This window comes from Mus caroli, unplaced genomic scaffold (genome assembly GCF_978045245.1).
Source record: "Mus caroli unplaced genomic scaffold, Mus_caroli_1 scaffold_7, whole genome shotgun sequence".
NCBI lineage: Eukaryota > Metazoa > Chordata > Mammalia > Rodentia > Muridae > Mus > Mus caroli.
Window position 1 is genome coordinate 61,924,026 of NW_028227262.1, and position 71,230 is coordinate 61,995,255.

General features: G+C 45.3%; 4 protein-coding genes across 4 annotated transcripts in view; 3 read left to right on the top strand and 1 right to left on the bottom strand.

The window, feature by feature from the left end:
• The first annotated feature begins 11,543 nt into the window (after window positions 1-11,543).
• Window positions 11,544-17,034, top strand: LOC110297062 (gastrokine-3). The gene is made up of 6 exons (XM_021165852.2): window positions 11,544-11,585; window positions 12,961-13,014; window positions 13,191-13,325; window positions 14,834-14,941; window positions 15,939-16,080; window positions 16,940-17,034. Exons 1-6 carry the CDS (start codon window positions 11,544-11,546, stop codon window positions 17,032-17,034), a joined length of 576 nt encoding a protein of 191 aa, XP_021021511.1.
• A 4,002-nt stretch (window positions 17,035-21,036) lies between these two features.
• Gkn2 (gastrokine 2) lies at window positions 21,037-26,958 on the bottom strand. The gene is made up of 6 exons (XM_021165787.2): window positions 26,947-26,958; window positions 24,959-25,012; window positions 24,410-24,547; window positions 22,832-22,942; window positions 22,019-22,175; window positions 21,037-21,119 (listed from the first exon to the last, which is right to left on the bottom strand). Exons 1-6 carry the CDS (start codon window positions 26,956-26,958, stop codon window positions 21,037-21,039), a joined length of 555 nt encoding a protein of 184 aa, XP_021021446.2.
• Window positions 26,959-50,432: 23,474 nt separating this feature from the next.
• On the top strand, window positions 50,433-55,132 carry Gkn1 (gastrokine 1). Its single transcript, XM_021165590.3, has 6 exons — window positions 50,433-50,495; window positions 52,109-52,159; window positions 52,250-52,390; window positions 53,170-53,280; window positions 54,190-54,331; window positions 55,035-55,132. The coding sequence occupies exons 1-6, from the start codon at window positions 50,433-50,435 to the stop codon at window positions 55,130-55,132; spliced, it is 606 nt and encodes a 201-aa protein (XP_021021249.3).
• A 9,295-nt stretch (window positions 55,133-64,427) lies between these two features.
• Window positions 64,428-71,230, top strand: part of Antxr1 (ANTXR cell adhesion molecule 1) — a 200,969-nt gene continuing 194,166 nt past the window's right edge. The window contains exon 1 of the mRNA XM_085840381.1: window positions 64,428-64,926. Coding sequence (XP_085696507.1) covers window positions 64,739-64,926 — 188 coding nt within the window. The 5' untranslated portion in view covers window positions 64,428-64,738. The remainder of the gene's footprint in view (window positions 64,927-71,230) is intronic.

Consider the following 71,230-nt stretch of genomic DNA (forward strand, 5'->3'; position numbering starts at 1 on the left):
CCTCGTGAACTCAAAGAAAGAGGAACAGCCCGTAGAGCTTTTCACAGAGTGCCTTCTGGGTCCCAATATTGCAGCTTGCTAATGGTGTTCTTGAACAAAGAATATCTTCTTGGGAGGGGAGCATAACTTTTAGACTTAGTTTCTTCCAGAAGGCTCACCTCCATTGGCCTTATCAGACAACACTGGGGCTTCTAATTCCTCTTCTTAAGGCTACAGGAAGTCAAAACACTAGGTGCTGAGAGGCATGCCCAAAGGTCTAATTTCCTCAGTGACTTTCTTTAACAGCCTTCCTGTGACTGGTGACAGAGAGGAAGTGGCAGCCCTGAGCTGCTGCAGACAGGAGAGCTGCCTGCAGATACTTGGAGCTTATTCTACTGCTTGTCTCTAGCGCATGCCTTTTGTCCCCCGGATCAACAGATGCTAATGTTCTGGTCCTTTGAGGCCCCTCAGAGGCTCCTTAAGAGTAACCCAGAAGGAACCAAGATAACTACTAAGGACATTTCCTTGATGTCTATCAACAACCCTCCTTACCTTTTGATGTCCCAGTTTCTGGAGTAGCCCAGTGACTTCATCTTGAAACACTGGAGGACGCAGTTTTTTTTTTTGCTCTCACCCCCACCCCTCCACACACACAATACAAATACTTGGTTAAAGGATGAATTGGGAGGGGAGCTGAGGCTCATGGTTAGCAGCAGAAGGCAGATGAGGATGACAGCCTGAGGAGGAAAGACATGGGTGTGAGGTGCACCCTAAAGGTCACCTGCCCAAGCATAGTGATCCCATGACCCGCGTCTCATGGGAAGTGGGGGTGAGAGCAGCTCCAGGAAGGGAACAGTAAGATTCCGAGAAATGATTTTCCTGTTTGCTTTGAATTTCCTATTCATTTTACTCCTTTCAGATGCTAAAGCTGACAGGGGCTCTGCACTGTCTCCAGATCATGAGAACCTTTCCTGGGTTCTCCTGTTCGTCTATAAAATGACGGAAAATCACCCGCTCTTTTATCCCAGGAGAGACCAATGCACAGTTGCAGGTACACCGGCCTCCACTCAAATACACCTAAGGAGCAGCTTGCTCCTGCGCCACCTGGTGGCTATGGGGAGAATGGCATACTACTGTTAAGAGGAAGCAGAACCAGGAAACATCAAATTCACAAGTAGAAAATGATCTGTTAATTCTCCCCCATGTTAATTAATAAATTAAATGTATTTTCAATCAAAGATCCTGGATCATGTGACCTAAAATTCATATGGGGATAGTGAGCAAGAAGAGATGAGACAAATTTGAAAATAGGAAAAACGGGGAGAAAAAAACCAGTATTTGGAAAACTATAGTTACAAAAATACTACTGTTATGAAAATAGAACAAATATTGAAATAACACAATGGAAACTGGGCAGTCAATGTGTATGTAGGAATCAAGCATGCAATGAAGGTAACATTTAAATAAGCTGGGAAATAATTATATTTATAAATAGTATTGAAATAAGGCTGTGCATTAAAACCTAAGCCACACACTTACAAAAGTAAATCCTAAATAAATTATATTTAAACTCTACAATATAGATATATAGAATTAAAGAAAAATATTTCATAAATAGAAAAGGCTTTTACAAGGCAGAAGCCATGGCTCAGTGGTTACGATTGCCTGTGGCTCTTGCAGAGGACCTGAGTTCAGTTCCCAGCATCCACAGTGGGCATCTCCCGACTGCCTGCAACCCAACTCCAGGACATCAGATGCTCTATTCTGTCCTCCACATGCACCTGCATACACGTGTGATGCACACATTCATGCGCACGTGCACACACACACAGATTGATGGAGAGACAGACACACACAGTGAAATAAAATAAACCTTTTTCTAAAAAAACTAAGAACGCATTTTCAACAAAAATTTTAGTAACCTTAAATAAGATCATTAATTACATCAAAATAGAAAACCTTCTGTGTAAATGATGAGCTAGGAACAGTGTGGGTAAAGGACACTGGCTTTCTGTGAATGAAGAGGGACATCCATCAACTGTCCTGGGTCTTTATGGAACAGAGACATAGAAGAACGAAACAGATCTCAAGAACACCAGCACACGCACACACCCACACCACACACACACACACACACACACACACACACACACACACACACATTCCCCGCGGCATCAGGAAAGGCCTGTGTGATGAAATAAATGTGATCCTGTTTACATGAGACACAGAAACACTTCAGACACATGGATGCCTGTGCCTATAAGTACATGTGTGTAAAACGTTCTGTTAGCCAACCATGGTGGTAGCCTCTCGAGAGCGGGTCATCACTGAGGTGCTAACGTACCCTGTGACTGATGCTTTAACAGGGAGCATTCTCTGTGCAATTAGGAATTTGCCTAGAGGCAAAAACAATTGCTGTCATAGATGGTATGTTTAAAAGAAAAAACATAATAGCTCTAATGTCACCTGTTCTTGCTAATATGACCCCACCCCCTCCTGTTAACTTTCAAATGCCAGAGCCAACCACCGAAACCAGCGTGATGGCGCCCAAGGCCAGCTTGTCACTGTGATCCCACATGGCTTCCTAGTCAATTCTTTTTTTTTTTTTTTTTTAGGTATTTTCCTCATTTACATTTCCAATGCTATCCCAAAAGTCCCGCATACCCTCTCCCCCACCGCCCCACCCACCCACTCCCACTTTTTGGCCCTGGCGTTCCCCTGTACTGGGGCATATAAAGTTTGCAAGTCCAATGGGCCTCTCTTTCCAGTGATGGCCGACTAGGCCATCTTTTGATACATATGCAGCTAAAGTCAAGAGCTCCAGGGTACTGGTTAGTTCATATTGTTGTTCCACCTATAGGGTTGCAGATCCCTTTAGCTCCTTGGGTATTTTCTCTAGCTCCTCCATTGGGAGCCCTGTGATCAATACTTAACCAATCCCACTCAGTTAGTACTGCAGAATCGCATTGTACACAGGGCTTGTCTGAGAGTTGCAAATTGCACATGGGAAGTCAAAAGGGAGGAAGGAGTGGTAAGATGGACAAGGGAAGGAAGAGAAAGGAGGAAAGGGGAGGGAGGAAGAGAAGAATGCTCTATAGAACATGTTTGATCTCAGTAGTAGTTTTGTTAAGACTGGGGAAACAAGGTATTGGGGAGTGCTGTCATTCCCCCACATAGTTTCAGTGCTCACCCCCAGTTACTTCTGGGCCTTCACATCTCTTGGAAGCTGATAAGAAGAGAATGAGAGTGAAGAAGGGGTAGAAGAGAGGAAGGAAGGAGAGAAGGAGATGAGAGAAGAAGAGAGGGGAGAGGAAGAGGGACAGAAGAGAGAGAAGATGGGGAGGGGACAGAAGAAGGGAAGCCACAGTGAGGAAGAAGAATATGACTCAAGACATGTGAAAACAGGGACTGGGAAATGGGGGAAACATGGAGATGGAGCCCATGAAGATCCCTAGGATTTGAACTCTAGAAACCAGCATTGGGGCGCAGATCTAACCTCATTGTTTTAGTACATAAACAGTATGATATCTTTAGCCAGTTAGAGTTTATGTACTCAAGGACAAATGGGGCACAACATGTGTTGTTTAACCGAATCTGACTCCTTTGCCAGGGAGTAGAAGGGCCGGTCCCCTGGGAGATTTCAGTGAAGGCAGGGGAAGCAGCCACGACCCTGGCCTCTGGTCCATAGTGTTGTCTCCGCACCCACTGGTGTATGGTAGACCAGGACTCTTCGAGGAGTCACAGAAGCCTTTGACACTTCAGTCTCTGTCCCGTTGGTTCCTCCACCAGGTTTATTTCCATATCCCCAGCCACCACGAGGACAGGGCACAGCCCCAAAGAAAGGAAGGGCGGGCTCCCCAGGGGCACGCGTCCTCCGGGTGGGACTCTGCCTCCTAATATTGCCAGGTGCTTCCATCAGCTGGAGAAGAAGCTCACAACTCTTAAACCTTTGGAGGGGAAATTTCCTATCAAAATCATAACAATAGCCAAAGAAGTAAAGCTGAAACAAAGATATGACCTTCTACCTTCTTTAAAAAAAAAAAGAATGAAAAATAAAAGGGCTTTTAGATATACCACGCTCGAGAGTGGAGATTAATACGTTAGAAACGGTACGTGGCACATGTGCTGCAATGTATCTGTTTTGACTCGGATCTGCTTCGGGAGGTTCTTCACAAGGACTGTGCCCCATAGCTGCTCTGTGTTTCACACAAAGATGCTGTGATGTCACACATAACGACACTGACAGAGTAAGTGCTGTGATGTTACACATAAGGACACTGACAGAGTAAGATGCGTGGGAAAGGAAGACAGTGTAAGAATAAGCACAGCATTGTGATGGCCTTAGCAACGACATCATCTTGTTTTAAATTACATATATCTTTCTTTATCTGTGTGTGCACGCATGCACATGTGTGCACGGATGCACAGGGCACTTGTGGAACATTAGAAGACAACCCATGGGAGTCACGGCAGTCAAGTCTCTCTCTCTCCACCATGTTGCTTCTGAGGACTGAACTCAGATCCACAGGCTTGTTAGCAGCCCTTCATCCCCTAAGCCATCTCTCCAGCCCCAAGCTTTTATCTTATGTGAGACAGGGTCTTTCCATGTAGCTCTAGTGGACCTGAAACTCAATATGTAGATCAGACTGGCCTTGAACTCAGAGTTTTTATTTTTAAAATAGAAAAAAAAATGCACTGATGATGCTTATGTGCCAGCTCTTCTCTGTCCTTGGGTCACAGGATTGTTTTGTTTTGTTTTTTGCTTGCTTGTTTGACTTTGCCTTAAACAGTCAGAGCTGTGAAATCCCACTGTATGATCAGGAACATTGATTTGTTGCTACTGTCCTGGTGTGAGAGGGCAGCAAGGTTGGGGAATAAAATGCTCAGAGCTCTCACGGTCCCTCCTGTGCCTACTGTGGGGAGGAGCCAGCTCTGGACTGTCCTGCATGATTCTAACGTTCCTCAGCAGCGGGGCCTGCCTGACAGTGGATCGGCCGGCCGCAGTTTAGTGCCAAGGGCCGTTATCTAGATAGAGGATTAACACCTCTATTGGTTGATGGAGAAAACAGCTCAGAAATCCCCTCTGGCAAGCTCTTGCTTTATCAAACCTCACTTCCATCTCCGCTGCTTTAACATGCAAAGCATTGCCCGTATCCACGGAACCCTTTAAATACATACAGCCTGTGTCTAGCTCCAAGACCAGGCAGCATTAACTCAACCTCCCTGCCTGTCCCAGCCTGGGATGCTCACAAAACCCAGACCCAGTCATCATATTCATGCCCTGAAGTCAGCGAGCTTCCCTTTCCACACTCTTCTCACTGTGGTAAACATTTCCAGAAGCAACCACAGCACAGTTCTTTGGGGCTCAAGGTTTGGGGTTCTTCGATCCATGGAGGCGCTTCCCTATGGTCTGGGCAGCACTGTGGCTCACGTGGCTCTGGATGGGGCTGTGGCAGTGGGAGCTCAAGGCTGCTTGCTCAGAACTCATCAGACCATGACACAGAAAAAGAGGAGCGCCAACTAAGGCTGTCCACCTTCTCCCTCCTACTCCCTCCTGGACCCCAGCTCACAGGCAGGATGACATCATCCGCATCCATCCTGGGCTTTCCCTCATTAGTTAATACTCGTTGGAAAAGCCCCCAGACACATCCAGAAGTGTGCTTTCACCAAAGTCTTGGGCATTCCTTACCGCAATGGAATTGACAATGGATATCGGTGATCAAACCACCTCCTCCCAATTGTCCTTACACGAGAGTCAGAAATGGTCTTGCATTCCCACCTCCATCCCTAACCCCACTCCCCCATACCCACATAACTCTACACCCCAGCTCTCTCCCTTTCATCATTGTCTACTACTCACACCCACAACTCAAGCCATTGCCTGGGTGAATGGAGGATAGTTCATCTGCTTGGAGATGGAAAAGCTGAGGGAGGCAGGTGTGTGTAGGTGTGTGTGTGTGTGTAACAGAAAGAAAGGGAGAAAGAGAAAAAGAGAGAAACCCATTTAAACACAATTATGCTTACACAATTGAATAACAAGTAGAAAGTTAGACACTCAAGCCTAGAGGTCAAGGAGGCTAGGCTGGGAGTAAGGTAGAGCCATCAGACCGGGAACTGTGTTGGAAGGCAGACGCTGGGTGGACTCTCTCAGTGGACGACACACAGATGAGTGGAGGAAAGACCAAGGCCTCGGGTCTGGACACCACTGCAACTCTGCACAGAGTTGGAAAAGAGAAAGAAACAATGAAAAGCCAGACAGCTGCAGTGTCCTGGAGGTCTTCTGGGGACACAGGGGCTCGGGGCATCAAGTGACTCTGGTTCCTCAGCTGAGAGCAGCCTGAGAGTCGATCACTGCACTTCCTGTTATGGGGGTTGTGCAACGTGTAGGATCCACAAAGGGCAACTTCACTGGAGTGTCCAGGGACGCACCTGACTGTGGCAGGCTCAAGGGAGAGAGGAGAAAGCAGAGTGCACCATGACCCTCAGGACTTCTGCAGCAGGAGAGAAAGAGGTGTGTGTGTGTGTGTGGTTGAGATAGGGATTTCTTTTTGTTTTATTTCTCTTGTGACTGTCATTTTTGTTTCTTGGAAAATAGGGAATGTAACAGTGTGTGGTTTTGCTCATAGAAACAGCCCAGTGATTACTCATTAAAAAGAAGCGAAAATAGATAGCACAATGGAGATGGGAGGAAATGGGAGAGGGTGGAGTCCAGACACTCAGAGGCTGGTGTGTGTAAACTGGAGGGAGGTTTGGAAGTTTTTATCAGATAGTTTCTACTAACATGTTGCCAAACATGCTGCAGATGCTCATGTGTGTTGTGTTAATGTGGCATGAGTTGAGCCAATCTGAAGAACAAGAAAAGCAAACCAACCAAACAAAAGCAGGACATGCAATTAAAAATTCAGGGCCAGCCACGTATACGTCCATCCTGAAAGGAGAGGGAACAAATTAAGGCCTGCTAGTAATTAATTAACAAGCTCGATCAAAGAATCAGTTATAATTCCCACCCTGCCTAGAAGGAATACACAGAACTGCTCGACACAGTCAGGCGTGGACCCTTTCTGCATATAAGGACTGTGCTGATGCCCATGAGGGAAGCCTGTCCCAAGCCCTCAAGTACTTTCTCATTCCCCAATCTCCTGCAGAACTGCTAATGACAGAATAGATTGCAAATTCCTGCCGAGTGAAACATCTCATTGCCTCAAGCTGGCAGAAAGCTTTCGGTGAATGGCTTCGCCTTATGTCCTGCATAGAACCCAGGGCCCACTCTAGAGAAGATGGACAAAGAACGGTTCTTCAACAGACAAGCAAATCCATGACTGTACACACCAGTGTATCAATGCTCACACAGAAAAAGTTCACACCCCAACAGACAATGTTTTAAATATATTCCTTCACTAATAAATGCAAATCAAAGATGCTACCTGGTCCTGGTCATGCGTATTAGAAAGGTCATACCCTAAACGTAACAAGTGTTGGTGAGGATATGGAGAAACTGAAGCCCTTATGTATTACTGATGGGAACATAACGGTGTTCAACAGCATGGAAACGGTTCGGTGGTGTCTCAGGCAGTTAAACATAAAAACCACTACATAGCCCAACAATTCCACTCCTAAGTACAAATCCATACTAGTTAAAAGCAAGTACCCTGACCAGAACAAGCCTGCACTTCATAACAGCACCACTCACAAAGGCAAAGGCAGAAGCAATCAAATACCCATTACCAGAGGAGTAACCTGTGATGTATACACACAGAGGAATATTAACTGCAGAATGAAACGAGGTACAGGTGGATGTTAGCATGGTTAAAGTGAAAACGCACTAAGTAGGAAAGACTCTAGACACAAAAGCAACAGACTGTAGGGTCCCAGTTATATGTGATGTCCAGAATAAGCCAAGCCCTTATAGATGGAAAACACGCTTGCAGTTACCAAAATCTTCTGAGCAGAGGGAGGGGGAGCAATTGCTTAATGGAAACGGTTTCTTTTTGAAGGCATGGAAGCAGGAATAGAAAACGAGCGGCACCTGCGTGAAGGTCAGACACCCAGTGCATTGCACTCTGTGAAAAGGAGCGGATTCAGACAGAACACAGGACACTGGCATGTTGGTGGCCTTGTTGGAGATTTACCTTCTGCTCAGAATGAGGAACTGGGGAGCAGTTCACAGCATGGGAAAGTCTACTGGTGCTGAGCACCTGGGCTGCAAAGGTGAGAAGATCACTGCAGAGGCCAACCCAGATGTCAGCATCCAGACTGCAGCTGGAGACCGTGAGTCACCGACGAAGGTACTTCTAGTTTGCAGTGTGCAGCGTGTGTATCCAGAAGATCAAAGTGTGCCAAACAAACACCAACAGGACCAGGCATCCGGCAAAGGAGTCTGGGTCCTGCCAAGGCTCCAGGATGCAAGATAAAGGGCAAACAGCATTGCTGATGCCTGGCTTTTCTGGCCTTCCCCTTCACCTCCTACCCACAAGTTTGTGGACAAAAATATTAATGATGTCTCTCAGATAACCTTAATTGAACTGTAGTTGGGGTTACAGAGAGGGCTGTAATATTCATATTTTAGTTGCCTTCCTTGTTCACATTGATTTCATTATTTGCCATCGACTTAAACAAATATTTGCTCCTTATTATTTACTGCTAAGAATTCCGGGAAACACAAACGTGGTACCTTAGGGTTTCTATTGCTGTGATAAAGCACTGTGACCAAAAGGAACTCGAGAAAGAAAGGGTCTCCGGGCCCTCCCCATCAATCTCTAATTAAGAAAATGCTCTAGTGGGTTTGCCTCCAGGCCAGTCTTACAGGACATTTTCTCAGTTGAGAGTCCCCTGCCCAGATAGCTCTAGGGTTTGCCACACCAAACAAAACAAAGCAAAGCAAAGCAAAGCAAAGCAAAGCAAAGCAAAGCAAAGCAAAGCAAAGCAAAACAAAACTAACCATGACATATGGATAATGCATCTTGCATAAAATCCACTTATTCAGCCATTTAGCATATGGATTCCCGAATATCTCCTCTGGTGCTGCAGTTTTACCAGAAAACACAACAAAATTTCTAATTTATGGACTTGGCAGTTGAGTGGCATAGGTGTCCAATTCAATGCCCTGGTCACACAACTATACAAACAAATGAAACCCAATGGAAACATGCATGCAAGGGTTACAGGCAGAGAGCTACGCTTACAAGGAAGATATTTGCCTGGGAGTGAGGCAAGCCTAGAGATTGGGGGTGGGGGCGTATAGTATTCAAACATAACTCAGAGAAGGCAGAAAAGGACGAAATTAGGGTGTCCAGTCATGAACGGGGGGCTAGTCAGCAAAGCCAGGGCTGCCCATGGGCAAGACAGAAGGCCAGATGTTCTCAGCGAATGTGATAGACTAGAAAGTGTCTGAAGTCAGGAGGTGAGGGGCAGCAGCAGCCAAGTCATACTGAGGACCAGAAGAGCTTGAGGCATGTTGAAAAATCATATGTAAACTCAAAAGGAGGTACTTTCTAAACGTTATCTCGGTGAACGTGTTGCTCAGTAAGAGGCCACAGTTGAACAGATATGGCCACTCCTCCTGACACATGGTTAGTGGCCTTTGCAAAACTGAATGTGGATAGATTATTTAGTCACCAGCTGAACCACCATTATTTAAAGTAGCAGTCCAATGCTCTTATTTTAACTCCAGTTGCCTGAGGTCTTTTATTGTTAAAAATATCATAGCTTCGTTTTATCAGTCAACAGAGACTCCAGCTAGTAGGGAGTGGAAACCCCAGACTGGTCTCACTGAACATCCGAGGAGAAAGTTGAATGACTGCTAGAGCCCTCTCATGATGGATACTGGTGAAGGGCGGGGGTTGCCGCCTCTGCATGGCTTTCTGATTCCCTGAGGCCATTTCTCTGCATCTCTTTACAGACTGGAGTCTCCTTCCTGTCTGGAGCCCTAGCTAGGTGTCCTCTCATAGATCTTTCCAGAATGGAAGCTCATTTGGGATCATCTGCTGGTTCTCCCTCTAGGACATAGCTGCCTGTAGTTTGGTTTCTCTGCTCCTTAGCATAAGAGGAGGGGTACCTAGCTGCCCATTGAATGGCTTCTGCTCCCCACTTGAAGAGTGACTCCAACGAAATTAGTTGTTCACACGGTAACCCTTAAACACAGAAGACCTTGGGTGGTGACATAGAATTAGAACCTTTGCCCTTTTTGATCTGCAGCTGGATATAAATTAACTCTAAAGGACATTGTGGTTGGAAGGAAATACATACAGCTTGATCCTTTGAAGTCCAGAAATTCGAACTCATATTTTAGCTGTGCAGTCATAGTACTGGCTAGTGCAGAGGTAGGAGTTGAATGTGATTGGCACCATTAATCTGTCTTCATTTGCAAAATGGTAACAGTGCAGTTCCTCCCAACCCACATCATTGGCACTACAAAGCTGAAATCATGACTGTGGTATTGACCTATAAGATCTATTTATAAGGCACATATAAACACATGTAGTTATATTTCCTTGTAATCTTCTGTAATCTGTTTTGCTGACACAGTGGTGGCTGAGTATGTGGGCCATGTGTTGTTATTTTATAAAGTATCAAGAACACGGCAGATGGGATTATGGTGTTATCTCAACCCTGAGTGACCTGGCAGTTTCCAAAGCCTAGCTATTTGCTGTTCCCATAGCCAAATTGCACTGAGCCCAGTCAGGACTGAGCTGCCTGCCTTCCTTCCTTGTTCTGGTCACGTTGATGCCCAGGGTCATCTCTGTAATCCTCCTCTTGAAAGAAATGTCTGACTCTAGGGAATTGAATTTCATCCAGACGTCTGGGGCACCACCAATCAGAGCTTGAAAAAACAACAGTGTGTGAAAGCACTTGAATTGGTGCTACTGTGTGAGGGTCAGAGTTCCTCATGTCTCAGTAGTTCTGCAGCAAGTCAAAGGTTTTGCTTTGGTTGGTTTGGTAGAAAAACTACCCTGAAATGAAGAGGCAAACCAGAAAATCCACATTAGCGGGACTAAGCGTCAGAGAGTTCACTGGGACCTGAGCTACGTCAGACAGAGAGGGCTTTGAAGAAATGAATAGAGATGAAGTTGGTGGAGGCAGAGGGTACAGAGCAAACTGTGTGATCTGTGTTTGGATGAGGAAGGGACAAGACTGCTAGCCAATCAATAATCTTGTAGATCAGTTTGTCTCTTGGGTTTTATGAGGTTTCTTCCACCCAGTCTCACTGTTAGGAAAAGAATACTTTTCAGAAATCAAGAAGTTCAAGTGTGATCCCCTTGATTTTGTATCAGCAGCTTATAACTCCTTACACAGTGGCTCTGAGGTCAGGAGACCTCAGAGACCACAAAGACCTATTCTTATCCAGTGTTTGCCTTGGAACCTGCCGAGCTATTGAGAGAAAGAAAAACACTCGGATCTAATAAAAGGAAATGATAACCGTAATTACATAACTAGCTTTCCCCCTAATGGTTTTTGGATCGTAGATAACCAGTCCCTGAGCCCCTTATCATAGTGAGACCTGAGAGTCTGAAGTCTATATAAACTGGACTTAGGAAATGAACGGATCATAGAAAATCGTATTATGCATGCCGTTGCATTCGCCGGAGAGAGACAACATGAGACGCCTTGTGAGTACATCTTTAACTTTGAATATGGAGCATATATATATATCCCAGTCAGACCAGCCAAGGAGGTCTGGATCCCCCCAGCCCCAGGAACTGTTCAAATCAACCCAGGCAGAATTTTCAAACTATGATTGGGTGTGCAATCTTCTGTTGGCACTTCTGTTTTGGAGAATCTGAAGGAAGGGTGTCCTCTAATGGAATCAATAACTAATTTCTTAAAAGTCAAGACTCTTGGGGGCCAGGTAGATACTCATATGCTGGAGTCTTGTCTGCAGTGGGTTTCCGTATTTACAAATTGCCAGTGGGGAATAGCTTAGACGCATGTGGGGCCAACTGGGATAGAGTGCTTTTTGTTCCTCTGGATTTTTTGAGACAAGGCCTCATTCTGTAGTCCAGGCTACCTTGACTCGCTGTGGCTTTTCTCAAACTTTCCAAATCCTCCATCTAAGTCTCCTGGGTGCTGGCATTCAAGGCAGGCACGACCACATCCAGCTTTCACTAAAGCAGCCTCACCCTCTGCAGCTCTGTGTCTATGGCAGGCCGCACTGCACTGTGGTGACGATAACATGGTAGAATAGCCGCTTCCTTTGACTTTCAAGGGTCCCATTTATTACTGAAGCCAGATGCTGACTTTTCATGGATGTTAAGAGAAGGGAGGACCCTGCCAGTCCCACTTGTCATGATGGGGGGTGCACTTGAGCTGGGCGAGCCTCAAGTACAAAGAAACTATGGCTAGCTTAACCCAGCACCCTATTCTTTTATTAATGTCTGCTGCAGAAAACTCCCTTGATGGGCAGAGCACACCACATAGAGGAACTGAACAACTCAAATGTTTTAAGGCCTAGGTACATTCTAACATAATTTCCCCCAAAATAGTATGCAAATAACAGTGAGTAGCTTTTTTCTTAGACAAGGTAAGAGAATTCAGAGGAAAGGAAGCCTGGAGGGTGTCAGTTTCCAGGGGGGATGGAGGGTGGGCAGAGGCGGAATAAGGCTGACTGTGAGATTTGGGTTTTGGATCAAGAGCTGGAGCAGAGGATGTGCCCAGCCTTGGAAGTAGAGAGGTAGCACAAAAAGGAAGAGTGGGAGGCCTGAGCTATAGTGGTCTAGGCTGATCCTACCCTGTCAGGTTGGCTAAATCTATCCCAGTGACTGACAGTAGAAGCCACATAGGAGTGTCCTTGAGTGACTGACAAAACCTTGCTTCCTGAGCAGCAGGCACACCCTGTGTGAGCACAGTAAGCCATAGTGTCCTGACACACCTGGGAACTCTGCAGGATGGAGGGAGGTGAAAGCTGTGGACCCCAGCAAGGCATCCCTGGAGTCTAAGCTCATCAGAGGCCAAGGACTAAGCACAGTGACCTTTGTTCCATTTCAGATTGCACCTTCCATTCTTGTGACCGTCTTTCTAGTTCCAGCTCTGTCGCTGACGGTGAGTATGGTGGAGAGGGTCCAGGCTACCTATGTCTTTTAGCAGAAACATTTCAAAGCTAATACCCAGGGGTAACATTCCTGTAGTTTCTCATGGATCCCCCTTAACCCTGCACAGGATGGGCAGATAGACACTTGGGGCCACTGACTTTACTCATTATTGATTGCTCCTTCTAGAACACTAGCGACAGTCATCCTCTGGATGGCTCTGTGGGGACCCAGACCATCCATGTCGATGCCCTCCGAGGTGTGGTCAGCATCCAAGACAACAACGTTCTGAGTGAATGGGATGGAGTCATGGACTACAAGAACGTAAGATGTGAAACGCACTTATTACAAGGACAAAAGAGCTCTTAGGTCTGGTCCAAATAGAAGCATCTCACTGCCGTCCTCTGGGACTGGGGTGTGCTATTGAAGTCGGTTTGTCTTGACTCCACACTTTAATGTTGACTTCTAAAGGAATGTGGCTATGAATCACCACCTCCTTCAGTAATGAGGCCCCTTAGGATGACACATAATCAGGAAGAGTCACACTGTGACTTAGCCGACCTCTTTAATAAAATCTTCTGTGACCGCAGAGAATATTGTTCTGCTTAGCGTGCCTCAGTTGCCAAATCTGCAAAACAACTCCAACAGCTGCCTCTCCTACCTAGTGGGACTTTAAAGGATGGCACGAAGTCAACACCCAGCCTCCCCACTCAGCCCTTTGCCACCCAGGTCCCCCTCACTCACCTCTGTCACATTCTCTCCAGCACACTGGAAAACTCAGAATAGACACAAGGTGTCCTCTCCACTCTCCCCGCGTCTGCTAGGTTATCTTTCTCTAATGCCTTCTCTCTCTTCACCTCCCTGACTCTCCCAAGGAGTTTCCCTGAATCCTCCCGGACTACAGATTACCTCTGATGGATGCTATGAGAAGCCAAGTAAAAAATTCCTCAGGGAAACATTCCACAGTAGGCCACTAGGTGGCGCAAGGAAGGCAGAATTACTGCTAGAGTCCAGGTTCTCAATTTTCCCCAATAGTGTGATGCTTTAATACGGTTCCTCATGTTGCAGTGACCCGCAACCGTAAAATTATTTCATTGTTACTTCATAACTGTAATTTTGATACTGTTATGAATTATAATGTGAACATCTGATATTCAGCTTCTGTGAAAAGGGTCGTTTGACCCCCCAAAGGGTCAGAGCCAGTGAGTTGAAAATGACTGATCTAGAGGCTGAGTTTCTTGCAGCTGTACCTGGGGCTCTGTCAGACCCGGCAGCAGCAAACTGCAGCTATGATCCAAGCCAGGGAAGAACAAATAACAGACCACAAGGAAGGGGTATGCAGGGCAGACCTAGCTCTAGAACCCAAGACTTGACCGAGGCCTCCCAACTGCCCTGGGTACTCAAGAGAGCCCTCTGCAGCTTACACAACATTCCCCCAGGCAGTGAGGACCTCAGTTCTCACTTCATCTCCATGACAACGCCACAGAAGAAAGGCTATTCCTCCTGCTTTATTGATAAAATAAACAAACAAACTGAGGCTCTCAAGAGCCTTAGAGTAGCAGAGCAGGCCCCTAAGATCATCCACATTGTTGTATCACCATCCTACCCTACCTGGGAGATAAAACCTTCACCAGGAGGAGCAGAGGAGACAGGAGCGGAAGGGCACAGTGCCACACAGCTCCTGATGCTGACCTGTGCTCTGGCATCCAGGGTGCAGCCCTTCTGAGATGTTCCGCATTTCGGTCAGACTAGCAGGGTATTGCACCCCTGAGGCGAGCAGGTGCATTAGTACTGAGACGATTGGTAACATGTTTCTGCTCTCCTGCTTTAAGGACCTCCTGGCAGCTAAGCTGTTTAGCAAGATGGCCTGTGTTCTGGCCAAGATGGACCCAGCAGCCTTCCCAAGTTTGGATGATATTACCCAGGCCCTGGGCAAACAGGTGAGTGAGTGTGTCCAGGTGTCTCTGACTGGTGTCTACTATGGGGCTTTCCAACGTAACAGCCACTCTCTCAGACATGATCAGGAGCTTCATCCATGTTTCTCCTTCTTGCCATGAAGTCACATCATGTTCAAAGGACTTTGGTGTTCCGTTCAAGGCTAAGCACAACTGAATCAGTCAATATCCTATGTAATGACCTCATTCCCAATGGCTTCAAGCTATGCTAGAGGACACAAGGGGCTGGATGCAAACACTGCAATGATTTCTCTCCTTCCTGCCTTTTCTGGCCTGACACACACACACACACACACACACACACACACACACACACACACACACCATTATTACCATTAAGCCCAAGATTGCTGAAGTTCTTGCCTACCCTCTTTAGTGAGATTGGGAACTGTTAAATAAGTTAAAGCCAGGAGGATATTCTCAGCAACTTGTGGGATCTATTCCAACTTTGCTTAAATGTCGACACATTTGGACAGCATTCAGAACTGGGGGTGGCGGTACTAACGCCAGGAAAAAAAGTGTGTTAAAGCAATGCTATTTTTTAAAGTTGTGGGTGGAGAAATGCTCAGAGGTTAAGAGCACTTGCTCCTCTCGCAGAGGGTCCCGGTTTGGTTTCCAGCCCCCACAAGGAGACTCTCACCAGTCTGTAACTTCAAACACTCCTACGCATAAAACTAAAATACACAAATCTTTAAAAGAGAAGTTCAAAGTGTCCTGATCATCTAAATTGACGAAGTATAAACGCAATAAATGTTTTAAACTAATCAGGGTTAATGAGAACGCACCCAAAGCTAATAGAAAAACGCCACTGGGTCCAGAATTTGCCAGAGCCTCGTTCGCCCTCCTGAGGCTCGATAAAACACTGCAGCTAGAGACACCGGAGAGCAAGTCTGGATTGGTACTGAGTCTCCCCACGAATCCTCACAGCTCCCCTGTGAACCCCTTCTTGGATATGCCGTATCTAAGACGCCCCCTCTTACAGGCTTCCGGTCACTACCTACCTACTCGAGGACTGACCTACACAGTTTTACCCAGCCGAATCAAAAACTTGGCCCAATACGGAGTGCCAATCAAAGACCTGTGCAGAGCGGTCCCCACCTACTTTGCTCGGCAGCAAAAAGAAGGTGTGTTCACTGCTAGAAACAGGAGGTGATGCATGAATCAAAAGAAAAGGGAGGAGTTTCAGGACCTATTGGCAAAATGCAATGACATCGCTCATTCCATCTTTTCTCCAGTGGAAGAAAAGACTCATGTTTGGGATGTAGGCTCATGGGGGGAGGGGGGGCGGGGGGGGAGAGTAGGGGAGCCGCTATAGACTGCTTTGGGATTTGATGGCTGATGGATACCCAGCCCTGACACGAGTTTAGCCACACCCACTGTAGGGGAAGGCCTTTGACTTTGGAGTCCTCGGTACTGCTCTTTTGGTACTACTCTTTCTTAAGGTGCCTGCAGCCCAACAATTGTAAATAGCAGCAGGTGGTTGGCGGTCCGCAGCAGGGGCTGCGGGGAGGAAATCAGCGACTGGAGGAGTTGTAATTGCTAGAGGCTAAAACTCCAAGATCTGCCTGTGAGTCCAGAAGCAGTCAGCAACGTAGTCGGTGCCCCCCCTCCTTTTTTTTTTTTTTTCCGAGACAGGGTTTCTCTGTATATATAGCTCAGGCTGTCCTGGAACTCACTTTGTAGACCAGGCTGTCCTGGAACTCAGAAATCCACCTGCCTCTGCCTCCCGAGTGCCTTGGTCGTAAACCCCCCAGCCAGAGTTCTTCAAAACACAAGGGTCCAGGAGAGAACCAGACCACACTGGGCTAAGGGGTTACAAAGCACAATAAAAGAACAGTAAAGGAGAAAGAGGTGACTACAGCAAGGGATGGTGAGAGGGGCTGGTGTGGGCCCCTGCTGACCTGAGGGTTCATCCAATGCTGGTGTCCCATGTACCTGTTGACTCTGACTTTGTCTCTAAAGTGTGGATCCTTCCTCTTGAAGGTACCGCCCTGACGATGGACCCAGACTCATGTTCTGAGCTCCAGCTTCTGCCCTTCATGGGACTGTCCATTTGTGGTGAGATCCCTGGGCTCTGAACCTCTACATCAGCCAGACTGGACAGGCCTCATCCAGCCTCTGCCTGTGAGAAGTGTCTCATTGCAGTCCTCTGTGCTCCACATGTTGGCTTCCCATGGAACCTTGTGATCTGGGGGGAATAGGTGCATTTCTTCTACCTTGTATGAATAAATAATAAAGTTCCAGTGTTACTGGTCCAGCAGATGGATCCCCTTACCCCATCCTCTGCATCATCCCTCAGCCTCTGCATCATCCTCTGCATCATCCCTCATCCTCTACATCATCCCTCAGCCTCTGCATCATCCCTCAGCCTCTGCATCATCCTCTGCATCATCCCTTATCCCCCTCATCATCCCTCATCCCATGCATCATCCCTCATCCTCTGCATCATCCCTCATCCTCTGGGGGTCTCCTTCATCCTCTGTAGTATCCCTCATCCCCTGCAGTCTCCCTCATTCTCTGTATCCTCCCTCATCTTCTGTGCATTGCTGGCCACGTGCTTCCCAGAACATCCTGCATCATGGAGTTGTTCCACCAGAACCTCTCATTTCTGAGTCTTTTAGGCTATCTCTTGAGAATTTTTTGGCAACAGATGAATGAACCACCAATGGAGCCCAGTCTGTATGGTCAGGTCTGAGGCATCACTCATCTCTGGAAAACTGGGACTGAGGCTCCTGGGGTGTCTTTCTTGTGCTGTCCCAACTACACAGTAACGACCCACAGAGTGGCCATGGAGCCTCCCTCTAGAACTCTAAGCCAGGAGCTGTATCCCTTAGATAGGTGTCTCCATGACAAAATAATAAGGATCCAGATATTCAGCATTCACTCTGTAATTGTCCCTCTGCCGAGGACAGCCTTGTCCCATCACTAACCCCTCCAACCCATGTGGTAGGTGTAACTCTCCCCACCACTTCTGTTCCTGGAAACCCTAGGGTCAAGGTTTTCAAGGTCCTTCTAGAGTGGGGTCACTTTACAAAGCAGACTTCTGGAGTCCTCAACAAGAGACCCCTGCAGTGGTCCATGCGATAGCCTCCTGAGCTCCATGGAGGGACCCGAGCCTGAGACCCCAGGGCCTGACTATCCTAACCGAGGAACTGGAGCACAGGTTGCTCAGGGTTGTTGTGGGTGATAGCAATGGCAGCTTGTTTCCTGAGGTGTTACGGGCTAGGTGGCTCTCTTTTCATTCAGTTGTGTGTAAGACGTCTAAAAATAGATCAAGATTTGTATTGAGGCATAAGGTAAGTCATAGTCCTTCCTTTCCCAAACTTGCCTCTCTAAGAGTGTTACCCCATGACTCCAAAACGGCTGAGATAGCTCCGGACATCAGTGTTATATCACTGTAGTAAGGAGAATAGGAAAAAGCAAAGAGCAGAATTTCCAGTCATCTGAATCCATCCTTCTTTATCTGGAAAGAATATGGTTCCTGGACACCTCACTTGGCAGACGTCTGCTTATGTGTTATTGGCCACCTGAGCTCTTTAGTCTGCTCCTTGCTGTCTTAAGAGAAGCTATGATCTTGTTTTCTTAGGAGAAACAGGGCTGACTTAGCTCAGCTTTCTCCACCCGGGCATTATAAACATTTTGAGCCCAAAACTTCTTCACGGAGGGGCCCATAGTATGCATTGCAGGGTCGTCCTCTCATTGCTGGATGCTGGTAGACCTGTCTCTGGCTGTGACAGTGATGATAGCTTGTCTCCTGGGGACAGGAGTGACGTCACAGCTAATCTGACAGATCATGGTTAGCCCCCTACAACTGAAGGACCACACAGAAGAAATGCTTAGCTGTTGCTTGCATAGCCTGAGGTTATGCTAGCCAGAAAGAAGGAAATGGGGAAGAGACATGGGCTTTCAATAAAGCTTGCTTTGAAGAACAGTATTAGACAGCTCTTATCAGCTGCAGACAAGTAAACCCTTCTTCAGGTTTTCTCTGCTAGGGACACCTCATGCCTTTAGAAGTCATTTTTCATATTTTGTTCAGGTGCATAACTGTAATGATAGAAAAGCTGGACTGACCTAAGTTATTTCACCATTATCAGAAACCAGAGAGCTCAGCTTTGTCTTGGCTCACCAATGCATTCATTATGTTTGGCAAAATAATGCTGAATTCATTCACTGAGTCAAGAATCCTAGCAGGTAATTCTGTAATGAAGTAATGGGGTCTCCATCTTCTAACCCCAGCATCTATGAATGAACAGACCATCTTCTCCCCTCGGATGAGCAACGGGAGTGTGTATGACACACAGGGTTTTAGCACTCCTTCCCTGCCTCCTCTGGCAGGCAGGCTCCAGATACAGCTGATCTTCCCTGCCTGTTGTGACCTGTGGCCTGGTCCAGCATTTGAGACCCTCTGGTCCAGGCTCCATCTTTGCTCATGACCTTGGGCTTGAACATCCCTGGATTAAAAGGTTGATGTACACTTCCCTTAGCTCTTAGACAGGGCTAACTACAAGGAACTGTAGCAAGGCCCCAGCCTCCCTTAGAGGGATTGGGGTGTAGAGACAGCAAAAGAGAGAGCAGACCGTGTAGCCCTGCTTTCAAAGTGGAACCAGCATGGTTAAAGCAATGAGGAGCAGACCTATCAGAGCAAACCCCAGGAGGTTTCTGATGCCAACACCCTCCCTGCACCCAGCCGACCATCCTGGCCACAGGAGCCAGCTGGGGTCGCCTCCAGAGACTTTATAGTTAAAACCAGCTCATAATCAGAGTTGTCTCTATCTCTCTGGAAACGACGCTGAGATGGGGACCCTGGGGTGGACCATGGTGCTGTTCCTCTCTCCTCAGGGAGGAAAGCCACGAAGAGGCTACCACAAAAAGACCCAGCTGAAAGGCAGATAAAGAGTCCAGGCTCCATCAAGCACCCAGCTCCAGGGTGCCCGGTCCTCATTTGCAGCTAGCTCCACAACACTCTCAGCTTACCCTCAACTGCAACAAAACCCCATTTGGGTTCCGTCACTAGCAAATATCTAAACCACACTGTCCTTTGCTTAGCAGTGTATAGCACGCTCACTACTACTGTCATCCAACTGTTTATAGAAATGTCCTGTTTCCTCACCAAGAAAATAGCACCCTCAAGTAGAGCAGCTTGAGACTCTTAGCCCATCATACCTCAGTGCTAAGTACCCAGAAGGCACTTCTGATGCATCTGTCATGGATCAGAGAGAGGACTGGAAAAACTCCGTGACAGAGAGATTTCTGTTTAAATCTCTTTGTTCTGAACTGAACTTGCATCCCACTGCCCAGACTATAGAAGACCTGGATAATTGATCTTAGAATTGATCCACAATGATGTGGTTAATTTTAAGCCTTGGACACTTTTCGTACAGTCTATTAACCTGGATTCCCAGATTTTCTGATCCTGTTCTTGGTGTTACTGGCCCTTCCTCCCTGGTTACTCCAGGTCAACACATGAGAGGATATTGTTCACTGTGGCCAAGTCTGCTGCTTCAGCAAATTAAAATGTATGTCCTAAAAGGCACCCGAATGGCCCCCAAAGCCAACTCATTGGTCAGAAGAGGGAACTTCGTTCATTAGGGCAGTGAGGTAATATACCAAGCCCCACCCTCTTCCCAGAAAAGGCATTGCCACTGTCCTTGTCCCTGCTCACCCCTAATGTCTGAACCTTGAGATCTAGGTGTTCAGCTGGTCTGCAGGGAGCTGCAGAGAGACAGAGGCTCATACCCCACTGCTTAGATTGCACGTGCCCCATCATCTGGACACTTTCATACATTATTTCTCTTATATGAAGTCCTTCTATTCACTAAGATCAATGTTCCTTGGCCCATGAAACCACTGTGCCTGCTCATGAAAGGAACAAACACACACAGATATCTTGTAAATATATCACTACAGATATATTTTTGATAATAATATCTATAATGATAAATATATCATTATAGATACATATTTTGTGTTATTATTCGATTTCATAAGTAGATGGAATGTTGGGAAGAATTTATTTTGGCTTCTGAGTGGAAACCAAAGGTATATTTCTTTGAAAAGATAAAGTCAGTTGATGGACCATCTTAAAGGTGAATTCCTCCACAGATGGAGACTCCCAGGATCCCCAGGAGTCCAACCTTTGCACAGGCTCCAGTGCTCACCTCTTCTGGAAATGGGAAAAATGTAAAGAAATAGCATTAGAAGTGTGTTTCAATCTAGCAAGCCAGTATTTGCAAGGGGTCCTGACTGCAGGGGTGGGGGACAGAGCTGATAATTTCATAGCACCCAAGATTTTAGCCATAACTTTATTGACACTACTACTACTATTGCTGATAATAATAATAATTTAACTTACATAAGACTGCCAGCTCTGGAAGAGTTGATCTGGTGGATGTCATGTGACTTGGTGCTGACGGAGTGCCCTGCTGCCTCTCTAAGTGATTATGAGTGCTGACTTTTTGGGTAAATGGGCAGCAAATGCTAACACCTTCTTTACCTCCCACTACTCTGACAAATGTGTCTTGTTTTCCACTGGTTCTGATCACTTTGCCACAGTCAGTGCAAAACTCAGTGATGGTCACGTTGCCCTGTGACACCCGGCTGCTGTCCCCTGCCTGTTCACGGGCTCTGCCTTCTCTTTCCTGGAATGCTTTATGCCGGATCCTGGCAACATTCTTTGCCACCTCCAGAGGATACTGCTTGAAGGATGCTCTGAAGTGTTTTGTTTTGTTTTGTTTTAACATGGAACACTTAATGTATGATATAAGAGGATCCCAGGGCTCCTCTTGATGCCCAGGAACCCTGTCTGATCCCATTTGCCATTTGTCACTCAATCATTTTCCCACTCTACTATGCCCCATGGAGGCAGAGCTTTGCCCATTTCTGTATTCCTGTTTTAACGGTCCATGCACGTAATAGAAATAACTATTAAGTTAAGTTATTCCTGAAGTAACTGTACAAAGTCATGTTCTCACTTATGCGTAATTCACACAGCTCCACCCCCACCCCCTGGACTGTGTGGCATGCAGAAGTCTCCAGAACTTGTTTGGCTCCAATGGTACTCACTAGGCTTTGTAGCCACCTCACCCTCATACAGGGGCATGTGCTTGCATAGCTGTCGAATAGGCGACCCAAACAGGAACCAGTCCACCTTCGTGATCAGAGACTTCAGAGGGTTGTACCTGACCCAGGTATACTCTGGGGAGTCCATAGCATTCATTGTCTAGATGATGTAACAGAGAAGAATGGTGTTGAAGACACTGGGAAGCATATTGGACCGTACTTTACATTGTAAATGGCTTTCTCTGTCCAGTTTTTGAATAAAGGGCATTCTGGGGTCTCAAGTCATTTTTCTCCTCTGACTGCTGTGTCTGGAAAAAAGCTCGTTTTTACCCACAGTGTATTACTGCAATGAAACTTGCAAAAGAAGGCAAATCGGCTGATAAAGGAAGATAGATAGGGCCGTGTAGACAGGATCAGAACTCAGTGTCTAGCTTCAGTGTGCTGTGTGGAGATTCTCACTTTTTGGTATTATTTGTCTGTGTCATTGATCCATCACTGAATAGCATAAATGTACTCATTTTCAACTGAACCCTGGATCTAAGATCTCACCTCTGAGAAGAGAGGCTTGCCAGCCTCTCTCCAAAGACAGTCTATTTAAGTTCTTAAAAGTCCATGTACTCTGGGCTCTATGATGAAAACTGCACCACCATGAGCTTCCATGTCTCCCTCTCCCAAATGTGAGGACACATTGGAAAGGTGAGCATTGTATGCATGGACATATATATCATGGTCTACAGTCTCATTCTCATGAGACAGTGACGTGGGCAGAAACCCAGGCTGGCTCAGGAGCAGAGTTCTCAAGGAACCCCAAATTACCTGCTTCTCGTAGAGGAGCCGTTGGAGTTTGTCCAGAGCAGGGATGGCTTTGTGGTCCATCTTGATGACGTAACAGGCTCTCCGGGAGAGCACCCGGGATGCAATGTAACCCTGAAGGGGAGGACAGAGTTACTGACTCCACAGTTTCTGGCATTCAGATTTGGTGGGGTTGGCATTGAGTCTTAGCAGAAAAGACCGAGTATCTACTATGAGTCAATGCCATTGTCAACTTATTTAGCCTGTTCCTCAATTTTGATTAACTACAATTCAATATCATAATGACTCCACATGTGGCTATTTAAATTCAAATCCATTGAAATTTACAATTCATTTCAGGGTACTTTTTTAGTACACAGTAGTCACAATGTCTAGAGACGTTCCTTCCAGAAAATTCGAATGTAGACCATCTCTGCCTGGCTTGAAGTTCTTTCTCGTAGGTCACATTGTTCTAGAAATCTCCTAGGCAGGCTATGTCTACCCTAATGCCACATGCCTTTCCTGTTCTCCCCTTTCCTCCCTCACTTCTCTTTCTCAGACTCTATCCACATGCTGGAGGGGGTTCGAGGAAGCTGTCTTGGAAACGCACAGGTGTGAGGAGTTTGACATGAGGAAAGAGCACAAGTTGTCACGATATTTTGACCTTGAAAGGAAAATTTCTCTGTGATGCTTCAAATGCACAAAACCCATTCTAGTTCCTAGTTTTCAACTCTCAGAAGTTTTAGTAACTAAAGCCAGGCACTAGACCAAGGCATTGAGGTCAATGATGGAGGAGAGGGTTAAACGAAGTCTCCACAGCTGATCTTTTAAAAGCCACTTTGGGGATTTCCATGAAATCTATGTAAAGATAATTGTAGTTGTCGAAGACTTGGAAGAATCTATGCTTTTAAAGGTGGCATGGTACCCCTGGTACCACCAGGAAGAAAGCATGCGGGAGTTTCGAGAAAGAAGAGGAGGAGAGTAACTCCAGAGTGGGTGTCTAGGCTGGCTGTCTCCAGGTAAGGTGTCCCACAATAGACATGAGTCTACTATGATATAGTCATAGTAGCTATTAGTCTATTGTTAGAGAAAGACATTAGCAAACTAATCCAAGTCAGTAAATGGGTGGAGAACAATAAGCTTTCAGAGCAGGTTTCTAAGTCTTATTTTTAACTCAGTAACCAATACTGGGAAGGCCTTCTCGAAAGTGTAATGTTGTCTGTACTACATTAGTAATTGAAGTGTGTGCATGGTTCTGGGTTTCTGATCACTTGAGATTGCCCATTTTCTGTGTTTTGTAGCAGAAGTTCTCACTTAGTCGTCCCACTGGCATTTTCCAGTTCTGGGCATTGCTTTGAGCATTCTTCCTGTTCATGTCTGGGCCACAGTGGGATATTATTGTTGTTGAGTAAATGTATTTCTTTCCTTAGAAATGGTTTTATTTGCTTCTTTAATAATTTAAGGGGAAAGGAAGAAGTGAAAAAATGTAAAGGCTTGTAAAGATAGAATAATTAAGTAATAAATATAATTTAAATATGTACTATAGAGCTGACCCCTGCCCTTTACAAAATGATCCTACATCAAGCTCCCGCCTCGGCTTACATGCTTATAGTCAAAAATCGTGGTGGAGGAGCACGAGCCTGAGTGGATGTTGATGGTGGCCGTGTTCTGCTGGTTGTCAATGGTCACTGTCTCCTGGATATTGCCGCCATTTTTGCTTGGGACGAAGATATTAAAAATCTAGAATTGACAACAAAGCCAAATTAAATTTCCCACAAAGAGTGTGCATTTGAAAAGCAGGTCTTTCACCAAGATAAAACCTCTGACTTCAGTGGACAGTTCACCGGAAGCCCATGCGAAGCTCATGCTGAGATAAAGCTAGTGCTGAGACAGAAGCACAAAGGTTCTCTCACTGGTTTATTGTACTATGTATGGGAGAGCTGGAGCGATATCTTTGGAAGGGAAATGGGAGTGCCCCTGCCTTGGTTTGCACTGTGACGGTGTGGCGGGTAGAAACAAATGAAGACCACTTCATCCTTTCCGTTGTTGGGATCTCATCTCACAGAAGACACGTGGACTTCCACGGTCCTTGGGATGACCTGGTCTCACATAGTTCTTGTCTTACCCCATAGCTCTAAGAAGCCAACTCACCTCCTCTGCCTGCGATTGTATTCCAAAGATGGACAGCACCACCAGAAATGCCACCTGAAAGACACATCAAATCTGAGTCATCCATTGAGAGGATCAGCAGGAGACGGAGGGCCTGGAGGCACAATGGCTAGCCATATAGGTAACCAGCAGTCTATTTTTCTACTTTAGAAAGTAGACAATACATTTGCCCACTTAGTAGGCACTTGTTGAGCTCCTGCGATCTGTTAGACGCATGGTTCTCTTATACTACCCATTCCCCAGCATGGTATCTTCTAGATGGTGGAGAATCTTGGGTGGATGAACAAACTCATGGGAAGGGAGGGACCTGGTGTGAGTTACACTGGCTTTCCATTAGTGGATAAGTTATGTCCTCTGACCTAAGGGGAAAGCCTGCACTCCTTGGCACTGAGGGAATGAACCCTTTAACACGAATCTGCGAGTGACGTGAACACAGTGGGTTTCTAAGCACAGCTTTGGAAGGAGGACACAGGGAGCACACTTAACCTCTGACATCAAGGAAGGTATCTATCTGCTGACATAGCCTGAATCTCTGACACCAAGGAAGGTATCTATAGGTGGCATAGCCTGAATCTTGGTAGTTCCATGGACATGGCAGGAGCAGTGGGCCAGGGACCAACATAGACACAGCTCTGATGCTCTGACCAAGTCTGACCCAACCTCAGCAGCAGCTGCTGCCTTCTCTTTTCTGATTGCTAGTGAACTCTACTGCCAGGTTCAGACACTGGTGGGTGGAAGGTGTGTGGAAGGTGTGTGGAAGGTGTGTGGAAGGTGTGTGGAAGGATAGAAGCTTCTAATAACTGCCTGTAGGGACATTCTACCCTCCTTTCTATCTGTTTCCCCACGTTTATCTTCTGGGGTGCCCCACAGTGGAGACTCTAACAACAATCTCCATGCAGACCCCTGCAGGCCACTTACATGGGGCTCTTTGCACCCCATCTTAGGCCAGCTCTGGAGTTCCAGGTGGCCTCTCTATATCCTATTTATTGGGTTTAGACTAGAAGTTTGGACAAGGGAATCAACTGGCCAGCTCAGTGGATGGCTAGAGAAAGCACAAGAAGTGTCCTCTGTCCCCAGATCCCCCCTACCCACATCAAGGTTGATACATCTTTGCTATAAGTTTTTACTTTAGGCTTAAATCTCCTCCTGGAAAACCAAGAGGCCCTGGGAGAAGACTCTATTAAGCTGACTGTCTTTGTCACTTTAGGGTTGGCACTTAGCTTGCAGCTTTCTCTTCTAGAAGTTGAGTGAAAACAAGAGGCAGAGGCTGGGGGAGAACGTCCATCCTGTATCCGGGCAGAACTACCGGAATCCGGTATCAGACAGGGATGTGGGGGGAAGGAAGTCATTAAAGGGTTTGTTTTACCTGAATAAAGAACTTAAACAAGCAGCACTCTGGCTGTCTTAAGTTCACCCCTCTACTACTGTTCACAGGGCCCAAGAGACAGAACCCACACCCTAAGTCCCGAGCTTATAGATCAGGAAAATCCAGTTCCCTTTGCCTCAGTGTCTTCAACTTTACATCGAGGACAGCAGTACCTGGTCTACACCATCGGCACAACAAACAAAGATAATCACCCATGATAAAAGCTTGGGTTCAGCATGGTTTGGGGGAAGCTGCTATCACTCTTATTACAGACAATGTTTTTAAAGTAATACTTCTCTTTCATGGCAAATGGGATTGCTCCCAAATACCTAAACCCCTCACAAAGTGATGAGAAGGGATTATTATTAAAAACACCCTCCAAACAAAATCTCTACAGATTTCCTTTTTTTTCCTTTGTACATCCTGAATAAACCTAAGAAATATAGACAACTGACACACAAATATTCAACATTCCCACCCCAGACACTGTTAATTCAATCACAGCAGCATAGAAGTGCAGAGAGTTTGTCCGAGACCCTTGACATTCGAAGCACGTTGGCTACAAGCAGCAGCAAGAGAACAGAGAAGACGAACGCATACTCACGAGGGGTTTCATTTTGCCTGAAGAGAAGGAGCTGGAGCAGTGTGGATGCCTGTGCTGCGTCCAGTTTTTATATGGGCTTTAGAATGTGGAAATCTCTTTCCTAAGTGATCATGTCAGAAAAGATCTAATCCGTATCTCTGACACACCTTAGCAAACTACCTTATCAGGACTGAGACCCAACCACATCCCAGGTATCAGTGGAGTCTGTTAGTTTGTACTGAAAACTCCCCATTGGTCACTCTGCAAACACTCCGTTTATCTGTCAGGTTTGCACTGGTTGAGTTCCACCCTGTAATGATACTTCAGGACACTTGTTCTTCACACACAGACACTAAAGGTGTCTTGCTCGCCCAAATGTAAAGTCCTCAAGACTTCTGGGCCCCACTCACGGTCCCTTCAACACTATTCAGCTTATCAACTTTGTCTGCCTTGACATTAGACATGAAAAGACGAGGTGAGGATAGTGGCTGGGAGCTTTTCTTGAAATATGGACAGCCGCCTGTCTTCCCTTCCTTTAGAGTCAGTGGCCATCTGCAGATTCATGAGGAACAAGATTTGAGAGTTAACTAGCAATGGCCAAATGTGCACCAGGGACAGAAGAGGGACACACCTCCACTTACCTTGAGAAAGTGTCAGATTTTAAAAAGATTGAGAGAAGAGCAGAGCTTGGGTGTTTTTGTTTTTGTTTTTTAATGCCACAGTTAGCATCGTGAGGGGGTGATGACTGCAATAAGGCAAAGGGAGGTTTTGGATTTTAACACAACTGTCAATTGTGAGCTATTGAGCAAGGAGATAACAAGAATAAGCAAGATTTTAAAGAAGTCTTTAGAAGTGGGCATTTAGGGGTGGCCTGGTTCCAGAGAACTCTGCTGCCAGGACTGCTCAGCTGGGATGGCAAAGGGCGTGTCTTTACTAAGTGTTTCTGAGGTCCCTGCGGCAGGAAGGACTACGGTTCTGAAGAACATCTGCTAGTGCTCTCCCATCCGTGACTCCATCGACACAAGGAAGCAAAAAGGCCAGGACACTAGACAGGATTGCTTTCAGATGTGTGAGCAACCTTCTGCTGCCTCATTTTACCATCCCCAGGAAATCCAAGTCCATAGGTCTAACGGTGAGACTATTAGCATTATGGAACATGTTCCAGCACCTTCTAAACACAGTGCACATATTAACTCAGTTCTTAGGCTCCTGCTCCCATTTCCCAGGCAGGAATACCACGATTCAGGAAAGCTAAAGTAACTCCTTGGGACTACACAACTTCCAAAGGTAGGAGCTGAGACTTGAGCCCAGCCTGATGCCATAGACCATCTTCTTAATCACAAGTCCTCTGAGACTGCTGTGGGACAAGCATGGCTTCTCACCTTGCCGAGTTGGGGAATAGGGTTCTGAATGTAGATTGCTGCCATCTTAAAGATAGCCTTGGAATGTCAATCTTAGCACTTGGGAGGCAGAGGCAGGCAGGTCTCTGTGAGTTTGGGATCAGCCTGGTCTAGAAAATGAGTTCCAAGTCACCCAGGACTGCTACAGAGTGAAACCCTGTATTGAAACACAAACACACACACACACACACACACACACACACACACACACACACACACAGAGGATAGCCTTGAGAATTGTGAGGCTTGGCCTCAACTCAATGAAACCTTCACTAGGAGAATGTGAAGCTAGCTGTGATGTTCCCCCTGCCTAAGCCTCACTGATGCAGAGAGGGTAAAATCCCAGACACAGAGGGGTCTGTCCTGAGCGCATCCATGCCTGTGCCTGCTGAGGCACAGCGGGTCTATGCTATGAGGCACTGTGGGCGAGTAGACCTCCTAAGCTCCCACAGAGCTGTTTCAACTCCTGCAAGCATTGTTCCTTATCATTTTTGCTTTAGTGTTGCTTTAAAAAGTGTTTCCAATGTCCTTAATGCATTTTCCTACATTTTCTTAAAATCCCGCTTTTCAAATTTAAGTTTACTATTACTTCTGAGCATAGTATGAGGTCCCAGTACATTTTTTTCCCATTTAGACATCTAGAAGTTCCAACATCTGCTAGTGAATAGCTGTTCGCCTCTAACATCTAAGGCCACCCAGGGTCCATGGAAATAGCCTCCTGCTTGCTGCTATGCTGCCTCACTGGTTCAGTTATGCTACCCAATGACAATGACCCCCAGATGCACAGATAGGTCTACACCCAGTAGGTCAGGTCCCCCAGTGTTGCTCTTTCTAAATGTTCCTGTCTGCGTCCTCAGCTACTGACTTTTCCTCTTTGTTGATTTCTGCTTTGGTTCTGGTAGAATGACTGCTGTCCTTTGTCTGATGCTTAAACGGAGTGTCACCCCCTTACATAGAGTCTTTTCTGCTATTTTTAATGGAAGCATTAGGCAATAATGTTTTTACTGCTAAGTATGCTTTATTTGCATCTTATAACTATTTTATCTTTCTTTTAAAAAAATTAATTCCTACTGTGATTTTTCTCATTAACCCAGTTATTAAGATATTTTTCAATTTCCTATACAAAGTTTTGTTCCCTCCTTCCCTCTCTTCCTCCCTCTCTACTTCCCAATCAGCTCTTTTTACACATATTTTTCTCTTAAAAAATTCTTCAGGTCTTTAGCATGCACACTTGAAGTCATCCTTGATTCTTCTGCTGTCTTTCCTCTGTAAAGCCTCTCTTCCTGCCCATTCCTTCACAACTACACACACCCCATTGCTGTGACCTAGGAAGAATGTTTATGCCAGCGTCAGTAAGGAACGGTTGATCTTAGCCATTGTGACAGGGGTAAGATGGAATCTCAGAGTCTTCCTGCTGTGCCTTTCTCTGATGGCTAAGGATGTTGAACATTTTTTTAAGTGTTTCTCAGTCATTCTCTGTTGAGAAATTCTCTGCTTAGATCTGTAACCCATTATTAATTGGATTATTTAGTTTGTTGATATTTAGTTTCTTGCATTTTTTATATATTTTGTATGTTAGCCTCTGTCAGTGTGAAGTTGGTGAAAATCTTTTCCTATTCTGTAGGCTGCAACTGCAGTTGGGATATAATGTATGAGAGAAAAAACTAAAATAAAAAATAACAAATAAATAGGAAGAAATTCCTAAGTCTCCATGCGTGGCACATGAGCCTGTGTTTGGAATTTGTGTGATGTCCAGTGCAGATGATTTTTGTGGTGGGCAGTTCTCCAGTTCATGACCCGTTATGGTTCAGCTTTCTTCCTATATGGCTTCCTTGTCCTCAGTATGTGACCTTGTGGTCATCTTAGCGCCATTCAAGTGACAGAAGTATGAAACAATGGTATGAAGAAAACACACCTGCTCTTAACTTCTTCAGACTTCTTCTTCTTCTCACAGGTGACCACCTGTGCCCATATCTCCTGGTAAGGAACAGTCACTTGGTCCCATCTAGACATGAGGGATCCACCATCCCATCCTCAGCATCACTGACCCTGTCCAGATGTGAGGGATCAGCTGTCCACCATCCCATCCTCAGCATCACTGACCCTGTCCAGATGTGAGAGATCAGCTGTCCACCATCCCATCCTCAGCATCACTGACCCTGTCCAGATGTGAGAGATCAGCTGTCCACCATCCCATCCTCAGCATCACTGACCCTGTCCAGATGTGAGGGATCAGCTGTCCACCATCCCATCCTCAGCATCACTGACCCTGTCCAGATGTGAGAGATCAGCTGTCCACCATCCCATCCTCAGCATCACTGACCCTGTCCAGATGTGAGAGATCAGCTGTCCACCATCCCATCCTCAGCATCACTGACCCTGTCCAGATGTGAGGGATCAGCTGTCCACCATCCCATCCTCAGCATCACTGACCCTGTCCAGATGTGAGGGATCGGCTGTCCACCATCCCATCCTCAGCATCACTGACCCTGTCCAGATGTGAGGGATCGGCTGTCCACCATCCCATCCTCAGCATCACTGACCCTGTCCAGATGTGAGAGATCGGCTGTCCACCATCCCATCCTCAGCATCACTGACCCTGTCCAGATGTGAGGGATCAGCTGTCCACCATCCCATCCTCAGCATCACTGACCCTGTCCAGATGTGAGGGATCAGCTGTCCACCATCCCATCCTCAGCATCACTGACCCTGTCCAGATGTGAGGGATCAGCTGTCCACCATCCCATCCTCAGCATCACTGACCCTGTCCAGATGTGAGACATCAGCTGCCCACCATCCCATCCTCAGCATCACTGACCCTGTCCAGATGTGAGGGATCAGCTGTCCACCATCCCATCCTCAGCATCACTGACCCTGTCCAGATGTGAGGGATCAGCTGTCCACCATCCCATCCTCAGCATCACTGACCCTGTCCAGATGTGAGGGATCAGCTGTCCACCATCCCATCCTCAGCATCACTGACCCTGTCCAGATGTGAGGGATCAGCTGTCCACCATCCCATCCTCAGCATCACTGACCCTGTCCAGATGTGAGACATCAGCTGTCCACCATCCCATCCTCAGCATCACTGACCCTGTCCAGATGTGAGGGATCGGCTGTCCACCATCCCATCCTCAGCATCACTGACCCTGTCCAGATGTGAGAGATCAGCTGTCCACCATCCCATCCTCAGCATCACTGACCCTGTCCAGATGTGAGGGATCAGCTGTCCACCATCCCATCCTCAGCATCACTGACCCTGTCCAGATGTGAGGGATCAGCTGTCCACCATCCCATCCTCAGCATCACTGACCCTGTCCAGATGTGAGGGATCAGCTGTCCACCATCCCATCCTCAGCATCACTGATCCTGTCTAGACATGAAGGATCAGCTGCCTATCATCTCATCCTCAGCATCATTGACCATCATTGACATGGAGGATCTAATATGAACCTTTCTTCTTTTGAAGCTGATTATCCCAGGCATTTGTCATAGTGACAGAAAACTGAGTATCACAGCAGGAAAGGAAAGAAAAAGCCTGTAGGTGCAGAAGGAAGTTCATCTACTAAGTAGAGTGCCCCAAAAGCCACACGGCCCACTCACTTGGGTGCCCTTTCCCTGCATGTTGTTGACACCTAACCTCCTTTTACTGTGTTCCCCTCCTTCTATGCTCCCTTTACGACATGTCTTTCCTCTCTCTCTCTCTCTACCCTGCATTTATTTCTTCCCTTGCTTCTGTTCTTAACAACCATCTGTCTAGTGATAAACACGGGAGAGGTAGTCTGAGGCCCAAAGATCTCTGCTCGCTGAAGACTCAGTGTCTGTCAGAAAATATAAATAACTTCTAAAAACAGTAAGTGTGATTAGATGTATGGGATTAGAAATACACAAGATTCAAAATGAAGAGTGTCGTGGCCGGATGTATAAACAAGACAGATCACATCTGCAGTGTCTATTGTTTTCTATGAAAATGATAACGCATTTCCTGTGATGACTTTGAAGTCTTTCTGATTTATCTTGAAGAGTCTGGTGAGTCTTCTGTAATGTTGGCTATATGAGTTGCAGAACATCACTACTCTTTAAAAGTCAGATGTAAAAGCAAAATATGTTTGATACATACGAGAGGCAAGGGATGAGGCAAAGGTGTTTTACAAATCCACAGGAAATTACTGACCACTGGCCTTCCTTCATCAGGCAAATCAACAGAGTGGAGGAGTAATGACTGGGAAAAACCGAGGTGCTGAGGCTCTGGCCGCTCCTGCCCAGATCTGGGCCCTCTGGTGTGTATAACATCGTGACTGTCAGCTGGAGAAAAAGAGCAGAGAGCTCCTCATATCATCTTCAGACTGACAAGCTGGTTAACAAAATATACCAAGAGCAGTGGCCGACAGAGTAAGCTCAGAGTGGGGGCTACCTAAAGTCATGACCATTACCATAAATAAAGTAATTGCAGAAACAGTAGGGAACTGGGGGTTCAGGCAGAACTATTAAGTTAAAGTAAAACAAAGATATCAGGGGAAATCTCCAAATGTAATAATTTTAAAAATCACTTTTTTTAGGTTAAAGAGGAAACCATACAGAAATTAAAGAATATTTTTAATTAAATGGACATAAAAATATAGTATAAAACTTGTAAGATTCAGCTTCAATAGTGTTTAGAGAAAAATTATGTGAAATGCTTATGTTAGGATATATGCCTTAAGAACTTTAAAAACAGGAGCAGGAAAGATGGCTCAGAAGTTAAGAGCCCTGGCTGCTTTTTCAGAGTGCCCAAATTGATTGCCGGCACCCACAAAACAGCTCACAACTGTCTATAACTCCAGTTCTGGGGGACCCAGAGCCCTCTTCTGACATGCATGGGACTGGTCACCCATACATACACCCAGCCAAGATACCCGTACATATAAAAAGGTAAGTTTTAAAAAAAAAGAAACTTGAAAACAAATATCATAGTTACTCCAAAATAACCTCAAGCAGAAACGAAAAGGACGAGAGCAGAAGCCAGAGGGGCTGAAAATGGACGGTAGGGGTGAAGCGTGAGAATCCCCAGTGGCTTGTGTAAACTGTCAGTGAGGCTCAGCCCTGCAGCCAGACTGTCCAAGAGAAGAAAGAGGGAGGGTATCAACTCTTCCCACCAGGGATGAAAACGGGGGGACATTGCTGTACCCCTAGACCCACTGATGCATGGTAGAAAAGCATTCAACATCTCTGCACCCACCAACCCAACCACCCAGAGGAAATGGCCAAAGTGTGCCAGTGACTGGCTTTAGTGTCAATGTGATGGGTAAACTGGGGCCTACCCATGCAGCTGTGGTACCTGGTGGGTCACATGCCATGAGTTCTAAGGTCATTTGTCGTTCCTCCTGCATGGCCCTTGGCATCTCCCCCTATTCAATTTGTTAAATAGAGCGTATGGATTTTTATCTGGGCAAAATGGATGGCAGCTCCTAAGTATCTGAAGATGACTGGGAACAGAAATGGAAGTAGAACAGTTATTTTAATGGTAATTTTTAAACTAACAATGAAGCTCCAAAAAGCATTCTCTCTACCAAATTAGATGACGTAATAAGAGGACTGGCCACTTCCTCAGCTGAACAAACTTATAACTTAGCATGACCAATGGTACTAACCTGTGCATGAAGAGTATCTGTATCAACTGAAAGTAATATATATATTACATATCTCTCAAAACGGTCTGAACCCCTTCTTTTTTGGGGGGGGGTGTTTCAAGACAGGGTTTCTCTGTGTAGCCCTGGCTGTCCTGGAACTCACTCTGTAGACCAGGCTGGCCTCAAACTCAGAAATCTGCCTGCCTCTGCCTTCCAAGTGCTGGGATTAAAGGCGTGTGCCACCACTGCCTGGTTGAATCTCTTTTCAAGATATTTTTGAACCATTATAAGGCAGAGATGTAACATAAATCCAGTTAAAGTTAGTATGGCAGGAGATAGTCAGGTGAGTCTGAATATTTTTAATTGGGAGTCCATGTAAGGAATAGCTTTCTCTAGACCGTACTCTATCAGTCAATCCTCTGTCTATTTTTTGAATAATTAATATCCAAAAACCATTTTGAGTTAAAGAATTTACATGATAAGTAGTGTGCTCTTGTTGTATCAAAGTGGCAGCTGAGGCTGACATAAATCCCACCCTCTAAGATAAGGGCAACAGTAAATCTCTCAGGCTGTGGGAGAGCATTCACTATCCATTTTAATGCAAACACAGCAAAATCCTCATATGGAGGCAGGGAAAGATTGCAGGTAGCAAAACATAAGGTGGCTAACGGACAATGAGAAAAACATTAGGGCTCATGGTGGAATTAGTTAAATAGTATTTTTATATCACATGTTATGTAGACGCCATTTTCAGTAATTTTACACCCCCTCTATCCCCTCTTGGGTATAGAATAGCAAAGGTGAAATAATGCAGGCTTTCAGTCCATCCGGTGTGTCAGGAGCCATGTCCTCAGCTTCTTCCCGTGATTGGGACCTGACACGCGTGGAGAGCTGGAGACGTTGATGGCTGAGGTGGGCATGGAGGAAGGGCAGGGGTGGAAGCTTTTGCCTCTGTGTCGATAAGGGAAGTCCTGGCACAGTCAATTGGTCTGACACCGATGTATGTCCTGTGAAAACATACAAGCAAAACTTCTCCCAGAATGCAACATCGAGTTCTTTTTATTATGTCGTTAGTAGATCTTTCTTTTATCTTACTAGAGGTTGGGAGTAGGTTTTATATTAACATGTTTAAAGGGGGACCTATAATTTGTTTTGAAAGTATGATAAGGAGATGAGTATTTATAATCTCCTTTTTATAACTTAAATATTTGAGTCTTTAAAGCCTGCTGTGCTTTCTCCGTAATAGCCTGTTCTCAGAGAGTACGGGGATGCGGGGGGGGGGGAGTGTTCAGAAGATTTGGCCATTTTCACAGCCCTTGGCATCCCCGAGATTATAAAACAGTAAAACAAGTGCTGTGCCACATCTTAGAAAGTTTCCCCGGGTCAGACGGAAGCACGGATAGCGTCTAAGTATCGTAGACTGCAAGCGCATACTCAAGCCCTGTGGGTTAATGCCACGGGGAGACCATGCACGGGGTACGCACAGGGACGCCAAGGGCTTTAACTCAGCTATAATTATTTTTAAGAAAGGACAAGTCCAATTGGTATTTTAAAGACGTTTTTGAAAAATCATTTAGAATTTTTAAATAATGAAACACCTTAATGAATCACCGTTCAGTCAAGCCTGACAGCACAGCACAGCAGCAGCGAGTCCCATAGACCTCTTAAGTTGTCCTTTATGTTTTCCCAGGAGGCCTTGGGAGATGGCCTATGGTCAGATATCCCAGGAGAGCCACTCAGGGTTACATTATTTTGTTGCTTCTGTCTTCAAGTTAGATTCCTTCTCCAATGTCAATGTTTTCCTCCTCTGATTCATTACTCTCTCCTCCTGAGCTGTCTTTCTCATGCCTCTCTATCAAGAGAGAAACATTGTTTTTAGATACTGAAGGAGACATCAATAAAGGAGTCCCTTCAAGCCGGGGAGCCTAGTGTTCCTGAGTGGACCAGAGCTCTTCATCACCTGCCAATGCCTGCTTGTGCGTATTCCAAACAGCAAGTGCGGTAAGAGGCATGTCTGTTCTCTGTGAACCACTTCTTAATATCTATCTCTGCTGTTTCCCATGTTTTAATATCTAAAGTGCCTTGGTCTAGGAAACCAAGGGTCAGCTGACCAAGCTGGAGAAAACCAATAAGCTGACTAATGTTAACCTTAATTTTCTTTTCTTTTCTTTTCTTTTTTTTAATATATTTGTTTAATAACACCAGAGAAAAATCTTTTGTCCTTAGATTCACCTTGTCCCATTTTGGTGGGGTATGCTTAACAGGAGGGATCCTCTGCCCAAAGCTGTAGTCAATCTATGGGGTCAGCCTTCCCATTTGAGGTCACCCTCACCCACAGTGGCAAGAGCTTTACGAGGTCAACCTTCCAGCTGATGGGTGCCCACACCCACAGTGGCAGGCACTTTATGGGGTCAGTCTTCCAGCTGACAGGAGCCCACACCTACAGTGCAAGGTGATTCACAGGGTCAGCTTTTGGCCCATGGGGGTCAGCTGTTGGCCGAAGGAGGTCTGCTATTGGCCAATTGGAGCCTAGGCAAACTCAACTCCAATTACTCACATTGTTTATCTTGTCTACTCAAAACATAGGGGACTTACCTCCTCATGTCCCTGTTCAGGCACCAGAATACCAATGGCCAGCTTTGGCATTGATGTGGTGGGTAAACTGAGGCAGGCAGCCATTGGGGTCACTGCTTGGAGTTGCTGATGGGGGTGGATCCAGATACCTATACCAGCTGCTGCCAATGGCAGCTAGCAATTAGAGAAGTTATTTAGCAGGCTTTTCTCTACGTGAGCAAGGCTTAATTTATTGGGGCTGGCACTCTCTGTGACCAGCAGAAAAACTATGAACTGTTTTAACTCCTAGGGTCGGCAAGAAAAAGAAGGAAAGAAAGTTCACACACACAAATATAAACATAAACATAAACACACACACACACATGACACAGATTGAGTGGATAAAACAAAAGGCAGAGTTCAATAATTTCATATATACAAATGTATACATACATGCACACATACATACATGCAAAACTCCAGACAGATACACACATTTACACATAAAATGCTTAGAGTAAAGCTTCAGCAAGCAGGCTCCAAACATTGCACACATACGCATGCATTCATATACACACAGTTGCTGGATGGAGCAAGCTCCAACACACCCAGACAAGATTTATATATATACATACATACATACATACATACACATAGTTGACGGATGGAAGAAACAATGTCTCAGCCCTTATTCTTTATCTATATTTCCTTCCACAGCTTATACAATTACAGTGTGATTACATTTTAATTTTTTAATTTTTAATTTTTTCCTAGTGAATGCTTGTGGGGACAAAACCCAGTGTGTTCCCCAGTACCTTTACAAGAAATAATATTACATTGTACAGGTAAAGAAAAATTATTCCCTAAACCCATGCACATTCATAGCTAAACAACTTGATATAGATTAATGAAGCATAAGCAAGCAAGGGAGTTGTCTCAACCCATTTCTCTTACTGGCAGGCAGCAATTTGCCATTACAAAGAAAGTAATTATTTTTCTTTAAAAGTAATCTTGTAAGAATCTTACAAGAATCATAAATCTAAACTTTTATCTACAAACCAGTCATATCTACCTTAATTCCTCAGAATGCATATTTATTCATCAGCCACTTTTAATAAATCGCATCAGGAAGCTGAGGACAAAAAAAAATGGGTGTAAGAAATCAATCAGCAGCAGTCCAGCCTCAGCAAGCGTCACATCAGCCAGGGCCGCCATTGTTCTTGTTCCTGACCATGAAAGGTCCCTAGCTTAGCTACTAAGAGTGTGCCTTTCTGAACTTCATATTGTTCCCTAAGATTTTCTACATCAGAGCCAGGAGTGAAATCCTTTCAACCTAGCTTCACTGACAATTTTATTTTTCCAAATGCTTTCTAAGGGTGGTGGTCATTGCTGACAATCTACATCTCTAAGTTCTTTCCTAGGGTGGCGATTGAACCATTAATCTGCCCCAGCAACAATGCCTGAAAGAGAGCAGGCACTGTCACTGTGAGTGCCAGAGATGCTGCCCAGGGAGGGGCTGGAAGCCCCCTTAGAGTTTTCATACAATTCTTAGATTAAGAGGGAGGTGAGGGCAGCAAGCAGAGCTGGACTCCATAACAGCATGAAGTCCTCAGGACACGTGGTCCTTGGGGTCCTGCCACACTAAGGTTCACCCATGTAGCTGTGGTAACCGGTGGGATGCATTCCATAAGTTCTAAAGTCCTTTGTCATTCCTCCTGCATGGCCCTCAACAAAATTCCCACCAAAAAAAATCTAGGAAGCTGAGCCGAGAAGAAATAAATAACTTCAGTGGGTCTAAATAATCTTTTCTTTTTAAATTGAATTCCTAGCTAAAAACCTTGCAAATGAAACTCCAGGCTCAGATGGCTTGCACACAAATTCTACCATACATGCACAAAAGAAATAATGTTGATTCTGTGTAAATTCTCTGCAAAAATGAGAAAGGAGAGAACAAGTTTCAAGTCACTGCTGAGTATGGTGTTATGCTTATAGCAAAATAGGCAGAGATCCTAGAAAAGAAAAGAAAGCCGTCAGACCAATAGCCCTTCTGAGTACAGGCAGAGAGACTTCAGAAGTGCCAGCTGTATTGAATTGGAGGATTGGAAAACAATACACTGTAACCAAGTGGAGTTATTTTCTGGGATGTAAGATCTGTTCAACAGTTGAATATCAGCCAATACACTCGAGGACAGGAGAGACAAAAAGGAAACAGTATATTATGATTCTCATGAATACAGAAAACAATCTGCAAGCTTTCACACATATCAGCAGCTCTTTCAGCACCAGGGGCAAGAAGAGGTTTCCTCATCCTGATCAGGGCACCTATAAAGAGGCCCTGGATAGCAACCTGTTTTAAAATTCACAAATTATAGTTAATTCAATAATTAATTCAATTACTTCAAAAAACTTAAAAGGCTTTGCTTTTTCAAAGATGGTGATGAGATTATGAAGATAAAAACCAGACTGGAAGAAAAAATTGTGAACACATATCTGATAAAGAGCTGATAGCTAAAACATGTAAAGAAATCACAAACTCCAGTCTGATCTACAGAGTGAGTTCCAGGACAGCCAGGGCTACACAGAGAAACCCTGTCTTGAAAAACAAAAAACAAACAAACAAACAAAAAAACAAAAAGAAAAAGAAAAAGAAAAGAAAAAAGAAAAAATCACAAACTTAAATAAAATATTTGAAAATTACTTACAAAAAATGTCTACATAGATGTGAGGTACATGGCTAAGGTTCCCTGGGAGTTTGTGAAATGTAAATTAAAACCATGATGTGTGTGTGTGTGTGTGTGTGTGTGTGTGTGTGTGTGTAATCTTGGTTGTCAACTTGATGGAATTTAAAATTACCATGGAAATAAATCCCAACGGAATACAGAGGTGTTTGATTACCGAGGTAGGCTACTTAAGGTGTGAAGACATTCTGAATGTGGACAGTGCTGTTTCCTGGGTTGAAGTCCCAGCCTGAGACAAAAGAGGATATGAAGTGAGCAAGGGCTTTTATCCCTTTGCTTCCTCACTGTGGATGTGCACAGACAGCTGCCTCCGCCCCTGCTGGCATCTAGACTGTACCCTTGGACCACAGTTCAAAAGGAGCCCTTCCTTCTTTAGGATGCTCTTGTCATCTGGATGAGACAAGTGACTAATGCTAACTAATCATTTGATGCCATCTCACAGCTGCTAGATAAATGAAACACTCGAGCAAATGTTTAAACATCGGAAAGGCCATCTACTTACCTGCCGAGCTCATGATTTCACTTTCCTTCGCAGCTGAATAGTACTCCATGTATGTGTGTACATTATCATTATCCGTTCACCAACTGAAGGACCTTTATGTTCTTCCCATTTTCTAGCTATGTGAAGAGGCCAGCCATGAGCAGCGCTGAGCAAGTGTCTGAGGAGTGGGACAAACACTCTGAGCAGATGCTGAGGGCAGAACCAGGGAAGATCTTATCAAGGGAGGTGACCCAGACCTAGAAAAGCAAGCATGGCTTGTTCTTCATCATCTGTGGTTCCTATCTTCAGACCTCTGTGAGTGTCTTGCCTGGACCAAATGCAGAAACCAGGAAAGTGAAAAGGGAGAATAGGTGGGGTCAGTAGAAAGGGGAATATCAGAGCATGGGTGATTTGGAGGGGAAATGAGAACATTGGGGGCTCTAATTTGGAAAAGGGGAGATAAGTACAGAAGAAGGGTAAAAAATGTCACAAGAAATCATATCATTACCTACCTTACATTGCATATAAGTCTGTGTATACATATAAATATATAGTTTAAGCGAAAAATTTCCATTTGAGCTCACAATATTTTCCCCAAGGGTAACAAAAACCCCAACACCAAGTGTGAGATGCCCCTTTTGAGTGTTAGTCAGGGTTGCCTAAGAGACTCTCAAAATATCATAGGCTATTGCTGTTTCTCTTGGCTACCTTCCAGAAGTTGAAGGTAAGTTCCCACTGCTGAAAACTCCTTGTACTTGAGACACAGGACCCAGAGAAACCAAGCAGGGTCTGATCTGAAAGCTTCCTTCCTGAAGACTAAGCTCTCATAGCACCAGAATGCACCAAGCAAGCTTCTGCTGGAGGGGAGCAACCACATCCTACCCAGCTACGACGCCTGGGAACTAAAACAACAGCCAGCATGGAACACCATCCCTGAGGGTGCAATAGTGGTACACATACTTTGGCACTGGTAACCAACAACCCTCTAATTGGACTCAAGGGAAATCAGGTCTGGTATTAGAAACCTAGGCAGTTACCTGTGGCCAGTAAAGTCATGAACCTTGAAGGAGAATCTGCAACTTTACTAAACGAGCACAATTCCTAACTACATTCTAAGTATTTATTCATGTATTCATAGATAAGTATAGATCGCACCTGCCATCAAAGAAATTTCTGCTTGCAGCAGATCGTTACCATTATAGAAAAACACAGACAGCCAAAGTGCAAAGGAAAGTAACTGTGTGGTGCCTGGCCCAGGTAGTACATTTGCAGAACAACAACCTAAGGTTCGGATGTCACGGTGGAAATGGGGTAAAAGATTGTAAAAGCCAGAGGAAGTGGAAGCTTTCTGTGAGATTTCAACTCTAGAAATGTCAGAGAAGTTGCATCGTAGAGTCTAGTCCACATAGACACCCAACAAGGACACCACCAACTGACATGGTAACACAAAAGGGAGATGGAGGGGGCCTCAACCCTAGAAAAAGAACCACAGGTGACTAACAAGAATGCTAGAGTGGGAGAAAGAGTCTTTCCCAGGGAAGAGCCCCAAATTGGTTATCCAACACCAAGTGTTCAACCTTGATGTCATATACATACAAGCAACAACACAGGAACAAGCATGCTACATTTGTGTACTTAGAAACATATATAACATATATAATATATGAATATAATTGTGTGTGTGTGTTTGTGTATGTGTGTGTGGTAGTTTGAATAAGAATGGGAAGGGTTGAAGCAAGGAAGGGAAGAGGGAAATCACAAATTACATTTTAACTTAAAACTCTAAAGAGAAAAAAGTGAAAAGTCCAAGTGTAATCCAAGAGTAGAAGAGCTGAAATAATTATGAATTGATGTGGAGGCCAGAGGACAACCTCAAGTGATGGTACCCAGGAACCACCCACCCACCTTTTTTTTTTTTTTTGAGACAGCATCCCTTACTAGCCTGAAGTATCCCCAAAGGGCTAGGCTGTCTGACCACCGAGACCCAGGGAATCCACCTATCTTTGCCTCCCCACGCTCACGCCCAGCCTTTCTAAGTGGGTTCTGGGGACTGAACTCAGACCATCCTGCTTGCAAGATAAGCACGCTATCAACTGATCCATCTCTCACTCCTCAAATGTCTTTTAGTTGCTGAATGAGTAGATGAACTAAGGACCATGTGTGACAGAAAAGGAAAAGGAGCAATGCCATAAGAAAGAATTTATCATGGCATAAGAACCTTAAATTCGGGAGGGGACCTGGAGAGAGGAGAGAGGGCTTAGCAGTTAACAATGGCTGCTCTTGTAGAGGACCCAGTTTGGGTTCTCAGCACCCATATGGTATCTTACAACCATCTGTAACTCCAATTCCAAGAGATGTGCTGCCCTCCTTTCACCTCCACGGATAACGCACATATATGATGCACTCATATACATAAACAGTAGATAGATAGATAGATAGATAGATAGATAGATAGATAGATAGATAGATAGATAGATAGTAGATGATAAATAGATGAAATTAAAAAAAAAAAAGAATCCCAACTCATGCTGAGTGAAACATTTGGCAACTTTTCACAAACAGTAAATGCAATTAAATCCCTGATAGGATTGAAAACAAAACAAAACAAACAAACAAACAAACAAAGAACCCAAAAAAAACTAGTGCAAAAGATCTACCTCAATTTCTATCACCCAATATATTAGCCTAGCTATATCATGTCTACCTTTAATGAAAGACCAGAAGACATGCTAAGAGACAAGACACAACCAGGCCAGTCTCGGAAGGAATTGTTGGGATTATTGGACAAGAAACTTAGAATCCAGACCATTGTCAAGATTCCAGGCCATCCTGACCTGCATGGTAAGACCCTGTCTCAAAGAACAAATGAGGGAGGGTCTGTAGAAAGGAGTGGCTGTGTAGATTTTAAACAAAGCAGATTCCACTGTATTGTCAGCAATAGAGAAACTGCAGAATTATAGAAGAATCACTCCCCCTCAAGATAGAATAAACCTCAATATTTATATATCTGTTGTTGAGTTCTGTGTTTTGTAGAGTATGGGGAGGGGGGCGGGTATAGGTCAGGTTATCCAATTATGAGAGAGATCAAGTTAAAGGATGGTTTCTGGTTTTGTTTTGTTTTGTTTTCTTAGAGTTGCAGCCATTTGACCACACATCACCAGGAGCAAGCCAACAGGAAGAGATGGAACTTTGAAAGAAAAGGGAAGTTATTGGATGGAGAAAGCAAAGCCAGAGATGGAGATGCTGGTCTGACCATGATATAAGAATATCTTCTCCTGGATGAGTTGTCATGGAGATTAGCTGAAGCGGGAAGCTGGAGAGGGGGTAGCCCAGACCTGATGACGTCTGTTAGCTTGGTGCAATGACTACTGGGTTAGGGGTAGGGAACAGATAGACTGAGAGGCCCTGCCATTCATGAAAGGAAGAGAGGCAACCGGGGCTGCAGGTGAGGAGGGGTGAGCTCTGCTGATGCGGTTGCAGGTTTAACTTTCCTTTTCCTTTTTTCTTTTAGGAGGAGGAGGAGGAGGAGGAAGAGGAGGAGGAGGAAGGAGCTTTCAGGAAAATGATTTGGCCTGTTGTAGATGTGGGGAGACACGAGTGGTTTGGACCCATTTTATCCCTGAATTTTCAATGAGAAAATCTTTTATTGAGCTCTACTCATGTGGAGGCAGGTGTGGGCTACATGCCCTCAGCCCACGGGTACCCCAGACAGCGTCTGCATGTGTGTCTGTCACTAAGGCATATGAGTTCCCTTTCTATGGTCATGGCAGCCCCCTATGACGGTTACGGGTGTGTCAGGTATGAAAAGGTTGGGCAAGATTGCTTCTTTTTGAGGAAACACCCACAGCCATGAACAAAATAAAATATTAATTTAGTGGGAGTAACTGCAGCTTGTTGGAACATGGGTGTGGAGAGAAGGGAGGAGGGACACATGGGAGGTGCTGGGCTAAAGCACAGGGGAGGATGCTGACTAAACTTAAATCCTGTAATGTCCCTGCTTCACTGTGTAGGAGACTGTAGGTTCTTGGTAAGTTGTGTAGTTCTGACCCCATTTCTCTCTCTCTCTCTCTCTCTCTCTCTCTCTCTCTCTCTCTCTCATGACTGAGTGAAATAGTTAAAGGTTATGAAGTTGAGTCTGGGGTGTCTCAAATGTGGTGTTCTAAGGAGGTCTCCTTAGAGCCCCTGAACCTGGGTGGCACCAGTGGGTCTGTATTACTCCACAGAGCTGTGTTCACCTCAGCTTTATCTTCTGGGATTTATCTTCTGGATGGAGCTCTCTAACTACACCAGCCCAGGGAAGCTACATCCCCATGAGCATTTGTCTCTACCGATCCTGTGAGGAAGCTCCAAAGCATGAGGGGAAAGCCTGGGCTCTGGGATTTTGGGAAAGTCTCATGGTACTCTCACCTACCATGTGTCTCGTACAAGTCAGAAGGCCACTCAGGACCGCCTTTTGTTCTTACACTTCAGTATCCATCCTATGCAAGTGCATTGCCTCTCCTCAGGACCTATCTATGGAGTCCAGTGCATGATGGGAGTACAGGATGCTTTGTTCGGTGGCTTTTTCATCTTTCTCCTTTGTGTGTGTGTGTGTGTGTGTGTGTGTACATGTATACATTTTGTGTGTGTGTGTGTGTGTGTGTATGCCTGGAGGTCATAGGTCAATGTCAAGTGTCTTCCTCAATCACTTTCCACTTTGTTTTGTGAGACTGGGTCTCTTGCTGAGCCTGGAGCTCACTGATTGGCTGTCTAACAAGCCCCAGAGAGTCTCCTGTCTCTGCTTCTCTGGTGTTGGAACTATCCGCATGCCCGGCCCCTTCCAGCTCTTTGTGTGCATCCCAGGAACCAAGCACAAGTACTCATACTTGGACAGTAAGCACTTCATTGACTCTGCCATCTTCTCAGCACCCCAGAGAGATTTTACTTCTCAGCCTTAAGTCTTCTCTTTTTCTCAATCCACGGCAATACTTTGTTATTTAGTGTCACAGTTCCTCGGGCAAGGACATGTTTGTACAGGGTGCTACTCAGAAATGGTGTGTGTCTGACGTGACCCTTTCTGCAGTGGAACTTGGGACCTGGAGGACTGCTCTTGTCCTGTGACACTAAAGCTGTACAAGTTTTCAGGCACATCTCAGTGTCTTGAGATCTGAGCACTAGTGGCTTTACAACTTTAAATCTTGCACAGGGCTTTGCTCAACTAGAGCATAGTGAATCGCTCTTCAGTGGTTTCCAACACATGCATACAGTTGCCAGCCTAGAAGCCCACCGTGGAGCAGTAAATGGGATGGCTTTCTTAACCTGGATGGAAGGAGTTGCTTCTTATTTGAATCCAGGGGAAACTGCAGGAAAACCACCCCAGCATATGAACCTGATTCACTAAGCAGTTTCAGGAACAAGAGACAGGAAGACAGATGAATAATGAATAATTGCTGATGGATAATTGTAAATGTGAAGGTTCCCCAAGGCTGCTCTGAGGATGGATTCCTGCAGAGGCGAAGAAGGCACATACAGATGTGCACAGTCTAGTTGAGATGAAGAGAAGGAAGCCAGTGCTGACCAGTCACCCTGAAGGAAACGTACAAAGCCACACTTTACTGTTCACACAGCGCTGTGGTCCTTAACTTACATAGCCAACCCTCACTGTTTATGCAATGATGCAGTCCTTTGTGTTCTTTGGCTGGGGAAGCTGGGGGGAGGCAGGATGCTGTGAGTGACCCTGGCACTCAGGATCCAATAGATGCTCATCTTTCAAGGAGAGGTTCATCCCTCTAGGCCTGATGGCTAAGACTGAATGGACACACTTTATTCATGAGCTCTTTTACACATCATCATTAAACTGTTAGAGTATGAATGATCATGGAACAGTAATAATATTTCTGAATTTCCAAGGAGTAGTTATAGACAACACCCTGCCACTGTGGTGTCTGTTCCTCTCATGGTAGCTCATGTTTTATTGAGACCTCTTTTCAGAATCATTAAATACATGGCCAGCTTTGGCCAGTTTTCACAATGATAAAAAACCAAGGCTATTGACTAATATCTTCTTTATCTTTATACAGATGATAAATTTACTCAGGAGACCTTTCTTTAGGCAATTGTTTTTCCAGATTCTGTTTATAGCATTCAAACACTCAAAGTAACAACTAATGTGAGGCATACATCAAGGTTTGCCTCTGCTGGGACCCAAGAAGTTTGGCACATGCAACTGGATGGCCTTAACCAAAAGGCAGTGGAGAGGCAGAACTGTGTGTTCGGAAGATGGCAGTCCCAAGAGAAACAGCTCAAGATGCTGCAAGAAAGACGGCTTCAACTCTGCTGTAATTTGGAAAAAATTTCTCTCCTGTGCAAAAACAACTATGTAATGCACTTGGATTTTCTGGAATTAGAAGCTTTCTAGCAATAATTATTCAAACATTATTGGATACTTCTCTGTTGCTTTTTTCTGGGTGTGTTGTTTCTGGCCAGAAGTACAAGTGGAGGGAACAATGAATGTAGGCCATCCCACAACACCAGGGCTGTGGGCACTGGAGCTTGTCACAGCCTTAGCAACAAGCAGGTAAACAAAGGCACAGTATAGAGCTCGTTAGCAGAGATGAAATGTGTTCAGATTTTACATAACTGCTGACTTTGGGCTGTCACATGATCCACTGGTCTGTAATATAACCAGCTTCACAGAGGAACAATCAAGACAAGGAGACAGACAGAATTTTTACACGAGAGGCCATGCTTCCTCCAATTCATATAAAACAGCACTGTCCTTTTGGCCAACAAGTCCTAAGTACCAGAAAATATGAACAAGACAGCCACAGGCTTCAGAGTTATTAATAACTGTTAGCCAAGGAACTTGCGGATACTTAAGAATGAAAATGTATCTTGGTAATAAACATTCCACCCAGAGAGGAGGGAAAAATATCTGCAATAAAGCCTGATTCTGTGTGAAACTCTAACTCTCCCTCCATGTGTGAGCGCGCTGTACATGGAATGAATCTGAATTGTTCCAAACAAAGAGAGCTTTCAGTCAGCCTCACATGGCAGGGTGTGGACTTAATGAAGCCATGGGTGTGTGCACTGGGTGATAGCGATGATAGGGCCTTGCTTGGGGAAAAGCCCAGTGCTAACCTCCATGGGCAGGGCAGACTGTACCCGTGACCTGACTTACTCCACACTAACCCCAGGGTACTAGGGTCACATTATCACCCAAGACACCCACTTTGTGTCACCACAGCCAGCACACACAGCAGTTCTCCAGATTGCACCCAAACCAGAAATGGATGGGTATGATCTGCACGGTAACTTCTAGCCTGGCCATCTCCTTCTGGCTTCTCTAAGAATTTAAAGCTACCTAGTGAGCACCATGTATGTGTCAGTCTAAGTCCTATATAGGTGACAAAAAACACTGGCATGTCTTCTTTCATTGAGGAGACACAAGCCACAGGAAGCATAGCTCTCAGGATGAGGAGGAACAAGAGCCTTGCTCCTGCTGAGGAATGTGGGCCTTAAAGGAGACCAGAAGTAAGGGAAGCATAAGCATGCATGTGTACACACACACACACACACATACACGTGCACACACACACACACACACACACACACACACACAAATGGTGAGACCAGCCCTCCAAATCCTAGCCAAAGGACCTCCATCATGCAACGAACTACCCCTTATGAGTTCTATATGCTGGACTACACCAAGACACGCTAACTTTATCATAACTGGACAGTGTTTTCTGAGACCACAAGAATCTCTAAGAAGGGCAAAGTCAAGGCACCCTTAAACAAACAACTTTCCCAGAGTCTTACTTTGTCCATGGCTTGTGATGTCTGAACCTCCTTTTACCCCTGGCACCCCAACATTGGGTAGCACCCTGAGCCCTGACTTGTATTGATTCTGATGCAGGCTTATAGCCCTATAAAATAGAAATGTGGGAGGAGAGGGAACTTCTGGAAATGGTGGCTGTGTATGGTCATCCACTGCTCCATAAGAAACTCCTGATAAATTCATTTTTCTCCTTGGGATGAGCTTGTATGAGTTGTTCAGTAGCCATCCCAGATAAGAGGTAGATGTCAAAGTTACATCTCCCTGCGTAGTCATACACCCACACCACACCAGGCCACAGGAAGAACATCTCCTGGCTTATAAGCCAGTTGATTAACAGTATTGTATGAGAGTGGAATTCCTTCTCTTCTACCCATGCAGAGGCAAAAACCTCAGACAGGAAAAAGACAGGACCAGACCCGAGCCCCCCAGCTCTCAGCTCCAAAGTTCCAAGCACAGATTTTTTTAAAAATCCAAAGTACACCATGGGGGGGGGGCAGCATTTCTCCCATGAAATGAATCCTGGCAGAAGCTAAAGTGTGTTTGGAAAATAAACAAGTAAGACATGCAATGAGGTTCCATTTATGTTTAAGATATCACAATTTGACACAGAATGTATGCATAGAGGTCCTTTAGCTCATTTGACATGTGAATATGTTATTCTTCTCCAAAAGAGAAATCCTGAACAATATCTTCTGTCTGTCTGTCTGTCTGTCTGTTGTCTATCAATCTATCATCTATCATGAGCATCAACCACATCAGCATTTCACAGATCCACCTGTCACCTTGAGTCCTTAGTAAGGTATGGCACACAGAATGTGTGCTGGGAATTGGACAGGTGCCCCCAATTACCATTAGAGGCCAAATCTAAAAGCAGGGCTGTCACACCCGCTCTGACCTCTACAGTGCTAATTATGGTCTCTGAAACATGGGAAGACCTCTCCACGGCTTGCTGCCACCAGGGTTCTTGACTTTACACAGTTAAAGAATGAACTTGAAATCTTTTGAGGATGAGTTCAAACAGCAGGCCATCTTTCACCAGCACTATCCGAATCTAGCCATACCAGCATTCTGGAAGAGATGCAGGCAGTGAGCTAAGCATCAGACCCCTGCAGCCCTGTAAGCTCCAGACCATGGAGAAGAGGAAGGTTGTGGGTTCAAGGAGCTTTTCAGAGTGGAAATCTGTGGATCAGTGATTTATAAAACGCAGTTTCCCCCTTTATCAGATTTGAATCACCAGCTTCAGTTGTAGAAGAGAACAGGTAAAAAAAAAAAAAAAAGTGTCAGTCAGTTCTCCTTCAAAACTATTTTAAGCGTTGACTTATTTTGCCAAGTGACAGTCTCTGCTTCCTCCCCTAGGAGAAGTCTTCTCTTATTTTAATATAATATTTGAAAGTTTTCATTATCTAGAGCAGTGGTTCTCATCCTGTGGGCCATGATCCCTTTGGGGGGTTGAACAACCCTTTCACAGGGGTCACATATCAGACATCCTGCAGCTTAGCTATTTACATTATGATTCATAACAGTAGCAAAATTAGTTAGGAAGTAGGAACAAAATCACGTTATGGTTGTGGTCACCACTATGTTAGAGGGTCGCAGCATTCAGGAGGGTTGAGAACCGTTGTTCTAGAGGCAACATTGTTCTAGAGTTCCTTGATAGCGCCCAGAGGCAGTGAAAGACGTTTCCGCGTGGAAAGTGAAGAAGGTCTGGTAACCGAAGCAGTGAGGAACTTAAAAAAAAAAAAAAAAAAAAAACCAAAAGCATTGCCAACTAACAGTCCAGGAGAAGAGCGGGGCATGAAAGGCTGAGTTCCCATGGGATGCCTTGAATGGAATCAGAGTGTGGGAAAATTGGTGTGGCTGGAAGGCAGGTGCCGGGCATCTCAGACGCAGGCAGCTGGGGAAACAGGAAACCCCTTTAGGACATCCCAAGATGCCATTCCAATGAGCTTGAGATTTTTCTTATGGACTGCCAGTGAATGTTTCTAAGCTCCGGAAATTAATGTTTATTTATTTTCCATATTCTAGGGGAGAACCCTGAGAAAAATGGAGTACATACATTGAAATATCTGAGTCCTGGGATAAGGCTGGCTTGGTCCTACAACTCTGGTAAAAGTCCATCAGGAAGTGCCTTGACCAAGGCTGGAGTGGAGAGCTGTTGGTGAGATGTAAGGGCAAAGTTTAGTTGTAGATGGTAAGATGGTGCTGCCAACAGCCCCCAGAGCTCTAACCCATTGAGAAACCCAGGAATGAATGATGGGAGATGGTTTTGGTGCCAGCTGCTAGTGACATGGCTGGAAAGCTGCACTGGCTTCGAGGCCAGACAATTCCTCAAGGAAACATCTGGACAGGGTGCAAAGGCCAGTTTCCTTCCTTGGAGTTCCTTTCACAGCTAAGAACATTATCCCCCAAACACTGGTTTTGCTAAAAAGTTTTCAGTATGACTTGAGAATGGTCAAGAAGCATAGAGAGGAGGAAATAAGAGTGGAAAGAGCTGGAGAAAGCTCACGATAGGACTGGGTAAAGGGAAGGAGAAGAAACCGGTCCCACATTCCCATAGGAGCCAGTATCAGGAAGGGCAGGTGTACACACAAATCTCATCTATGGCCATGTTTGGTTTAGGGATTATTCTTCTCCCGAATCTGAGCAGCAGCAATACGTAAAATACCCACACCCATGGCTTCCATATTCCAGAACTTATCACAAATCGTGTTGAGTTTACTGAGATACCTTCGTCAGAGGATGAGTCAGAAGGCCTCCTGCCTAAGGGCCCTACTGAGCAGGCAGCTAAAGGCTTCCGGGACTCTGCAGCTACACAGATACAGGAGAGGGAAGCAGATAAGCCGTGGACTCCACCTGAGCACACCTAGCTTGAGCAAAGCTGGTCAGGTACAAATACCAGAGGGCTGAATGTCTGTGAGCACGCTGCCTGCTTCTCTGCTCCACCACACTCCTGCCGCCATGAAGCTCACAGTAAGTCAGATCTTCCTTTTCAATGCAGTACCATACAACATTAATAGTCAGGGGTGAGGGGGTCTGATTCTCACGGCACTGTTACCATAATGGAAATAGTCTCCTTCCTTTTCATGGGATCATGGTATTTACAGGCATGTCCACAGAGAAGAAGAATTGCCCCGGAAGAGCCTGTCACAGGCTGAATACTGTAGAATTGTCTTTCACATCATCTGTTCCAAGGCTTTACTCAAGATGAGCAGTCTCTGGGCTCCAGAAAGAGTCTTTCTTAGCCTTGATCTCTTCTTATTTCTGATTTCTCCTTTCTTATTCTTGATTTCCACTTTTACCAGTTCTGGGCATGTTCTGGTCAGACTGGAAGATCGCTGTTTTCAAAACTAGTCTTCAACATTCTTGGCTGTTAACTGGCCCTCCAAGAAAACAACAGTCCTCAGGCCCTGTGCAGGCATTTCTTGGAGAAAGTCTCTGGGGATGAAGCTATCTCAGTTTCCCCACTGAAGTCCTAGGAGACAGAGTTCAAGCAGGGTACACATATTTAATTTCAGCATACCCTATTGGCGCTGTTTTATGAATCATATGAATTGATGGAATTGTAAATGTAAACTATGACCAAGAAATGTCCACCTCAGAACAGGTTGGGTGGAGAACTCCAAGCACAGGCTAGAGGGCTGCATTTCTCTTCTAGTTCTGCTGTGAACAGAGGAGTATCTTTGTCTAGGGCAGTGGTTCTCGACCTTCCTAATGCTGTGACCCTTTAATACAATTCCTCACGTTGTCGTGAATCCCAGCCATAAAATTACTTTCATTGCTACTGCATAACTGTAATTTTGCTACCATTATGAATTGTAATGTAAATATCTGATATGCAAGATACCTGATAACCTAAGAAACGGTTGTTTGACCTTTAAAGGGGTCACAACCCATAGGTGGAGAGCTACTGGTCTAGGGCCCTTTACAGTCCTTTAGCTGCCTCATTTACAGGAGATAACATCGGGCTCAAAAACTCCCTCCACATCTGGCTTTTTTTTTGGGGGGGGGGTGTTTCAAGACAGGGTTTCTCTGTGTAGCCCTGGCTGTCCTGGAACTCACTTTGTAGACCAGGCTGGCCTCGAACTCAGAAATCTGCCTGCTTCTGCCTCCTGAGTGCTGGGATTAAAGGCGTGCGCCACCATGCCCGGCTCACATCTGGCTTTTTAAGAGACCGATTTTAACTCTCTTGCACTGAAAATAAATATAGTAGAAACACTTAACCTACTAAGATGATAAAAACAGGATTCCTTCTGCTAGGAAGAACACATTCCAGGCCAAGGGAAAAAAACCTTTTCAGGGCTTTCATTACACTGTGCCATGCACTAATTTTATGTTTTCTTCATCAGCTTTCAGTGTCTAAAATTCAGTGTCAAAATTCTAAGACTACATATTAATATCAATACAGTAACTCAGCAATTCTATGTTACCAGTAAGTTTTTCTGTAGTTCTAAAAAAAAAATACAAGGTGGAAGAAGAAAGCACAGATGGTTTAGCACATGGGCAAAATCAGTAACTAGTTCTGATGAGCTTGGTGAAGATACTGTAATCCCTGTGACCACCAGTCCTGTTCTCTGTGCTTTCAGATGTTCGTCGTGGGTCTGCTCGGCCTCCTCGCAGCTCCTGGTTTTGCTTACGTAAGCCTCATTTTTCTGAAGTTCATTGCCACAAATGCATTTACAACAAAATGTGATCTTAAGTCGCCCTCTGTTTCTTATGAACGTTAGACTGTCAACATCAGTGGTAATGATGGCAATGCAGACGGAAGTGGACAGCAGTCAGTGAGCATCAACGGTGTGCACAACGTGGCCAATATCGACAACAATAACGGCTGGGACTCCTGGAATAGCCTCTGGGACTATGAAAACGTATGTAATGGACACACAGGGTAAAGATATGGTGTAGCCACCACCCATTAAAATTTTTGAAGTGAATTCTAGCTGTTCATGAACGTTATAGCTACTAGTAAAAACGCCCATTCCACTCAAACAATTTTACTTTTTGCATATAATTATTGCTAATAAGTATTACGCAATAGGTCGAAATTCAAAGGGATGAATAGTAAGGATAAAAACTATGTACAAAGACAAACAGAAGCATCCTTTGGTCTTCCCTGCAGAGAGTCTCCATGATGTTAAAGGTCCAATGTTTTATGGAGGCTGAATGAACTATGAATGCCTCTGTGATGGAAAAGGCCCAACATCTTATGGAGAACGAGTGAAGTATAAATTATATTAGTTGTAAGAGAAGGAGATGCAAAGCAACACTTGGCCCCACCTGCCAATTACTACTTTCCTATTTAAATGTAATTTAAAAAGCAAAGCCTGTCTTCCCTGGCTCCTGAAAACACTGAGGATGGAGGTAGATCAAGGTATGACAGCCTTTAAAAGTTTGTCAGCAAAACACTCCCCCATACACACACACACACACCCTCCTACCACACTGGAACTGAAGCAAAGGCAGTGGGTTAGATATATCCACCCTCTAAGAGTTTGCAGGTCATCTATATATGATAACCAGAGGCACAACTGCAGGACAGCCAGACCCTGAGCAGTCTCCCCAGCTCTTTGTAGCTCTGTTTCAGTGGTGACTTGTGACAAGAATCCTGGGGAACCCGTGCCTCACTGTTCTCTGTCTTCTTTAATAGAGTTTCGCTGCCACGAGACTCTTCTCCCAGAAGTCATGCATTGTGCACAGAATGAACAAGGAGGCCATGCCCTCCCTTCAGGACCTTGATACAATGGTCAAGGAACAGAAGGTAAAGTCCAGCCTTTTTTGGAGTGACAGGAAGTCTTATAGTCTCCAGTTCACAATGAAGTCACCCCCATTCCCTCTTGGTGGAGCATGACAGAATGTTTGTCATGATAAACACCACAAAAGTGTGAAACTGTTAGGTGCCTGACTGAATGGGGGTGGCTTCCACTGTGTCAGATGCTGTGACCCACATCTACCTCTGCAGGGTCCAGTAAAGCACTGGCTACCTTGAGTGTCAGAGACCCAAAGGACTGCACACCTCAGTGCAAGCCCTCCATACTTCAAGGGCACACTCCTACAGTCGTTGGGGTTATCAGAACTAGCAAACATAGAGACTGGATTTTCAGATAAAAAGAAATCCTTTTTAAAGTCTAAGTATGCCTTATACAATGTGATATTCTCAATAGTAAAAAAAAAAAAAAAAAAAAAAAGATTTGTTGCTTGCTTGAAAATCAAATGTAACCAAGTGTCCTATATCCAGTGTCAATCATGGCTGTAGTAGATGGGAAGAGGGAGCCCGTGGTTTTCACAGTCAGATGCCTGAATATTCTTCTAAGTGATAAATTGGTTCCTATAGCAAGCAAGCTAGTGAATATAAATAAGCTCTATCTCAGAAGTTATCCTGTAGTGCTACCCTAGAATCTAAGAGAGCAACAGTGCTTCAAATTTCAGAATAAGTTTTGCTTTGGACTTCTGTTTTTATAAACAGCTATAACTTCAAACCACCTAAGTCTCGTGGGACACTTAGAAATACCAAGACATTCAGAGCTAGAATTGTTTCTTTACCTTACTTGAAAACAAAATGGCAACCAAAAATTGTCCCCACTGCCCTTGTACATACATCTTCAGATCAGTAAAGTCCTGGGCTCAGGGATCATTCACTTTCTTTCTTTCCTTTCACACTCAACTTCAGGGTAAAGGGCCTGGAGGAGCATCTCCCAAGGACTTGATGTACTCCGTCAACCCTACCAGAGTGGAGGACCTGAATACATTCGGACCAAAGATTGCTGGCATGTGCAGGGGCATCCCTACCTATGTGGCCGAGGAGATTCCAGGTGTGTACCCTGAGATGCTGTATACCCCAATGCAGTACTGAGAGAGCCATCAGACACTCTACAGTGTGACCACAGATGGACCAATCATGTGGATTATCAGAGCAGACACTAGATTAGTGCTTGCTCCTTGTCAGACAGTTGTCCATGCTTCAAAAGTTCATTAAAAAAAAATAGTTCACAGGCTCCTCACAGAAGCCTTAGTAGAATCCACAGCTTCTGCTCTTAGTCTTACTTTTTGGAAACTGAGACCCAGAGAAAGGTCACAAAACTTTTGTCAGGCTCAGGTTCTATGTCTTTAACTTTATAGAATACCATCTTTTTGGGTGGGTGGGCTCTAGAGTAAACTCCAAGTGTGTTCAAGGAAAGCATGAGAAGTAGGGAAGACCAAATGAAAGGAGGATGCCAATGAAATCTATCGATTCTATAGTGCCAATGCTTAACTCCTAGGCGTTCAAAGAATAGTATCCACAAGGTGTCAGCCTAAGATCCTAATCTAACAGCAGGTTTTCAGATCTCTGAAGTGAAAAGAGAAAGCAAGAGAGAAACAGAGACAGAAACAGTAAGAGACAGAGAGGCAGAGACAAAGAGACAGGGAGAATAGAGAGGGATTAAAATTAATGTATAGTTTAGAAATTATGACTCCTCACAGTCCCTGCAGAGTCCTAGGATAGTCACTGATTTGGACTTCTTTTCTTCTCACTAGGACCAAACCAGCCTTTGTACTCAAAGAAGTGCTACACAGCTGACATACTCTGGATTCTGCGGATGTCCTTCTGTGGAACGTCAGTGGAGACATACTAGAGGTCACAGGAAAACACCCTGTGGGCTCTGACCATCGCAATGCTTGACTCTGAGAATGTTCTCTGGGGGTTGTGATTGGCTTCTTTAAGGCTCAATAAACCCACGTGGCCGCACATCCAGTTTGTAATGACGTGCCTCATGATTTCTATGGGAGTCCAATGTGGCACCTGTCAGCCTGTATTCAGGACCTCTCCCCTATAAAGCACCCCTTCAGAGTTTTCAAATACTACAAATCACAGCCTGGGTTTGGGCTCAGATAGGCCACTGCTGCCTTACTACATTACAGACAAACAAGTTTTAAAAGAAAGAAAAAAAGAGCTCAAAGTGGCTGGAATCAGCAAGGGTGTTTTCCCTGAAAGGACCCAGAAGTATCTGTAATCACTCATTCATTGAGAGGGCACACATAGAAGACAGGGGGTAATCTGTATCAACTTCACAAACTAAGCCTTAGGTAAGGGCTATGCCCTTTATGGTTATTGTGAGGAATATCAAAGGTCAGAGTTTTAGGGTGGACACAGAGACACATGCAAAGACACACACACACACACACACACACACACACACACACACACACACCCCTCTGATTCCTTTAGCTAACCACACAGGGAGGCCAAATCCACAATGCTACCTTTCATGCTCCAGGAAAGCAAATGGCTTCTCCCTCCTCCGTTAATTCATCTTGTGGAAATTGCTCAAGGAACAGTGAAATTTGGCCCAGGCATCTATCTCTCCAGCAATTTGCTAAGGATCTCCTATAGAAGAAACAGAGAGAAGGGGAGTTCCCTTAGAGAAACTTGTCCCTTCCTGCCCCCTCCCCACAAGGTCCATCTGAGCAGTGTCAGAGCAGGGGCATAGCTGGCCTAGCTGTCTCCTATCGTACCCACTGCAGATAGTATGAACTGATGCATGAAGCAAAGCTGGGTAAGACACTGGTTCCTAAGCAAGTTAGCTAACTGCTCAGGACCAGACAGTATCAACATCACTCAGCTATTAAAGCCATCCTGGGCTCTCGGCAGCATCCAAGGGCAAGCATTTTCTACCGGGCTAATGGTCAGCTGCCAGACTGAAGCTGGGAGTGGCTGAACTTCTCTACTTCAAGCCAGGAGCCCAGCTGGCTCCATTCTGCTCCACGAGCCCATTCTGGGCTCCAGGTAGAGGAGATATCACACCCCAATTGAGAAGCCCTTCTTAGGGTAAGGACAGGGAGCGTGGTCAACCTTCCAATCATATCTCCAATCCCTGTTTGTATCACATCTACCATCCTGTGTGCTAAAGTAGAGATGCAGGGAAGACACTCGGCCCTTCTCAGGTGAGGGGCACTGAAGAGTCTGCCCAAAGCTTCTCGCTGGAACAGATGGTGAGTGGACCACATCTAACTTTGTTCTCAGAAACTCACTAAAACCAAAGTAGGGACAAAAGTAATGAAACTCACAAAAACAACATGAGAGGAAAGGGTTTGTCTGGCTTACACTTCCAGGTCAAAGGTTAATACTGAGGGGTATCAGGGCAGGAAGTCGAGCAGATACCATGATGGAGCACTGCTTGCTAGATTGCTCAGGCTCATGCTTAGCTGGCTTTCTTATACAGTTCAGGGACCACCTGCCTAGAGAATAGTGCTGCCCACAGTGGGACAGACCTTCCTAAATCAATTAATAATCAAGTCACTGCCCCACAGTCCCTCCCACAGACCAACCAGATATAGACAATCCCTCAGTTAAGGATTCCTGCTCAGGTCATTCTGGGTTGTGGCAAGATGGTATTTAAACCAATTATCACTCCGCCTTAACCTGAGGCTGCATGTTGATTTAGATCAGCTGAAGTGTCAGGTTCTTTCCAACAAGTCACTATATTTTCATAATTCATAAAAAAACACCAAAGATTTTCTAGTTGCTAAAGCTAAAGAAGATATTTCAGTGCTCTGCCTCTGTGGTCCGATTGGGGCACATGGCTGTCTTCTCCTAGAAATGCCAAGCTCTTTAAAATCATTGCTGTTCTCCGAGCTTCCTCCCTCTGCGCCAGCTTTGCTTTGCTTGTTTGATTGTTTACCTCTTTTCAATACCCAGGGTGACATTTAGCCAGACACATAACCCCAGTTCCCATAAGTCATGGCTTCTAAGGCTCTTCTGTCCACATGTTGCTCCGGAAGAGAAAATGCACACAGCTCTTTTCTGCATTATAATTCTATAACTAAATAGAAAGCTGTGGTATTAGGTACTAGGGAAGGAGAATATATCAGAAACTTTAAAAAAAATTAGGAAGGTACATCTCAGAGCAAGGTCAAGTCATCCAAGTGGGGGGCATAGCCATACTGCAGTTCATACAAGTCTGAAGAGCAACGGGGACTAGAAAATGTAAGCGTAATAGTTCTGTGTTAGGAAAACATGATTTATGGGGGACTATCAACATGTGGGGAAATCAGTCCAAAAATATTCACTGCTTTGCCGGGCTTCGAGGGTTTTCTTCCCCTCCTCTCTTTCCCACAGTTCCTGAACTGAGTGCACGGTCAACAACTGTGCCGTAAGTGATCCCCGTTACTTAGGAAGTATGTAATGAATTCCCATGATGCTTCTGTGTTGTAAGTTTCTGTCCAAACATTAAATTATGGCTCCTCCTTATCTACCACCCAAGATTTTCCTTCTGCCTTGGGGCGGTTTTCTGACTATGGGTCTTTATTTCTTCCTTATTGGCTCTTGGATTTGTAATAATTCCATTGAGTGTATCATCTATTTCAACCCAAAGATAATAATTCCCTTTGGCTTTCATTATATGTTTACTCATTGACTCCACTGTTTTCTTTGGGCATAAGGAATACTTTAAGAGCTTAAATTTATAACACGGTTAAGATTTCACAGCAATCACCCATGATGAGAAATTCCATGGGGAGAAGAACACAGTCCCCTCCATGCCTCGAGTTTTCTATTTGACAAGTTTGCTCTGGCTTCAGAATTGGTCCCTACTCAGGAAACTTGCTGACCCTCGTGCTTCATAGGTGACAAGTGGTTTCTTGGCTTTTACTTTGGCCATAGGAAAGGCCACGTATGAGGATCCAGGATGAGCTACCCTCTTAGATACCCGTCCTGGTTGGGCACACATTTCCTTATCTCTGAAAAAAAAATCTGCCCCAGTCCTTGCTACTCTCAAGCAGTTCCCAAAGGGCTCAATACTCAGAGCAAATATATCAGAGAAATGCAAATTTCGTTAGATATAGCTCAGTTCACATACCCCTGTGCTCTGATGAGTCCTAATGGGCTAGGAGTGGGGATGAGCATCCTGGATCTTTCGTCCAAGCTGGAGGCAGTTTATAAAGCCCACAGTTTGTTCTTATTGCCATGGGCTCCTTCAAGATCACTCTTAGGTCTCTTAGTGCAAGTGAGTTCTTTAGAACAGAAAGAGACGTTTGTGTTTTCTTCATTCACCTCTGAACAAGACGTCCTAGTGATGTGTTACCGAGGATGTTATTATTCTCTTGGACTTGTCATGGGGTAGAAAGGACATGTTGAGTTTTTTCTCAAAGAGAGGATAAAAATCGAATGTGCTAATACTGGTTATACATTTCTGTCTCCCAATAATCTCTGTGGAAGTCCAAGCTAAATCAGATTCCCTCATTCAAAGCACAGGGACTTCCATACAATATATTTATTGTTACTTTTTCTCAATTCTCATAACAAAAAATCCTGAGAAAGCAACCTGGAGAAAGTCTCTTGTGTCTCTCAGTTTGAGGATACAGTCAAGGTGGTGGGAGGAGATGGAGGCAGGGCCGGGAGGCACTACTCACATTCCACCAGGAAGCAGAGAGATAAACACTGGCACTCACCAGGCTTTCTGGCTCCCTTCTCCCCCTTTATTCAGCCTTGGCTCCCAGCCTATGTTTCGGTTGGGTCTTTTCTCTTCAGTTAACTCTCTAGAAACTCTCACAGTCACTCCCAAATGTTTGTCTCCCAGGTGGTTCCAAATCTAGTCAAGTTGATCATGAAGATGAGCCAAACACGGTAGATATCTGTAAAGTATTTGAACCAATGAACAAGTTAATAAGAATCAATAGTAAGTATACTTACTATTAACATTTTATTGACTTTTTGAGAACTTCATATATATATATATATACATATATATATCATATATTTTGATCCTATTGACCTTTCACGTCTTCCCCCAACTCTTCCCAGATCCACCCCCACCCCAATCTGTGCTTTTGAAATGAATTGATACATCTCAAAAACCAGAAAAAGGACCAGCAGAGATAGTTCAGTGGATAAAAGCACTTGCCAAGCAAGCGTGAAGACCTGAATTGGATCTTAATACTCATAAAAAGGTGAGAGAACAGAGTTTACAAAGTTTTTCTCTGACCTCCATGTATATGTTATAGCATGCATATTCCTCACTCCATCTCACACACACACACACACACACACACACACACACACACACGTACACAGACCACATACACATATACACACAGCACATATACACACACATACCACACATATACAAATACCACACAGAGAGAAATAATAATAATAAATTAAGTAGCAGAGAGGGGCATCTCTGGTCATGGACTGCACTCAGACATCCCACTGGAGCTCAGCTATTGGACATTCTTGGCTGTACAAATAGAGCCTTTGTCATTGGATTACTGATAGCCTGACTGTGTTTTCTATTTGTTTCCAACATGCATCCTAGGAAACCACCAATTCCGAGTCCTTCCTGGACAAGCCAAAGTCTTCATCTTTGCATTTTTACAAGTTGATAATATGAATAGCCTATACACAAAGTGAGCTTTGATTCACGATTAGAAAAATCACCTGATCTGCTTACACCCAGGAGAAATTCAAGTGCAATTTTCCAGAGTCTTCCAACAGCAATAAAATCCAAAAGCCAGTGAGTGTTTCCTGGGGCTATCTTGTGGAACTACTGAACAACTCAGCAAGGTCGACAATACCATTATTCTCTGCTGTGCAGCTGGAAATTGCACTAAGGGTAGACCAAGGAACTTCCACAGTCAGCTAATTAGAATGGGTGGAACTTACTTTGCCCTGACAGCTTAGTTTGAGATTCTGTTACTAACTTGCAGGTCACCCTGACCAGTTTCAGAGAATGGACATTAATTCTGAATGTTTTGATAGCTTTCATCAAAGAAGAGGAAATCAGAGAAGGAAAGAAGCAAAACAGGCCACTATTTGTTTCCCTCAAATCCCTATATTCATTTCTAGTGTTCTAAAGATATTTGTACCGTGAAGATGCTCGTGGAGTTGTTCCACAGTGGCAAGCATCCTTCACCACACCCATCCACACATGCACCACATGCCCACACACTCGGAGGGCCACTTGCATGTACTTTAGAAGATGATGTAATGGGTTCCCAGACCTTAGCACAACAGACGCCATGATGGAAATACCATGCAGGCCTTGGAACCCAGCACATAGGCAGCACCGCCTGCAAATACGAGAACAAAGACCTAATCCGTCAAAGTCCACAGTTCTGGAACCGTCTCTAAATGGACTAACCTTGCCTTTTGGCTTCTGCAGTCTGTTTTTGGCTAACTGTTCTTACTGAAGTGTGTTAGCAGAGGATGTGGTTTTCTGTGATTACAAGCTCATCCTGAGAAAGTCTTAGGACTGCACTGACATCCTGAACACAGAGTATAGTCGCCAGCAGGCCAATTAAGACTTCCTAAAGGCTTGAACCCATGTCCAAGTAGTCTTCTCTGGTGGATACCCCACTACAGTGGTCATTGGAAGGATTAGGACAATTTTGGGCTTGACGGATCTGGAGAGTTTTTCCCTGCTATCATCAATTGTAAACTGGTCTGCAATCTGTGAGGATGACTCTTAACTATGCCAGAGTTGAACAGAATTAGCACTGAACTGACCTGGTCTGTGACTGGCTTTGTGTTGGCTTTAGCTTATCGAAGATAGCTCTCCATTGTGTGTATTTGAGCTCCAGACTTGTCAGAAACCCAGACTGTACTGACCCATTTCAGTTTCTGAGTTTCACTGGTGTAGTCTCTGTTCTTCATGAAATAAATTATTAGCATAGCAAAGGCCAAAGAATGAGTTCTTCAGAAGGTTGGGTTAATAGTGATGGTTAACATTACAGGATTCAGAATTACCTGGTAGTTAAACCTTTGATGGTACCTGTGAGGGAGTTTTTATATTAGGTACGTTGAAGTAGGAAGGCAGTAGGTAGTGACATTGACAGTTATTACCTACCTTGACAGTAGGTGATAGCATTCCACAGGCTGGGGCTCCAGCTGTGCTCCTGTGGCTCCAGCTGTGCTCCTGTGACATCCATTGCTTTCTCCTTCCTAACCCTAGATGTAATGTGAGCAGTTGTTGAAAGTTCTTGCCACCATCAGAGATAGGATCCCTTCCTATTTAAAGACCCCCTTCTTGCTTTGTTTGTCCCAAGTGGTGAGAAAACCAAGATTAATGTAGATAGTATGTGACCCTAGCAGAGCTACAGATTAAGTAGGTTCTGTTTGGGGCTTATAATTGACCCATCTACAATATAAGCTTGTTCTTTGGAGGGCTCTGGATTAGTCATAGTTGGGTGACATTCCTTCTTAAGTGGGTTTCGTCTCTGCATTGCAAAGGCTGCTAAGAGGGCTTTGGGCTAGTGCATTGGCTTGAACCATACATAAGCTATTTTATATCACACTTCCTTGAAGCTAGACTCAGCTTGGCTTGGGGACGGGCAAGTATTAATGTTCCTGAGTTGAACATTTCTGACCATTTCTGGGCTGAAGCTGTAGATTGTCTGGCCTCTGGGATGCCCTCATGGCGTCTTCCTGTAGACTGCTTCAGAGCTTGGACTTTGCTTGATTGTTAATATTTTTGTTTATCCCACCACCAAAGCCAATATGGCTCAGATTCTTCAGAATTCTGTTGTTCTAGAAGATAAGTTGTTTCTGATAAATATTCTCCTGACCTTTCTGCATAAAGTGTGTGGTCCAGGGACTAGTGAGAACCTATAAATAGTGGGCTTAGTCATGTGACATGAATGTGACACGAATGTGACACGAATGTGTTAGAACTGTCCACATTGTTGGCAACTATCTATAAGAGAAACAATTTAAATTGTATTCTGCCTGTTCTGTCTGGAGTCCTTCTTTAGCCTTTGTCAATAACCCAAGTAGCATGTTGGGGCCCAGCGAGATTCTGGGAAGATTACATAGCAACATGAGAGAGTGATGAAGCACCTAGCAGGTGTCTGACAGCTTGGCTGAAGCATCATGGGAGGGAGGAGTCTGAAGGCAATTTCACTAATCTCTTGAAAAACAAAGACTGGAGATTTCTAGAATCCTTAAGTAGTTTTCCTATGGCAGACAAAATGTCCGAATAGTCAAAACCTATCTCCTTGTTCTGTTGTGACCTGGCACAGCACAGGATCGAGTCACTTCCTCCTCTCCACTGTAAAACTGACAATTTGTTAATGTCAAATGGTTAATGGAGGTTTCCCGGGGCTTATTCTCCTGGAGCCCACAATATGTGGACTGTTGAGACCCTTTCATACCCTAGCTTCTACTTGCGTAGCTGGGGGAGGAGGAGGAGAGAAGAAGAGGATGAGGAGGAAGAGAAGGAGAAGGAAGAGGAGGAAGAAGAAAAGGAGGAGGAGAAGGAAGAGGCAGAGGAGAAGAAGGGGAAGGAAGAAGAGAATGAAGCAGCAGCAGCAAGCTGGAGATGGTCCTCTTGGATCAAAAGGCCTCTGCAAAATCCTGACAGATTTTGGTATGCCTATGGTAGCTAGTACACTCCAATACCCAAATGACTCCAGCTACTTCTCTGCCCTCTCTAGGGCCACATTTATCCTAAGGTATGTGGGGGGGGCACACTCTTCTACAATCCTCACTTCTCTGTAAACATTTTGAATGAAATCGCCCATTCTGGAACCTAAGCCTCTAACTGTCCTATGCAAATGCTGGGTTTTGGCCTTAGGGAGCTCTATCAGCGACCTTTTGCTCTCCCCCAGGCAGACCTTCTAGACCACCCCCAATCCCACCCCCATAATATTCTCAAGGCATTTCTCTGCCACCCAAACTCTTAAATAGCTCAGAGGACACCTAGGACATGAGAATGAGATGTTCTGAACCGCTAGCTTCTCCTGTCCCTTGCGTCCCTGCAGGGACATGTAAACCCTTTCCTCCAGTCTCAGATCACTTCCTTTATTACACTGTCCCCAAGTTCCTCCTTGTCCTGGACCAGTGCCCCTCACCCCCTAGTTTTCCAGCCTTCATTGGTCCAGCTGCTTCTGTAGATTCCCCCTCCTCTTTCTTATCACAGAGCTTAGTGGGGCCAAGATGGGGTTTCCTTGTTTGAGGCAGTAAAAAAATTACAGAAAAAGCAACTGTAGTCAGTTTGAGTATTTTTACTTCTCCTAATTATTTTTTCCTGCAAACAGCAATTTCAAAAATGTGGATGCTAGTAGGTGTTACCTGAAGACAATTTTATGAACAAGCATGCCTGGGAAACTGTGAAATCAACTTTCTCCCTACAGAAATTCTCCAGTATTTAAAGTAATAACAGGCATGTATTAGTTACCTGTGATTGCGTAACAAACCACCCCCAAGCCAGCAGCTTAGAGCACAGGCAAACACTGTCGCCTGCTTTCCAAGGTTGGGAGTCAGAGGAGGGCCAGGTCAGGTGCCTGCTTGGGTGTCAGAGGCTGCAGTTACCTGAAGGCTTGGCAAGCACTGGAGAATTAGCAGTGAACAATTAATCCTCAAACAAGTCACCAGGGTTGGTGCTACCACAAGACTCCCTAAAACGTGGAGATGCGGACAATCTAGATGCCTTGGCTGTTCCAAACCTCAACAACTACATTTGGTGGCATTGTATGTGCAGATTTCAACCAGAGCCCTTTGTGATCTGGGTAAAACTGTGTAAGATCAAGCCTTGTGCTTCATTTGCACAAAGGCTCGTGTTTGCAAAGTCCTGGCCTGGAATTGGAGCCACCCTGCTCGAAGGAAATGAGTTTTCATCAAATGTTTACAGGGACTGTATCCGCAGATACAGAAGAGCAAAACAGAAAGAAGGCATGGGGGTTGGGGAATGGTTAGAGAGGATGAAGACGTGGCCGTGGAAAAGTTAAGAAAGGAGACGAAAAGGAAGGATTAATTAAAGGCGTGCAGCTCACCTGAAAACTCTTAAGATTTATCCCCTGCCAAAAGTCCCCACCCAATTCCGCCCTAGCCAAGGTCTAGGGGACCCCAACATTTTCGCCGCCCTTGGCCACAAGATGGCACTCTTTAGACTTAAAAAAAAAAAAAAAAAAAGGAGGGAGAAGGGAGGGAGCAAAGACACCGCACTGCCCCAACCAAGAACAATTTGAAAACCCACCCCATCATACTTAAAATCTAGGACAAAGAGCCATCGGGACGGAACTGCTTCGACTGCAAAGCTTCAAGCGCAGCCTGGGAGCGGCCTGGTGGCCCTATCCCGGCAGCTCCACACAGCAGAGCGCTCTAGGTCCCTGAAACTCGAAACCCGAGCTCAGAACCAGCGGAAACCAAAGCGAAATCCTTGAACTTCTCTGGACAATTGCTTCCGGGCGTTTGCCGAGAGCCAGGGGACCTGACTGGAGCCCAGGCCGCGTATGGCGCGCCCCTGATGTCCAACGGACGCCAGCGAGGCCAGCGCTCCGGCTGCAGCATGGACCGCGCGGGGCGCCTGGGTGCGGGCCTGCGGGGACTCTGCGTGGCTGCACTCGTGCTCGTGTGCGCAGGACACGGGGGCCGCCGCGAGGATGGGGGACCAGCTTGCTACGGAGGATTCGACCTCTACTTCATCCTGGACAAGTAAGTGCCTGGAGGATGCTGCTCTGGGGCGGGCGGTCCCTAGGGCGCACCACAGCTGGCCACCGGTCCTCAGCTGCGGGGCGTCTGAACTGCTTAGCCTGCTTTCTTTGCTGTCTCTGGCCCGGAGCTTGCGAGTCCAGGGAGGATGCAATTGGCTCTATTTGTCTTATTGCTTCCCACCTTGGGAGAAGGAATTGCAACCAGAAGTAGAATTTGCAGACACTTCCAAAGTTGGAGACGTGGGTATTCTTCAAAATGAGCCACCTCTTTTTACAAAACGTAAAAATGCAGTCTTTGTTCTCCATGGCATGATGCCTGATGACCCTGGGCACTTGTGGAAGTCCAAGGCACGGATTCTCCACCTCTGGGGTTCCAACTAGTTTTTGTGCAGACTTCACCATCCGCTTAAGGGCTCTAAGCACCATTTCTGCCCCCCTACCCTATAGACAGAAGCCAGCCACAAGGCCACTCTTCTGCCTGATTGGTGTTAACCAAAAATGCTTTCAAATGCTGGCAAATGTCTCCAGCACCCCTTGCCTTCAGAACTGAGGTGTAGATCAATTTGGGCTGTTGGGTTTTGACTGATGGGCTGCCAGGGAAAACAGCAAGATTACTCCTTACTAAAAGGAACTTTGCTTAAGGAAGAACTGAGTTAAGTCCGGTTCGACACTTTCCAGATCCCCACAGGGTTTGCCAAAGCCACAGTTACTCAAGTAAGCGCAGCTACAACAATAAAAAGTCCCTCAAGACCAGGGCTCCTTAGATCTGTGCCAGTGCCAGGAGAGGCGCTTGCAGTTACAGTGGTAGGGAGGTGAATTTCACAGACTGGAAAGTATTTGGGACTTGGAACAAGAGTCCTGAAAAATAAGCTGGCCGCTGGACACCAAATGTGCTTCCCAGTTGCTGCTGGGGTTTGATTTTTTCCGTAGAGGCTGTTTTGAGCTCCAGGTACTTTGGATAAAAGGCAAGGTCTCTTTCTTACAGATTTACGAGAAGGTGGATACTGAAAATTCAGGGCTGGGCTAAGAAATGGAAAATCTTTTGTTCCTTTAGCAGGTGGGAACTGGAGCCCCTGGGTTGGGGAGCCTCTGGGACTGTGTCTGGAGGCAAAGGTGCTCCCCATTGTGTCCCTCTAAGGGGACTTGGGGGCTGGATCTGTGCCTCAGTTAGCAGGATGCTATAGAACGTATAAGCCCCAGCACCACAAAAACCCATAAACTCACTGTGATGGAGGTGGTGCATGCCTGGAAGCCCTGCAGTTGGGAGGAGGTCAAGGTGATTCTGGGCTCCTAGGCTAGGCTACTTAAGGAGTTTGAAGCCAACCAGGGTTGCCTGAGACTGTCTCAAAAGACAACCAAACAACACCAACAAAAGCCATGGCCCAAGAAATCCCAAGAGACCCACGGGGTAACTTGAACAAACAAAAGCACCATTTCCCCACCCTGCCTTGGTGCTGTGAGCATAACCTGGTGGCCTAAATCTATAATTTGGACTGAATTTTTTGGTCCAACTTATAAATGGAATTTCTTCGGGTGGTGGAAGGGATTCAGTAGAATCATCTTTGGATCATTTCTGGAGGGGGCCACAACTAAGTCAAAAGCTAGATTTTATTTTATTTTATTTTATTTTATTTTATTTTATTTTGGAAAAGAATAGTGAAGACATGCTTTCTCTGCAAAAATTTAACTGTACAAGAAGGTACATCCCTGAAAACGGTTTGGAAAAGTTCAAAGAGTATGTGGACAAGGACTATCCATGTAACCTTAGGCTTACATCTTATAGAGAGTGACAAGGACACAGAAGCCAGGAAGAAGACTATCGGGGGAAGGGGGTGGGGGTGATTTGAATACAGAAGCTTTGTGATCTTCTGGGCGTGCAGATAGCACAAGTGAGATACAAGTTGCTAAAGCTTTTGCAGTCTAATTTACTCTCTGAAGGGCTGGTCTTGGGGTGGAAAAGCTAGTTAGAAAATAGCTTTATGATGTCTCAATTTCCAAAGAAAACTATATGTTAAAGCTAATATTTGAACAGAAACATTCTGACTCGTTAGCATTTAAAGAGGTGGGGACATGAGGGGACAGTGTGTATTGAGTGGCAGAGGCTTTTAAGGCATTTCAGTGTGCAGCAGTGGCCACCTGTGTCCTGTCTTGCTCAGGGCAGTGTGAACTGGTACTCTTTGTGGACTTGAACTGCATGGTAGAATTTTCTAGAAGGGCAGAAGTGCTTCGTGTTCCTGCTAACCAGAACGGTAGCTACTTGCCGTATGTGCCCCCCTCCTCCCCCGTGCAAATGAGGACGTGAACTTTTAATTTTGTTTAAATTAAATAGTCACATGCGGCTGCCACATGAGTCGCGCAGATGAGAAGATGCAGCAGCAGAAAGCATTGTGTGCTCTTAACATGGTGAAGGTTCTTCTGTTTCATCCAACACGTCTTTATCTTAAGGGAGAAAAAATACATTAGAAAAAGACTCCCTTACTGGGAGTCTATGGTAGTGCTATTTACAGTAAAAAGCTGAGAATTACCTAAATGTCCAACAATGGGATTTAAGTAAGACATGAAATATGCAGAGTGCTGTACGCTCATTGCAGATTGTGTATGTTTGCAAGTTATTTTAGGAGAAATAGATAAGACTTATACTATTATGTTTCCAAACATCATGTGCATTCCACCTTTGTAAGGAGCGAGGCTAGGCTTGATGCCAACACTTGGGAGACCAAGGCCAACCTGAGCTAAGTAACTCGATTCTGTCTGAGAACAGAGCAAAGCAAAGCTGATAGCAGTGTGTGTGTGTGTGTGTGTGTGTGTGTATGTGTGTGTGTGTGTGTGTGTGTGTGGTGTGTATGTGAGTGTGTGTGAGTGTGTATGTGTGAGTGTGTGTGAGTGTGTGTGTGTGTGTGGTGTGTGTATGTGAGTGTATGTGTGAGTGTGTGTGGTGTGTGTGTGTGTGGTGTGTATGTGAGTGTGTGTGAGTGTGTATGTGTGACTGTGTGTGGTGTGTGTGTGTGTGTGTGTGAGTGTGTGTGTGTGTGAGTGTGTGTGTATGTGTGTGTGAGTGTGTGTGTGTGTGTGTGAGTGTGTGTGTGTGTGTGTGTGTGTGAGTGTGAGTGTGTGTGTGTGTGTGTGTGTGTGTGTGTGTGTGTGTGTGTGTGTGATTACTTACTATTAGGATAGCATTCCTCTCCGGAAGCTAATAGTTTTAACTTCTGAATTTCCAAATTTCCCTACAGTAAACATGCCGGTTTTATATTCAACAAAATGTGATTTTGACTTCTTAAGGACTGTGTGGAGAGGGACTGTGGTAGGTGGACTGAGTTCTCAGCCCCTCACTATTAAGAAAGCAGCCCCCCCCCACCCTTCACACTTAATCATAAGCCTCTCCGACTTCCTATCATTGTCTTTCTTGGGTATTTTTGTGCTGAATGAAAGCTTGCTAGCATGTCTACATCGTATGCACACCTCCAGCTTGCACCTACAACTATGGCAAATCCATGTGATTTCTAAGTGCAGAGCTGGAGGATGGGCCACTAGGCAGGCATGGCAAACAGGCGGCAGGGAGTCCCTGCAGACAAAGTCCTCTGTCCTGGAAAGGAACTCTCCAGACACTGCTGTGCATCACGCGACCACAGCAAAGTGGGAAGGGAAAGAATGCTGACTGGGTTTGTGTTTGGGCCTCAGAGACCCTTGGCTGCTGGGGTGCTGGCTACAGGCAGAACAGTGGCCACAGGGAAGGAGTCTGTGGCTACCCTCCCCACCTCTGCAATGCCCTTGCCTCCTGCAGTCAGGGGCATTTTTAAAGCTCAGTTCATTTCAGCTCTGAGCAGGATGCATCTCTGGCCTGGAGAGAGCCCAGATTATATAGTTAATGGAACGTCATGTTTTCTCAACCAGGAGCAAAGACCGTATAATGATAACCTAGAACGCCACAGTAACACAATAGGGCGTTATTAAGAGCTCTGGCAACTGGGCCGCACCGGGCTCTACACTGATGGAATTTCATGTTTATATAAACATGCTTTTCTGGTTAGAGTTGGGAAGAGTAGTTTGCTGGGAATTCAATCAGGGATTTGAAAAGTCAGCCTTGGAAGGCCCCATCTAGAGAAGAACAGCGGAGTCTCTCTTGAGTCTACTGTGAATCTCCAGGACCCACCATGGACATGGATACACTGTTCCTTCCTGGCAGGGTCCTTTGACATTGAAATGTGCACTTTCATGCCACGTATTAATTTTCTTTATATAGAAGGAGATGGAGGATTTTCCAACTCCGGTCTCAGGGAAGCACTGGCCATGATACATGTGCTACGAAGACTTCAACAGCAGAACACTGAGAGAGACCACGGGGTGAAGGCTGGGGGCTACAGGGCAAGACTTACTTTTTGTTCAGCCAGCATCTCTATCTCTTTTCCCCCAAACAAAAGAAGATCGCTTTCTCAAACGTCCATTGGGCATTCCAAGGTGGTACTCATCTGCAGGGCTGTGAGGGAGTGTGGCACCCCAGGGACATGGACACATGAGTAATGGATGCAGATGGATGCTTGTCATCCTACACTGGAACCTCACTAGGTAGAGCATTGTTTTCCTGGAAGAGACCTGGATTTCTAACAGCTAACTTACACAGGAAATTTTGAGAGTATGAAGTTCAGTGAGCTTCCCAGACCCACATGCTTTCACAAGGGACAGAGGAGCACTGTCTGGAGTGGTAGACAGGTTGATCCCTATTCTGTAGATGGGAGGAAGTTTTGTTCACTATCTCCCTGGGTTAGAACTGCCCAGAATCACAACTAGATCCTGGCAGAGCAACAGAGCAGGACTTTCCTGCTCGAGACTCCCAGCCTGGTCCCTTCTGCTCATCTCTACCCAGCAAGCATTGGGCTGTAATAAGAAGCACATGACAGTGCAGCCAGTGAGATCCAGTGGGTTACAGGTGCAGCCAGTAAAATCCAGTGGGTTCCAGGAATTGAAAATCCTTGCACCAGAGTTTCAGTAAATCATGGAACCCAAGCAGTTAAGACTGCTTAATTTACGGAGTAGCTGCTAGACCACCGTTCATCAGTTGCTGCTGGTAGGAAATTCTTCACGCTCCTGCCAACACCCCTTCCCACCTCCCAGAGACCTGGGGCTGGTGATTCACACTCTGGGGTGTGATCTGTATTCTGCACTTAAAGGTCCAATGAGTTAGTAGCTTGCTCAGATTGAATTTGACAGAAAAGGGAAATTAAAGCTTGCAGATGTGTCAAGGCACACAGATGTAGCTTGCTTTCTGAAATGCCTTGGAAGGTCCTTTAGAGGAAGGAGAATGTAAAGCGAGCGCCAAGAGAGGGGAGCAGGGTGCCCTAGAGCATACCTTGGACAAGCGAGACAGTAACCTTAAAAGACACCAGGATGGACTTTTCTGCAGGGCCAGGATTTCACTTTGTTCAAATGTTCCAGCAGTTTGGTTCCAGGTTTGAAGAGGGCCTATCAGTTGGTAAGACTGCCTGCAAATAGGAAGGCTCAGTGTGTAGACGAAAACTAAGGACAATGAAAGCGTTTGTTTTGTGTTTCTGTCTGGGTGAATACTTTATCTCTACTATTCTTAACTCTGGAGACCTGGGAAAGCTCAGAGTTACGCTGAGAATAGAGTCCAGGGGCTGGAAGAAGGCATCTGACCTATAATTATAACCTGTAATCATCTCCTAGCATGCTAGGGACAAACTCTGGCATCCCTTGGACGACAGCGCTGACACACAAAAGCAGATTAGACTTGCTTTATGTGTTATGCTAACATAAATGGGTTTTGGGTGTCAGAACAAGAGACCAGACTTAGTCACTTGTACTAATTGAATTATTGCATAACGCAAGAAAAAGAGGATATTTGGACATTTTGACATATTTTTTAGACATGCCAGGTTCTCATTGAAAAAGTCATTCGACTTCTTCCATTACACTTGGCTTATTCTTTTCATGTACTTGGCGGAGATATGTTCGCAATAGCGATCAAAGTGATTGAAGCTCTTGGCTCAGCAATGAAAGTCGGGATAGCACAGAGCCTACAGCAGGCCCGTCCTGTCTCGGGAGGTGCAAAGAAGGCTGAAGCCGGAAGCTGTCTGGACCGGTGGCCTTTTAGGCAGAGGACATTAGAAGGACTCTGGGATTCCAAAGCTGAGGGCTCCAGTGTGGATTTGGGGCAGGGTGGGAAAAGTCAAGTTTAGAACAGCAGGGAGAATAACAAGTGGCAGTCACAGCCTGGCTCCCTGCCAGGCTCTGTGGCATCAATGGTGCCTGTACAAGCCTGTTTAGCCCTTGCAGTCCCTGTAACACCTGAA

Coding starts and splice junctions, on each gene's coding strand:
- Gkn1 (XM_021165590.3), top strand. CDS start 50,433: ATGTCTGTGAGCACGCTGCCTGCTTCTCTGCTCCACCACACTCCTGCC. Junction 50,496..52,108: donor CTGCCGCCATGAAGCTCACA/GTAAGTCAGATC, acceptor CTGTGCTTTCAG/ATGTTCGTCGTGGGTCTGCT. Junction 54,332..55,034: donor TGTGGCCGAGGAGATTCCAG/GTGTGTACCCTG, acceptor TCTTCTCACTAG/GACCAAACCAGCCTTTGTAC.
- Gkn2 (XM_021165787.2), bottom strand. Junction 22,943..24,409: donor CGATTTTTGACTATAAGCAT/GTAAGCCGAGGC, acceptor CCTCCCCTTCAG/GGTTACATTGCATCCCGGGT. Junction 22,176..22,831: donor GGCTCCTCTACGAGAAGCAG/GTAATTTGGGGT, acceptor TACATCATCTAG/ACAATGAATGCTATGGACTC.
- LOC110297062 (XM_021165852.2), top strand. CDS start 11,544: ATGCCGTTGCATTCGCCGGAGAGAGACAACATGAGACGCCTT. Junction 11,586..12,960: donor GAGACAACATGAGACGCCTT/GTGAGTACATCT, acceptor GTTCCATTTCAG/ATTGCACCTTCCATTCTTGT. Junction 13,326..14,833: donor GAGTCATGGACTACAAGAAC/GTAAGATGTGAA, acceptor TCCTGCTTTAAG/GACCTCCTGGCAGCTAAGCT.